At 40.2% G+C, this 72,089-nt stretch overlaps 2 protein-coding genes and 1 pseudogene across 3 annotated transcripts; 2 read left to right on the top strand and 1 right to left on the bottom strand.

Annotated features, from left to right (window-relative positions):
* Positions 1-1,901: 1,901 nt before the first annotated feature.
* Positions 1,902-12,813, bottom strand: CWC15 (CWC15 spliceosome associated protein homolog). 2 transcript variants are annotated; one of them, XM_032641879.1, is made up of 7 exons: positions 12,709-12,813; positions 11,404-11,542; positions 10,701-10,813; positions 10,042-10,130; positions 8,723-8,836; positions 5,187-5,305; positions 1,902-2,370 (listed from the first exon to the last, which is right to left on the bottom strand). In XM_032641879.1, the coding sequence occupies exons 2-7, from the start codon at positions 11,532-11,534 to the stop codon at positions 2,241-2,243; spliced, it is 696 nt and encodes a 231-aa protein (XP_032497770.1). In that variant the 5' UTR covers positions 11,535-11,542; positions 12,709-12,813; the 3' UTR covers positions 1,902-2,240. The 2 variants fall into 2 exon arrangements, with proteins under 2 accessions (XP_032497770.1, XP_032497771.1); XM_032641880.1 differs by having other exon boundaries at positions 11,404-11,537; positions 12,709-12,812.
* Positions 12,814-40,331: 27,518 nt separating this feature from the next.
* On the top strand, positions 40,332-41,897 carry KDM4D (lysine demethylase 4D). Its single transcript, XM_032641136.1, has one exon. The coding sequence runs from the start codon at positions 40,332-40,334 to the stop codon at positions 41,895-41,897; it is 1,566 nt and encodes a 521-aa protein (XP_032497027.1).
* A 14,631-nt stretch (positions 41,898-56,528) lies between these two features.
* On the top strand, positions 56,529-57,598 carry LOC116758211 (annotated as a pseudogene).
* The last annotated feature ends 14,491 nt before the right edge of the window (positions 57,599-72,089 follow it).

Here is a 72,089-nt window from a genome sequence, read left to right as displayed (position 1 = left end):
AATTAATTCCCATCAAACCCCCTTACTCATCACTCTTGTTACTATTGTTTCATAGGTGAGAAATGTCAGAAGGGCTCTTTCACATAAAGAGGAAGTCAAGCATAGCAGTTACGAGGATGGGCTGCAAATAGAAACTTCAAGGTTTGAACCTCAGCCCTATCCTCTTAAAGATTTATGACTTTGTTTTAAAATTTCTCTTACAAACCTCAATTTCCTTGTTTATAAAACAGGGAAAATAATAATGCCTGCCTTACAGGGAGTGGTGTTGATTAAACGGATGCAGTACAAGCATGTTTGGTGCAATGTTAGTTAGCTAGTTAGCTTTAGTGAAACCCGAGGTGACTGAGCTGGGCTTCACATCCAGGTCCATCTGGCTTCAAAGCCCTGGCTCTTGGCACTCAGCATGGGCTCTTAAAGGGATTAGACAGTTTCCTCAGTCACACCCAGGCAAGATGTTTTGCAAGGAGGATGTTAGGCATTTTCGCTAGGAAGGTTGTTACTGGCTTTATAGATCTGAGAGCTGAAACTGTAGCATTTATGTGTCCTTGATCTATGACCAGTTACATAACGTTTCACGTTGGAAAATATTAGGAAAATGGATAAATTATTGAAATTAGCTTTACTTTGATCCTTCCTGAATCTGTCAGGCTCAAATAGGATATCTGAAGTGGATCTCGGGGTAAGGATGCACCTAAGTTGTACCCCCGCGTATGAATTATAAGCCTTTCAGATGCTAAAAAGTTCATATGCTGCTACTTCTTTTCCTCAAGACTCTACCCATAATCCCAAGAACTAGTTTTGGAAATCTAAATAATGCTTCTCACTTCTATAAGCACATCTTCATGCAGTTTTAAGGCACTCATACGTTTCCCATCAAGTGTTAACGTTGATCCAATCACTCGGCCTGAATTTTATTTCCTTAGCTTTGAATAACCCAGTATTTCCTTCCTATGTGTGTTGCTATGAAGAAAATTGAAAACGAATGTAAAGGCACTTTATAAATTGTTAAGTTGGAGATAAAAGTGCTTCAGTACTATTAAAGGCTTTAAAAAAAATACTAGTCAAGGTATTCAAATTTACGTGTAAATTGCTCAGTTGGAAGAAAAAAAAAAAGCAGGGTATGAACATGGTCAAGACCTGGGCTATGATTCCAGCTCTACTCCTGACTCAGGTTACATACAACCTGTGTCCAAGGTTCCACTGGGGATCCTAGAGAAGGGGGCCTAAATAAATAGCCAGTGATAACTAACACATTATTTTTGCTTTAAAAGTTTTACCTTTAACCTTACCAAACTCAACATCATTCACAGCTGAGGAATCCTATAAATGCATCTGTATCTGTAGAAGGCTTAATTTCTGGTCTCACATTTTCTATCAATGTGACATCCTTAAAATCCCAGCCCAGGTTTAGGGAAACTTCATTTTCCAGCTGTGTAGAGACCCTCCCACTTCCCGTATCCATATCCTCCAAGATAACAATTCTATTTCCAAAGGTTTTATTTCATGTATTGTTTAATGTTAAACTCTCCAAGGTTTTGCATCTAATGAGTGTCAGTGTGCAAGCTCTACCTATCTCATTCAAGAGAAACATGGCAGTTGAGTAACCAAAACACAGGTGAACGTCACGCGCTTCCTAGGCATGCTTAAGGAGCTCTTGTTTTGGGCTGAGAAAAAAGAAAGGGGCGCCTGCACAAGTGAGAGGTACCCCATGCTCCCTGACACACACTCAGGGTGCTTCCTGTTTGATGACACTCTTCCACACCAACATGGTGGTCCAAAATGGAATCTCTTTAATTTTTCATCACACTTCTAAAAGATACAGAGGAGATATGAATTAACGGACTTTAAGTCAATGTTAGAGATATGAGGAGAAAAAGTTAACACAAAGAAATACAACACACGAAAGAAAATATGCAATGTTTTATAAGCTGCACACATTTCAACAAAAAAGGTGGGGACACAGATTTGATACAGATTATTAAAAATATTTATTACAAGCAGATTCCTTTTCCCATATTCAAAAGAAAAACATATGACTGGAAATACTGAGATGGCAACTGGTTAAACCAATTCCCAGTCCTTATCAAGTTAGGAATCAATAAAGGAAAAGATATTTTGGAACTTAAAATTAGGGAAGCCTATACACAATTTTGATGGCGGGGGAAGAGAAAAACAAAACAACCAAAATAAAGTCATATCGTTTACATTTTACAGCCTTTAATTAAGCACATAAAACTGTACTATTTAATATATTTCTCCATGAACTTTTTGTGAAATTCAGATCGCAGCGTATCATTTACAAATCTTTTGTCTTTCTTCTGATCATCTACACCTTTTGCACAGTTCTTGAAAACAACATCATCATCCCACCTGAAAGAAAAAAAGAAAATAGAACAATCTTACAGTGCTTGTATCAACAGACAAGAACGCCCTGTGAACTGAAAAGCTTATTCATCACACAAAAAGATGCTCAACCTGTACATCATTCAATGTAGCAATTACACCCAAAAGAATAAAGTAATTCTTAATAGGCTGTTAGCTTGCTTTTTTATAATAGGAAGGGTAATCCTTATTTAGAACGTACAAAACATTCTTATCATTTCTCCAGTACAAGAAACTTTGAGTTAAAAAGAAGAAATTACATAAATATTTAATGTTTTCAGGTCTAAAACAAAGAGGCAGTACCTGGTTCTACCCTGATTAGTACAGACAGCTCTAGATGATAGCTGGACGATTTACTATAGTTAGATTATGTGGTTTTAAGGATTTTATACATACTCTTTTATCAGTTAACATTTAGTAATCATTCACTGTATTTACAATTTAGGGCAAAAGAAGAAACTATTTGGGTAAAACAATTAAGGCTCATATATTGGCTCACATCTACATTAAACACAAAGCAAGAGCAGCTGAAGAGCTTAGGGCAGGAATCTCTAGTTCGTTTCTCCTGGCTGGATTTCATAATGTGTAAGCTTAAAAAAAAAACCAAAAAAACACCCATGGATGGGCTACAAAATACATGTTTTATAGAAAATAAAGATTATGATTTGAAAATATCATCTAGCATATAAAACACAAACCCACATATGTAATACATAAACTCTCAAAAACATATATAAAATGAAAGCCTATATAATGTGTGTGTTTGCCTGTGGACGTATGCACGCTAGAAGAAACTGCGCATCGAAAATAAGCAAAGAACGTGGGCATCTTTGAAAACAGTGTTTTAAGTCATCACTGGTGCAGTGCAGAGAAATGTGAAAAGCCGAGCAGAACTAGGTCAAATGTGATCTGCACATTAAGACAACATGTTTCAGTCTCCAAACGATTTTATCTGCATCCAAACAAGGCAGAACTATATAGCTTAATACAAATATAAATCAATGTAGTTTTTTCTCTACCCACTCTCTCCTCAACTCACTCCCCACAGGCTTTGACCCCTCCCTCTCAACACCAGCACTGCTCTCCCAGGGCCCAAACTCTAACCACCACTTTGCAGTACCCACTTCACTTGGCCTGTCAGCAATATCTGACCTAGATAAATACTCCCCTCCTCTTGAAACTGTCTGTGTGGCTCCAAGACACCTACCAGCCTCTTTCGGTTCATTTCTTCCCCACTGGCTGCTCCTTCTCAGCCTAGTTTTTTTCATTCATAATTCATATAATCAATATTTCCTGAGCACCTAGTATGTACCAGGTACTATTCCAGGTCGGGACAGCTAATCATCTACCCGACCTCGAAATATTACCCCAAGCTCAGTCCTCTGGCCTCCTCTCTGGCTATACTCATTCACTAAGTAACCTCATCTAGTCTTCATGGCTTCAAGAAACTTCTGTAAGTTGACAGCTCCCAAATTCATGATCTCTAGCCTGGGCTAACTCCAGAACTGTGTATCAAGCTACCTACTCAACATTTCCACACAGACGTATATATCATCCCAAAGTTACCATGTCTTAAATCGGTCCCTCCGCCTCCCCACCTCAGTTCACATTCTTCCCCATCTCTATCCTTTCAATAGCTCGGGTCAAATAACTTGGAGTCTAGTCTCTAATAAAATGTCACCTTTCTTGCAAATCCTCCCTTGCCTACGCAATTGCCATTGTAAAGACTTGTTTTTGTTTTTTACCATGAATGAGTCAGGAAGCCACTGGATGGTTTAGAACAGGATTGAGATCTTTTATTTTAAAAGGACCATGATGCTGCTATGTTAAGGAAAAACCTGGGGGTAGGGATGGAGAGGGTGGTGAGCATGCAAACAGACCAGTTAGGGGGACCGCATCACTCCGGATGGAGATGGCAGCAGTGGAGGTGGTGAGAAATAATAGATATGGTTTAAATGTTAAGCCTACAGCAGGGTTTCTCAATCGCGCGCGCGCGCACACGCACACACACACACACACACACACACACACTGTTGTCCTTAGGAAGGCCGCTTGCAAGGTTGGTCCCTGGCTGGCATCTGGAAACTTGGATTGCAGGAATCTTCTCACTGTCATTGTGTTTAGACTGTCTGTACAAATAATGTGGTTTATGAACACCTGCTTTCTTTCCGGGACTCTCAATTTTGGTATGTACTAGGCAGAGGTTGCCTATATGAGCAACCAATAAAAACCCTGGGAGTCTCTAATGGGTCTTCCTGGGCAGCAACACTGCACAAATGTTGCTGCATTTTCATTACTAGGGTAAAGAATGTGCTCTGTGTGACCCCTTATAGGAGGGACACAGCATAAGGAAGCACATACACTTCCTTCAGTGCCTTTTCCCTTTATGATCTGGCTGTGTATCTTCACTAAGTTAGTCATGAGAACAGCTACATGCTGAGCCCCCTGAGACCTTCTAGTCTCTGAATGTGAAGGATGGGTTTGGGGACCCTTGACACATATAACTACAATGTAAGCTTTGTAGGGTCAAGGGCTCAGTGCACTGCTCTGTCTCTAGTACTTAGAACAATCTCTGGTACACAGCTGGTTACTGTAAATATATACTGAAAGTAAGTTTTTCTTTCATTCTCCTTCCGTTATTCCAAAATGTGATGGAGAAAAATATCAGTGGAAAGTGGGTATTAGAAGCTTACATAATATAGTTTGCTATAAAACTCATAATATGTGTGTGTGTGTGTGTGTGTGTGTGTGTGTGTGTGTGTGTGTGTGTATACATATCTCTCCAACCCATTATTGTACAGTACCTTCTTTTAACTTTGAAGTTGGCCTGAGGTTGGGATGGGCCAGTGAGATTAAGGAGAGGGTTTCCGCTCAGAATGTTTTCCATACGAATCCTTTCTTCTTCAGCCTTTTGTTCTTGTTCCTGCCAACAAGACGGGAAGATTCATATTTACTTATATTACTTCTGGCATCAATCCTATAACTCATATTTTAAAAGACTGTTAAGATTTTAAGAGGGAGACTGGGATAAGCATCAAGGTAGTATTGCTTTTTCTTTGTTTTTAAGACATACCAGAAAAGTCTCACTTATCAAAATAAAATAATTGGGCATTTTCATTATAACCATTTCATGCTTGCCATCATACATTCATTAGTCTCTTTCTGACTTTGACATTCTTGACTTGCATATTTAAATCTATTTTCTTTCTTGAAGTACACACAAAATTACATAACTGTTTAAGAGAGTACCTCTATAAATATTCTAATAATTTAAGAAGATATTAAACATCAAAAAGACACATTTAGCAAAGGAATTATCTCAATTTTTAAGGAAGGGTTATATATAACTGTGATTAAAAATAATTTTATTTTGAATTACTAACAATGTAAACTCACATCTCTAGGACTGGTGACAAGTTATTATTAACCAAGAATTATGTCATAAAATAAGATAAACCATCATGTAAAAAATTATATTCAGTAAACATGCATTTCTACTAATTTACCTGAGATTTACCCATTTTATTATGATTTATTGTTAATGACTTTCTATTTTTATCTCTCTCATCTGTTATCAGTTACATGCTTGTCTTTCTTCACTTTATTTTAGCATTAACCTCTTTAAACTCAAATCACCCTCAGTCTCCTTCTTAGAATTAGAAACACAAAATGTCTAAAACCCTTAGCCATGACTTCTAGATCTACCTGATTCCATGCTATCTTAAACCAAAGATAGATCCCACTTTGCTGTGTTTTGGGGGTGACAAAGTTGATGACTTAATATACCAAGGGAAAAAGGACTTTCTGGAAGTCTATTTATAATGAACCTGTGTTAGACCACTCGGAAAAATAGCCTGATTTTCTATACAGGTTAAAGATACTTCATTTTAATAATCAAGTGTGAACAACTGATTTCATTTTTATGAGGCCAAATAATTGGGAGGTGAGAAGATGCAATTTTCAGGGAAATGAACAGGAAAATTCCTTTAAGTCATTTTCAGACTTTAAGCAAGCAAAAGTGAGGAGCCTCCATCATAGATTAAGAACAGATAGCTTTCTAAAAATTATATACTTATTTTTAACAAATTATATTGATGCTAAAAGTAAAAAGACGTATCTCTGAGATGCTAGACAAACAGGAGCTCAAGCATACAATGTATCCAAATTTATAATATAACAACATATGTGATGTAATAAGGTCCTGATCATTTTATGTTCAGAATATTATTTCCTTTAGAGTTACTGGTTGATTGTCATCCATGGCACTGGGGAAAAAAGGTGCCAACTCTTTCCATACTCAAGTACCAGATACACTGTTTCACGACTATAGGTATAAAGGATGGACAGCCTGTGGTTTGGTCAAATCTGAACCATCTTGTTTTGTAAATAAAATTTTACTGGAACACAGTCACAGCCATTTATTTATGCACTGCCTATGTCTGCTTGTATTACAATTAGCTGAGTTGAATAGTTGTGACGGAGGCTGTATGGCCTGCAAGCCTAAAATATTAACTATCTGGCTCTTTACAGAAAGTTCCCCAGCCCTTGACACAGGCTGACTGGTTTGAAAACATTTTGGAACACCTCAAAAACCAGCCACTAGAAAGCCAGACAGGGAAATGGGGGACAGATGGAATAAAACTGTCATTCGAATCCAAAAAAACACCAACACATTTTGTACAAAGAAATCAGATGAACCTTGCAAAATTGCCAAGATCTTCTGTCTAAAATGTTTATGCTCCTTAAAGGTCAGCCAAATGCATTTAAATGTCTCTTTGCGTATCCACAGCTATTAGGGAGGCCAAAAGAATTTGGAACAGAACAACTGCCCTCTTGTGGTGTGCCAGTGTAGGAATGGTCTTATAATTCTACAGGAGTTATGCTATCATATGCCAAATTTTGACAAGAAATGTTATTTTTAAATATTTTTCTTCTTCAAATCTGAATTCTAGCAGTCTTCAAAGCCTATCCCAAAATCTTCCTCTTTTCTGAATTCTTCCCTGACCCTTCTGATCCATTTGAAATCTACCTCCCTCGGTTCTAACCAATAAGCTACATCAGTCTTTTCCCCAAGACTCTTTCCTTTTTTTAAATAGAGCAATTCTTGGTTCAAATGAAATCTTACACAGAAGCCCATTAAAAAAGCTGCTCTTTTCTGGTTGAAAGTGGAGGCAGGGACTTCCCTAGTGGTCCAGTGGTTACGAATCTGCACTGCCACTACAGGGGACATGGGCTCGATCCCTGATCGGGGAACTAAGATCCCACATGCTGTGCAGTGTGGCCAGGGGAGTAAAAAAAAAAGTGGAGGCAGATATATCTACTTGAGTGTCTCACAATACATCAAGTTCAGTATGTGCCAAACAGAACTCATTATTTTTCCCTCCACTGAAACATGCCCATCCTTGGGCATTCCCTGATTAGTGTATAGCACCAACATCAACCCAGAAACTGCCACAGCTAATCAGTCACTTTCTCTGGTCAATTTTATCTCCTTGATAGCTCTATCAGCATCTGTTTACTTCTCTCAAATCCAACTCCTATCACGCAAGATTTTCATAAGTGCATGTGAGGATTATTGGAACAGCCCCCTACTCAGTTCTTTCCTCTACCCTCCACACCTCAGCCAGAGTAATCTTTCTAAAATGCATACCCAACCTTACCATCTCCAGCTGAAACCGACTAGTTCCACAGGTCCTTTGCAGGAGAGCTCAAACTCCTTTAGCACTGGTCTACAAATCTCTAGTGCTCTGACTCGCTCTTGCCTCCCAAGTTTTGTCTCTTACTGTTACTACTATGGGTAATTCACTCAAAGTTTAAAGGTACATACCATGGATCCTCTTTAATTCATCTATCTTTGAGTTAGACATTCTTTCCTTCCACTGTGTAAATGTAGAGACTGTGGGGACTCAGAGAATCTAGGTTATATAAAATTTATTGACAGATGGCCTCAGCAAGTGCCTGGAAAGAAGGCTGGGTCAGAAGACAAGGAGAGAGATAAAGACGGCCTCACTATACCTGTGGGTTCTTTGTAGGCTATGACTACATCTTAATCATCTTTGATTCTTCTGACACTTAACAGACACTGACTATATGTCTATTGAACAAATAACTGAATGAAGAGCATTTTGATGAGTATGTCTGAACTATTTGGAAAGAATTTCTAACATAACCAGGAGACTTAGGATGTCATAGGAATCACCAGATTTATAGTCCTACAGGTCTTATAATATCGAGACATGGTATGGATGATTTCTAATATAAGGTGATATTACTTGATTTAAAAAACACTTCTACTTTAGTTTATGTGAGACGATGTAAATATTTAACATGCTGGTTTTACCTTCCTGGCCTGCTCTTCAGCTCTTTCTTTTTTAATTTTTTCCAGCTCTGCAAGAAGAGCTGCAGTATCATCATCATCACTCTCCTCTTCAAAATCTTCATCTTCATCTTCCTCCTAAAAAAGAATGGTGATGGCCCAGGAGAGGGGAGACAAAATAGATTATTCATTTTTTTCCATAGAAGTGGCACTCATCAAATCTTTGGAGCAGGATTAATTTTCCTAAGGGAAAGATAAAGGTACCTAAATACGGTTAAAATTAGCAACAACCAAAAAATAAAATAAAACCCCACAAAAAAGCTTACAATTACTTACTAAAATGTCAACCTCTGATGTATTTTAGACATTATAACAGCAAAGAGTATAATGAAGTACCTTTCAAATTTACATAGTCAAATGGAATTTACATATGAAAATATTTCTAAAACCAGAAAAGGAACACTTTATACTAAGTGTTACAAAGTAACAAAGTATGATACACACTACATACTTTGACCCTGGAGTCAACATAATTTTATATAGCTCAAAACAACTAGGAATTAAAGACAGTCAAAGATACAGAAAAGGGTGCTAAATTCTCAGAAAAAAATAGTTTCAAATGAATAACCATTATATCTCACTTAAAATTGAGTTCCTTATATTGAATTACTGAGTTAATTTTTAATTTAGTCTGTCAACTCTAGAATTACTAATATATATGCTTATTAGATGCTACCCTTGAAAAGTCACTCAGATTTTTCCTCTGTATGTAGAAAACTGCAAATTAATTACAGACTGTGCAGTACCACTAAATTTTAATGTAATTAAAGTGCCAATCCTTAAAAACCTTCCACTTAGATCACATTCCTCCCGAAGCACAGAGGGAGCCATTAAGTGCATTGAACATCTGGAAGGGGCATCATTGGTAGCAAGTATGGAAAGGCCCCTACATTCACTGCAAGGGATGCTATCAATAAAGAGCCCAGTCTGAAGAGTGCCCTCTGAAGAGGAATAACTAGTCCAATTTCCATGGTTTAATACAGGGAATTATTTTTTAGGGAAGCATATCTTTTAATAGATCTCTTCCTTCTTTGGCTCTCCAGAGATCAAACTTGAAGTTTGATTAACCACAAGATAATGCTTTTTGTTTTAAAATAAACTATAGAGTTTAGCATTGAAGTCAGAGCTATAATTGAATAATAGTAAGTAAAAATAAATACAAATCGCTTCTTAAAGCCAAAAGAATAGATAAAAAGGTATTTCAAAAAAAAAAAAAAAAAGGTATTTCAGAAAAATGGTAAGTAAATTACTACATGGGGATGAGAAGAGGAAGTAAAACATACATCTGTTAGAGGGTCGTCTGCATCGAGGTTGGCAGCGGGAATCTGGTCCAATCGAGGCTTCTTTGACACTGAAGAGGAGGTTGTATGTTCTGGGGGAAAACAAACATTATCTAGCTTACTGAATCAAATCCTGCATTTCTTATAACATTTTAGGGACCTGTGGGCAAGAAGAGCTTAGGTCTTAAGCATGACAGTAGGGATTATAACCACAGTGCATGGCAAATAAGCCCTTGGCAGATATTTATTGAATGAATTAATAAAAGTATTGATTTTAATATGGGAACTGTAACCTCTCTCAGGAAATTTAGGAAATAGTTTACATATGCTAGAAATAAAAATGGAAGAATTTCATAGACAGAAACCATGGGGCCTCAAAAAGTCTGGCTGTGTAAGCAGTTAAAAACTCCTTGATCTGAACTGAAACAATGGTTGCTAAATATCCCCAGATCACCTATTTCTTTCTAAAACATAAAAAGATGGAATTGGAATCAACTTCATTATCATCTCTAATCCAATCAAATCTTTCAAGAAACTGTTATAGCTCACACCCATATTTAAAAGCAAACAAACAAAAACAGTAATCCATTCCAATTACCACATGAAAGAAAAACTACTGTCAACATAACGTTATGAGAGAAACGTCTGGGGTATGTTGGCACCTCGGGTTGGCCGGTCTCTGTTCTTTTCTCTTGCAGCAGCTCTCTCTCTTTCTTCCAACTCTCTCCTGAAGTCACGGTTCCGAACTTCTTCAGGGGCATCCTGAGTTGTCTGTCTAAAGTAGAAACAAAACAGGGCAGAAATACTTCTAAAAAACACATGGCTGTAGTAATGGAAGACAATTCACAAAAAGCAACTTTGTCCTGAGTCCCTGAAGCATAAAGTCCCATTGGGGGAACGGGACAAGATCACCCTAATCTGAAGGTTACTAATAGGCATCCTGTGATGTATCCAATATTTCAAGAAACTCAAACTAAATCACATACTTTCTTATAATAAGGCTGCAGGCTGATCAAAATGTCTTTACTTTTGGTTAGTATGTTAATTCACAGCTGGTTAGAGTAACACTTTTAATCTCAGATTGATTAGTACTGACAGAGCCTGGTGCCTCTGAAGTAATGTATTAGTTACTGTTCCATCTACATATGGAAATTCATATGTTAATTGGAATTTCTGCTTAAGGAATATCTAGTAGCATTTTACAATCATAGAGCATAATTTTAGTGTCAGAAACACTATTGCATTCTACTCCTATGAAAATAGGTAAGTAATAATAACCCACACATGGTACTATCTCATGACCATGTCATTCAACAGATTTGGTCTTGCTTTGTGAAACAAGAAAAACAGAAAAGGCTTCATTACCTATATTTTATCTTTGTATGAGACGGTAGGTCTCTGCTTGAATATTGCTTTGAGAGTTGGCTCAAATCACCTTCTCCTTTTCCTCTCCCCCCTCTTGCAGGTTCAAAAGTTGGCCTAGCTGCTGTTGTCATCTTCTATGCTTTGAAGAAAAACAGTGTCAAGTTATTTCCAATATGATGAACTCTCATTTTATAAAGCATTAATCAATATCCCTCCTTGTGAAACAATTTCCCTAACTTATTCCCCAAAACTTATAAAATAACCTCAAAAGCTCTGAACAAAACAAATAATGAGGCTCAGGGTATACAAGGAACATGGCAGATATCTAGTCTGTCATGAAGATATGAGTTTGTGTTCCTGTTCTCCTTCTGGCTCTGTGACCTCCGGCAAACCACCAAGCTTAAGTTTCTGTCATCTGTGGAATGGGGATACTCCTAATAGGATTATTAAGAAATGATGAGACTTGACATGTCAACACCCTCGTAAAATACAGTACTGCCATGTCCGAGTTTTAAAAAAATCTCAGCTCAACCTTACTCCACGAGACTCCTTAAGGTTCCCATTTTATCTAAACCTCACACAGCAGAAAATAGGATAGTAACTACAAAAACAAAAAAGATATATAAAAAAATCACTGACAAAGCTACCGAGTGTCCCGGAAAAAAGCTAGACTTTGATGACAGAGGCAAAGTTCTCCAACAACCTTTTGTTGATCCAATTTTCTCCAGCAGCCAACGTGATACAAATCAGATCTTTTGCAAATTACAATTTAAGAAATGCTCAAAACACAGGAACCCACCCCCAAAGGTTATGCTACTTTTGCTTTTGAGCAACTAAAGGATACTGCATAGCAGATGTGGCTACTAAAACATCCTCAAGCGTCGGAAAAGCAAGTGTCGGGGAAACTGGGGGAAATGGTACACGTCTCTCGATTTTCAAAAAAACGGAAGAGCGATGTACCCAGAGAGGGAGAAACAGGGTTGCCGGCCTCTGGGGGCGCCGCCGCCCCCCACATCCCCCCGGGTTATTATTACCAGCGCCTCTGGGGGGTTCACCTTCGGGCTGTCCCCGGGAACCCGCTGACCCTTCACCCCTGCCCCACTCGGCGAGGGGTGGGGGAGCCCGGACCCTGCTTAACGCTGTCTGCAGAGTCATCTTCACGCTGCGCTCTCCGCTGCCAGCCCGGGACTGGAGACGCTCCTGACAAACGCTGAGCTCCACCACCCGCCCGCCGCTCCAGGGCCTCCTCTGCCCGCGCTCGCTTCTCCGCCTCCGTCCCCAATCGCCCTTTCTCGCCCCACTCACAGTCTGCTTTCCTGCTGCCGCTCACTCTGGCCGAGCTCCGATGCAGTTGCCTCAGAAGATCATACAGACGCCATTTTAAATCTTGACTCCCAGAAACCTCTGCGCCCAGGGCTAAAGCCCAAGACCCGGAAGCAAACCCCAAGCTCTTTAGCCGCCTTTCGGAGGCGGAGGCAGGGACCAATCAGCGGAGGCCAAGGTGGAAGTAGGCGTGACGACATCAAGGGGCGGGGCTGAAACTGCCCAGGGGGCGGGCATTTGAAATCAGTGCTTAAGAGTAGACCCTAAGCATCATTTTATACCTTCAAGAACCAATTACTTAATGTCTCTTCCGTCTTTTACTTTCCCGACCCCCTCCCAGACGCCTTCATTCCGGTACTGCGTGGACGGAAAGCCCCGGGTAGCAGACACCACGTCCCCGGCTAGCGAGAGAGAGCGTAGAAAAGGATTACACCAAACTGTTTAAATCCAACGGCTCCAGCTCCTTTTTCCTGAGCTAGACCCAACAACCCTAGAGAGTTGGGCTACGGAAAGACTAGTATTTTCATTTAATTGGATATGAAGAAAGAACAAATATGTACGGGGGCAACCACGATCTTTATAAAGGTACCATTCCTGCAAAAATATTAGTCTTCAAAGCAAAGGTTGTATTCGTATTGTTTGTTAAAATTTTTATTTTTTAAAAAGCCTGAGTTCTAGTGGGAGGGAAGGTGTCACTGTTAGAGCTTCCTTATGTATTAACCGACATGGAACTTTTAGAACGGTGGGCCCAACTGCCAGGAGCACTAGATGCAGTTATTAATGTAAGATGGCTACTCAGGTGTTAGGTGAAGTTTTAATAAGGCAGCGAACAGGAAAATGAGAAATCACCAATCGTCCTTACTCTTTCCCCGTAAAAAACCACTCTGGGAGCAGGAATCTTGTTTGCTTAGTTCATCTTGGTATCTGATCACATAGTCCTTGGCCACAGTAGATGCTCAATAAATATTTGTTGAACAAATGAAAATTCAACTCCCCCAACTTGGTTTCAAATGTAAAAAGCTCATAAAATTGAACATGGAAAAGCTTTTTACCCCTAGAACTCTTTCTTTGAACTTTACATGAAACAAAACAATAGAAAAAGTCCCTTGCCCCGTAAAGTTCAAATCTTGATTTTTCTTAGCGAAGCTATTACTCCCCTAGTCTTACACATCTCAGTAAAGGACACTACCATCATACTAGTTACTCAAACCAAAATCCCAGGGCTCCTACTTAAGTTCCTTTTCCTTCATTTTTCTCATCCAGTTTATTTGCAAGTCTTGCCAATTCTACTTTCAACATACACCCTAAATTTCATTCCACTGCCCAAGTCCAGGCCACCATCATTTTCCGCCTGAATTGTAATTGCCCCCTAATGAACTTCCAGCTTCCACTTTTCTCCCACAGTCAGTTTTGCCTGTAACAATGAGAATGATCTTTTAAAATTGTGAATCAGGTAGTGTTACACTCCTGCATAAAAATCCACTGCACTTAGAATAAAAGTCAAATTTCTTAATGTGACCTGAGGTTTCTTAGGGTCTGGTCCCTACCGATCTCTCTGGCTTCACTTCTAATCAATCACTTTCCTACACACTAAGCTCTAGCCACAGCCAACCCTGCATTTCTGTTTCACAAGCAAGATTCCTTTGCACTAGCTTATCTCTGCTGTCTGTGCCCCAACATAGCTGTATTATCATTCTTCAAGTCTCAGCTCAAATAATCACCTCCTTGGTTTTTCCCTGACATCTGCATTTGCACCCCTGTCCCTCCAACACACAAATACCATCACATCACCCGGTTTTATTTTTTCATAGTACTAAACACTACTGAATTTATTCTGTTCATTGTTTATTGCCTTGTTTCTTGTCTGACAGGCAGCATAGCAAAGTCATTAAGAGAAGGGGATCTATAGCCTGACTGTTTTGGTTCTAAATTCCAGATCTGCCCTTTCCTAACTGTATCCTCAGGCAAGTTATTTTCCCTTTCTGTGCCCTCAGTTTCCTCATGTATTAAATGGAGATAATTTCTAGACACTACCACATAGTGTTATTATAAGGATTAAGCAAATTAATACTTGTGCTTAAAGCTGTCTCAGCAAACAGTATTTGCTAAACAAATGTTAGTTATTTATTATTAATATTATTTTTATTATTATTGTCTATCTTCCTGTATTAGAACATAAGTTCCAGGAGAGCAGGAACCTTGTCTCTCTTGTTCACTGGTGTATCCTCTGCATATAGAACAGTGCCTGGCACATAATAGGTGCTGAGTAAGTATTTGCTGAATGAATGAATGAGTGATTGATGCACTGTGAAGTAGAGGAATGACATAACAATGGCAAGGAGGTGACACAAATATAGAAAATACCCCTGGTTTTTGTGTTCCAACTGCCCTTATCAGCCCTGAGTCAATCACCTGGATTCATTTACCTCCCATTTAACCACCTTATCTTTTGGTCACCAACCATGATTAAATAATCATCCCTGTGATTTCATTAACACCAACGTATAGTATAATCAGTCCAAAAAGCTTTGGCTTAAATGGTCTGAAAATATTAATAAGAAAAAGAAATTTAAAAGTTTACTTAAATGATTTTAAAGTACTAGTAAAAAACCAAAACTCTATAAAGTTTTTTACTTAAATGACTTGAAAGTATTAGAAAAAGAAAATAAAAGTAAGTAAAAAACTTAATTCACCCTCTCAGCTGACAAAAAGCATATATAACCTCCCAAGAATCCTCATAAACCCATTACCACAAAAATCTAGTTGGGCCCTTAATGCTGCCTGCAAATCTTCTCATACTCTCCTAATTGTTTATTTTCCCACTCTGCAATATTATGATTTCCCACATTCCCCTCTTTCTTCAAATCTACACACCTCTTTCACCATCCTTTCCCTCATTTCCTTTCTCAGGAATGGGTGATCTGACTTCTCTGAGAAAATAGAAGCTCTTTTTCTCGGAGGATTCCTCATCTCCCCGCAAGCAGATCTACCGAGCTGCCTTTGACTATTTCCTTACATTCAGCTTTCATGTGCTGGTAGAGATGAGGTGACCCTAACCTTCTCCCTGTGTTCTGGGTCCAAATCCCTCCAGCCTTCTTAGTAATTGGCATCCTGCTATATTTTCTGTTTCTCATAATCTATGAATCCATACCTTTCAGATGATTCTTATCAGCTTTTGGATATGTTGTAGTATGCTTTAACCTTAAAAAATGCTTCTTCATTTTAATATGGCAACGGTCATATTAATTCAATGTGAAAAGGACTTTTCATATCATAACTGTGATTACAAAACTGACTATTCTTATGTCAGTATATGACGTAGGAATTCCAGCTTCAAAGTTTAAACAAACACTGCAGCCAGTTGAATTAAACATCCGAAAGGGAAGAAAGAAATCATAAAAACCTAGAAAGAAAATATAAGAGACTATTTGTACTACTTGGAGTCTGTAAAGGCCTTTTGATCAAGGCAGAACACCTAAGAGCTGTAAAAGAAATAATTTTAAAAAATCATCTATATAAAAATTTAATTTTATGGCAGAAAATGCCCAAAATGAAGTCAAAAAATAAATGCTAGATTAACAGGTAAATCCTGTAATGCCTATAGCATATAAAATATTACTACTGCTAGTACTACTACTACTAGTATACATAATATAAAAAATACAACAACCCAATAAAAAAATGGACAAAGAGTATAAGCAGGCCATTCAGAAGAAGCAATTCCAAGTAGATAATCAACACGAATGACACACGGCCTCTCTATTAGGAAAATGAAAGTAAGCTAACAATAGATCATCACATTACAGCACCAGATTGGCAGCAGTTTTTGAAAGTTAATAATACAGCTGGATGGGATAGGGAAAAAGGGGATCCAATCAGACAGTGAGGAGGCATTGGCTCCCATTTCCCTCACAATAAAAATTAAAGGTGCTCACATGACCCATCATAAGGCTCCCCCCTACTTAGTTGACCTCCTGTCTTGCTCATACCTGTCTAGGCTACAAGCCTTCCTGGTGTTGTTTGAGCATAACACCTGCCTTAGGGCCCTTACACTAGCTATCTCCTTGGTCGAGAACACTCTTACCTGTCTTCAAGTCTTTGGTCAAGTGAGGTCAGCTAACCATGACAGCCCTAATTAAAGTTGCAACCATGTTCCCACTTTGTCCTTCCAAATCTTGCACACCTTATATCCCTTATCCTGCTCAACTTTTTTACGTAGCACTTATCATCATCCATGATCCTATATAATTTAGTGATGTTTATTATTTCTTTATCTATCCCATGCAGAATATAAATTCTACAAGGACAGGAATCTGTTTTGCCTGGTGAGGTAGGCCAAGCATCTAAAACAGTGCTTGGTACCAATAGGTGCCCATAAATGTGTTCCAAATGAGTGGATAAATGAATGAATGAGTGAGTGAGTGAGTGAATGAGTTTTAACAGGAAAAAAAAAAATCACATTTGGATGTAAAAAGTTATTGCCTTGGGCTTCCCTGGTGGCGCAGTGGTTGAGAGTCTGCCTGCCGATGCAGGGGACACGGGTTCGTGCCCTGGTCCGGGAAGATCCCACATGCCGCGGAGCGGCTGGGCCCGTGAGCCATGGCCGCTGAGCCTGCGCTCTGCAACGGGAGAGGCCACAACAGTGAGAGGCCTGCGTACCGCAAAAAAAAAAAAAGTTATTGCCTTAATCTCTTTTATATTTTAAAGGAGAAAAGAAGTCATTTTCATTCTGCTAGTCTGAAATCCAGATTCGAAATGAAGATACGCGAAGACGCAGAAAGATGATTTCTTTTCAGGAAAATGAAAAATCATGTGATTATCAGGCTCTATATGTGTTATCAAAATTCTAATTCAATCAGCCCACCCCTAATCCAAGCTCAGCTCTAATTCAATCAAACCTCCCTCCTCTTCCAATTGAATCACTTCCCCAGTTTTAGTAAACCCTCTCATTTGCAAAGTTACCAACCCACAAAGTGTGAAACTTTTGCTTGAAAATGAAGGAAAAAAAACCAATGGTCACAAGTCAGAAATCGCACTTAAAAAATAAAGTGATATAAAATGACATCTGTTTAAAATTTTTAACCTGAAAATGACCAATTTTCTAATATAAAAAGTTGGTGCTTTAATCTGTTTTGAAAAGTGAAAAGAATAGAAAAATAAAGTAGCTTGCTTTCTACCAACAAAATCCTGTTTTTAAATGAGGATGCTCTGGAGCCCAGAGAGATGCTTTCCTGGTGATAACCTCAAGATGAAATTTGCTGATGGTACAGGCTAGGTTACTGTACAGTATTATAAGTTAAGCACTTCTTACTTAATCGGAGCACATGGCTACCTCACTAGCTGGCCAGTCAGTTATTACTAAGACAATTAAAAGCAAACGTATTAAAAAACAGTTAAAACTAAGCAACTAAAAATATAGAAAATAAAGGGATAGACAAAAACAGGCCAGGCAAATTCTAAACAACAAAGAACCTTATGTAGCAATATTAATTATCAAAAATATTCTTTAAATAGTATAGCATTAACAAGGACATTAATATGGGCATCTTATTGCATCACAGAAATCCACTAGGAAATTGTTACAATCATGAACATTTATTCAACTAACTACATAGTCTGGAAAAAATATGAAGCAAAAATAAAAAATTAAAAGGAAAAACTGCAAATCCACAATCATGGTGGGAATTTTTTTAACATAAACTTCTCTCAGTTTGATAGATCAAGCAGACAAATTCACAACATTGATACACAGAAACCAGATTGTGTATAGATATGTATGCTTATTGCATTTATTTATGCATTAATGTATATTGCATTTATATACGGATGTAAAATCCTTCAACCAAAACAAGAGAATACACGTTCTTTTCAATAAACAATGAACATGTACAAAATTTAATCAAGTATAAAGCCCCCAAATAAATTACAATAAATGCCTATTCATTTTTAAATGATAATATTTAATCTTGTCAATTTTGAACTTTATATAAATGAATCATATGTATTCTTTTGTGCTTTGCTTTTTCCCTTAATGTGTATTATGTGTAGCTGTGGTATAATATATAGAACTTCATTGCATAAAAATACATAGTATAACCTATTTATTCTAATAATTATGCTTCCAGTATGTGTTTATTACACATAATGCCACCATGAACATTCTTGGAAATGTGCAGAAGTGCATGTGTACACATTTCATATATATATCCCATCATCACGATAAGAATTCTTCTTGTCCCATAATCTCACCACACTTGATATTGTCCAACTTTTCAATTTCAGCTCATCTGGTGGGTGTATAGTGATATCTTATTGAGGTCTTCATTTGTATCTCCTTGGGTACTAATCTCCTTTCATATTTTTATTGTCCATTCGGATTTCCTTTGTGAAGTATCTGTTCAGTCTTTCTATTGAAATTTTTTTTCTTATTGATTTCTATGAGTTCTTACTACTTTGGGCATCAGTTCTCTGTTACTTGTTTGTGCTGTGCATAGATTTTTCACTTCTTGGCTTCTTTTTTTGGTATATTTTGATATACAAAAATTAATATGAGGGTAGTTCCGTTTATTAATCTTTTCCTTAGTACATGGTATTTCTTTATTAAGTAATTCTTCCCTACTTTAAGGTTACATTGATATTCTCAGATACTATCTTCTGAAGGTTTTATAGTTAGGCCTTTCACAGTTCTACCAGGAATTCATTTTTGTGAATGGTGTAATAGAGGGGTCTTGAAATCTGGTAAAGCAAGGCTTCTCACCTTGTCCCTCTTTTATGAATACTTTGCTATGCTCTGTCCTTTGCACTTCAGTATAAAATTTAAAGTGTCACGTTCTGTGAAAATACTTTTGGGATTTTGATTGTGATAATGTTGAATCTGTAGATCAATTTAAAAGTCGACATTTATACAATATTGAGTCTTAAAATCTATTAACAGGTTATGTCTTTTCCATTTATTTAGATTTTCTTTAATTTCCCCTAAGTAGATTTATATTGTCTTCATAGAAGTCTTGCAAATTTTTGTTAGCTTTAGCCTTAGATACTGCTTAATTTTTAATGCTATTATAAATGGCATCTTTCTTAAATTTTAGTTGTCTAGTTGTTCATTGCTGATATGTATATAGACAATTGTTTTTTATATATTGCTATTTTAAATTCAGAGACTGTTCTAAACCCTCTTATTAAGTAAAATAGTTTATTCAAAGAACTTGTCAAATTTTTACATATATAATCACTTCTAAGAATGACAACAGTTTTGTTTCTTCCTTTCTGATCTTTTCTCCCCTCCTCCCTTTTTTTTCCTTGCCTTCTTACATTGGATAAGACATCCAGGACAATGTTAAATAAAAGAGGTGATCACAGGCATCCTTGTCTTTTTCCTGCTCTGAAAGGGAAAACTTTTAATTACTAAGTATGATGTTTACTGAAGGTTTGGGGTAGATGTACTTTATTCAATTAGAAATTTCCCTAGAATTTTTGGTTTGCTAAATGGATGGCAGATTTTATCAAACACTTTTCTGCATCTAATGAGATTGTCTTTTGATCTGTTACTGTGTGTTATTATATTAATTTATTTAACTATAAACCTTTCATTCCTGGAATAAACCCATCTTGATTATGATGAATATATTGCAGGAATCAGTTTACTCAGATTCTATTTAGGACTTCTGCATCTATGTTCATAAGTGAGACGCCTATTATTTTTCTTTCTCATCATGTCCTTGTACATACAATTTTTATCATAAAATATGTTGGGAAATATTCTTTCTTTTTCTGTTCTCCAGGAAAATTTGTCTAAGATTGGAATTACTTCTTCCTTGAATATTTGGTAAAATTTGCTGGTGTATCCATTTGGGGTGTAGAGTTTTCTTTGTGAAAAAAGTTTTGATTACTGCTTCAGTTTCCTTCATGGTTATAGATATACTCAGCATTCTATTTCTTCTTGTGTCAATTTTGTTATTTACATTTTTCTAAGAATTTATTTATTTCATCTGAATTTTAAAATATGTTGGCCTCAAGTGCTTTTCAGTATCTTTATTTTCTTTTATATGTCTGCAGAATCTATAGTGATGACCTCTTTGTCTTTCCTAATATTGGTTATTTCTGCCTTCTATTTCTGGTCTTTACCATTTTCACCAGGGGTTTGTTGATTTTATTAGACTTCTCAAAACAACCCAGCTATTGGTTTTGTTTATTCTCTTTATTTTATATTAGTTTTCTATTTCATCAATTTCTGGTCTTATTTTTATTGTTTTCTTTGTTCTACTTTCTTTTCTGTACTGCGACTTCCTGTGATGGATGCTTAGCTCATTTAATTTTCCAGTCTTCTTTCTTTTCTTAGATATTTATTTAAACCTATAAATCTCCCTTTTAATACAGTTTACCAGCATCGCATCAGGCTTGGAATGTAGCATATTCACTCTCATTTGGTTTAAAGCATTTTCTAATTTTATTTTTATTTCTTTATGATTACAAGTTTTATTTAGAAATATATTTTTAATTTTACAGAATTGGGAGCTACCTAGTATCTTTTTAATATTAATTTCTAACTTTATTATTTTGTGGTCAGAGAACATGTTCTGCCTTCTTTCAACCCTTTGACATTTGTTAAAACCGTTTTATGGCCAGAGTTTTATGGTCAATTTTGCAAAATTTCCATAGTACTTGAAAAAAATTATATTCTGCAGTTTGGGAGTACAAAGTTCAATATATGAACTTTAGGTCAGTTTTTAAATTGCCTCACTCAAATATTCTATATGGCTTTTCAGCTACTTGATCAATTAGTGGGGTCCTATTTTATGCCTTTCTTCTCTGGGTCTCTGTCATTCTCAAAAGTATCTCAGATTAGGTGATAAATGATAGGACGCAACGTAATGTTAAAATTGAGAACCACTCATGAAAATCTGAAATGAGTGTAAAATTTCTACTAACTCAGTCAACATTTTACTGGAGATCATATCTAATTATATGACGTCCATTCCTAAGCAGCTCAAAAAAAAAAAGAAAGAAAAAAGAGTAAAAAAAGCTATGACTACTGGAAAAGAAGAGATATATTTTTTGTATATATTTTCAGAAAATAGTATCTACATGAAAAACTCTAGAATCAATGGTCAAGCTAATAGAACTAGTAGGAAATAAGAGGAATAAGGTTTGAAAAGAGATATAAAATCAATTAAAAATTAATAGAGAAAACGGTCCATATATTACTAAAAAATTACACTAAAAACTACAAACTTCCTTAGAATATATCTGAGGAAACAGATATATATCTTTATGGATAAAATTCTGAAACTTTATTGAAATACACACAAGATCTGAATAAATGGAGGAATATACCAATTAATGGGTGGGAATGCTATGTCTACACCAACTTCTTATTTAACTTAATGCAATTTCAACTCAAATCAACAAGGTTTTTATAGAACTTGAAAATTTTATTCTAAAATGTATACTGAGATTTAACTTTACTAATCTAGTCAAATTAATTCTGAAAAAGATGAATAAGGACATTGAGACTAGCCTTACCAACTATCAATACTAAGTATAAAGCTATAGTAATTTAGACAATATAGTTTTGGCACAGAAATGGGCAAAGAAATCAAAGGACTTGAATGGAAAGGTTAGAAAGAGAACCATACTTATTTTGGAACTTGACATATGAGAGTGAAGGATTCCAACTCAGTGGGAAAATGGTGGTAGACAACTGGACTTCTACAAAAAAAACGCAACAACAATATAGATCCCTACCTCCTAACAGCAATGTTCTAAATGAGTGAAACTAATATGAAAAACAAAGAAATTAAAAGAGAATAAAATCTTTGTGACTTCAAAGATAAGTGGGTTACTTAAACAAGACATAAGGGAACAAAACACAATGGAAAATATTAATAAATTTAGTTATACTTAATTTTTCAAAATAATCTGAAAAAGATACCATAAACAGATTTAAATGGAGGTGGTGGCTAGGATAAGATATTTGAAACAATACAATAGACATAGAATTAGTATCCCAAACATTTAAAGAACTTTTACAAATCAGTAGAGAAAGAAAAACACTCTAACTTAAAAAATAGGTAAAGGATATAACATAATTATCAAAACACATAAAAGGCCAATAAATCAATGAAAAACCATTCCACCAGGAAACAAGTCACACATTAATATTAATAACAATATAAAGGAGATCAATTGTTTTGCCAATCAAATCACCAAGAACTAAAAATTTGACACTGTCAAGTGCATCTGGGGATATGGAGAAAGAAACTCTCTTACTCTGCTAGTGACTGTGTTAATTAGGAAAGTCAATAGATAAGCAACATGACATTGCCTAAAAATACAAAGTGTAGTTTCTCTACAACTTCTCTACAGTTTCTCTAAAAACCAAAATATCTAACCTAAATAAATTCTCACATATAATCACTAAGACACATGTAAAAGGTTTTTAATGCAGCATTTTTTACAATAAAAAACACTGGGAGTAGTCTAAATACCCAGAAATGCATAAAAAATATATTCTTATGACAGACTATGTATGTATATATATGAATACATCTTGAAGCTATTAATGTTTAATTTAAAAATTAGAAAAATATTATATATTTGATATAAAATAATTTATAGAAAAAGCAGATACACAAAATAACACTATATATGTGGATACACATTACACACACACACACACACACACACACACACACACACACATCTACAGGTAGAAAATACACCAAATTCATGGTAGTTGTTGTTTCTGGCGTTGGGGAGGAGAAGGAGATTAGGATTTGGGGTTTAGATCTGAAAGGGACTTCCACTTCATCTGAAATATTTATTTCTTCTATTTAAAAGTACTTGAAACAGGAAGAAGACCCTTCAGAATGTCTGTTCAACATTACACTGGGGATTCTAGTCAGAGCAGTTAGGCAAGAAAAAGAAATAAAAGGTCCAAATTGGAAAGGAAAAAATAAAGCTACCTTTATTGATAGATGGCATGATTTTATATAGAGAAAATCTTAAGGAACAACTACTAGAACAAATAAGTTCAACAAATTGCGGGATATACAAGATCAGTATACAAAAATCAGTTGATTTCTATACACCAGCAATGAATAATCTGAAAATTAAACTAAGAAAATATTCCATTAACAATACTGTCAAAATGAATAAAATGCTTAAGAATAAATTTAACAAAAGAAGTGCAAGACTTCTACACTGGAAACTACAAAACATTGTTAAAGAAGAGCTAAATAAATGGAAAGACATTCCATATTCATGCATCAGAAGACAAAATTGTTAAGATAGAAATACTCCCCCAATTGATCTATGGATTCAGTGTGGTCCTTATTATAATTCCTGCTGGCTTTTTTTTCCCCCAGAAATTAAAAGTTGATCCTGAAATTGATATGTAAATACTAAGGACCCGAAATAGCCAAAACAGTCTTGAAAAAGAATAAAAATTTTGGAGGAGTCACACTTCCCCATTTCAAAACTTAACTGCAAAGCTACAATAATCAAGACATTGGTAGAAGGATAGCTATATAGTTTAATGAATAGCTGTATACTTAAATGGAATAGAATCAACAAAATTTGAAGATATTTCAACAGTGAAAGAATAGTTTTTTCAACAAATGTTGCTAGAATAATGGATATCCACAAATGGAAGTCTGAAACCGACTCCTTACCTCACACCATACACAAAAACTAAGTCAAAATTGATCATAGACCTAAATGTAAGCTAAAACTCTAAAACTCTTAAAAGAAAACATAGGAATATATCTCCATGATTTTGAGCTAGGCAATAATTTCTTAGCTAAAATACCAAAAGCACAAGCAATAAAGAAAACGGATAAATTAGATGCATCAAAATTCAAAACTTACGTACTTCAAAAGACATAATTAAGAAAGTGAAAAGATAACCCACAGACTGGGAGAAAATATTTGCAAATCATATATTCAATAAAGGACTTATAATTAGGACATACTAAGACCTCTTGCAACTCAATTATAAGACAAATACAAAAATGAGCAAAGGATTTGAATAGAAATTTCTTCAGAAAAGATATATGAATGGCTAATAAGTATTGTAATAAATGTTCAGCATCATTTGTTATTAAGAAAATGCAAATCCAAGCGATGAGATAGGACTTCACACTGACTAGAATTGCTATATACAAAAAAATAGACAAACAGTAGCAAGTGTTGGTGAGGATGTTGAGGAATTGAAACCCTCACACATGGCTGATGGAAATTTAAAATGTTGCAGGCACTTTGGAAAAACAGTACAGCAGTTTCTCAAAATGTTAAATATAGAGTCACCATATTATGACCCAGCATTCCACTTCTAGGTATCTATAAAAGAAAAATAAAAGCATATGTCCACTCATAGACTGTACATGAATGTTCATAACAGCATTATTCATAAGAGCCAAAAGATTAAAACAACCCAAATGTTATGAGCTGATTAATGGATAAATAAAAATGTGGTATATTCATGATGATGGCATATTATTCAACCATAAAAAGTAACAAAATACTGATACATGCTACAACATGAACCTCAAAAACATGCTGAGTGAAACAAGCCAGACACAAAAGACCACATATTATGATTCTACTTATATGAAATGTCCAGAATAGGCAAATCTATAAAGACAGAAAGTAGATTAGTGGTTGCCTGGAGCTGAGGGTGGATATGGGCTGTGACTGCAAGAAAGTGGACATGAGATTTCTTTTTGGAGTGGTGGAAATTTTCTAAAACTAGATTGTGGTGATGGTTGCACAGCTCTGTAAATATACCAAAAATCATTCAATTGTACACTTAAAATGGGTGAAATTTTTGTTATGTAAATTACATCTCAATAAAGCTGTTTAAAAAAACCACTTGAAGCAAATATGACAAAATATTAAGATGTCCATTCTGGCTGGTTGGAATGCAGGGTTTTGTTATACATTCTATTTTCTTTATTTTTAATGTTTCTCAAAAACAAAAATATTAAGACACCATAAATTCCTGGGCCCCAGTTTCAAATGAGATGGATGCATAAATTTACAGTCTTCTGATTATACTCTTACCTTCAGACACTGTCAGTTGTCCCCATTCCCAAAGGAAATGACTTAGAACATTCTTAGTAAAGCTTACCAGTCATACATAGCAAACCCAACTCTTTAGTGCCTGTTAAACATAAGCCAAGAATAACTAGATGTATAAGGAAAAAATTTAACATGCAAAACAGAAACCAAAACACCCTAGAAGAGTGAATTCAGAGAAAACAGACATATGTAGAGAGCAAATAAAACTTTTACAAATCCCTATTAATATTTCAAGAGAGAGAAGAGAAAATCTACAGCCATGAAAAATATGAGAAATCTATAATAAAAGGAATATTCAGAGAACAAAAGGAATTTCTGAAAGTCAAAAATAATTGCTAGAATGTTTGGAAAATAAAAGAACAAAGATGGAAAATAAGAGAAAAATAACATAAGAAAATTAAAGGATCAGTCCAAGAGGTTTAATATCCAAGTAGTTATATTTCCAGAGAGAGAAAACTGAAAATATAGTGGGAAGAAATATATTTTTAAAATGGAATAGAAAAGTTCTCAGCAACAAAGAATATGAATCTACATCAAATCTACCACAATAGTTGACAAAAAAGACTTACCAATCATATTTTAATGAAATCTCAGAAAATAAGGAACAAACAAATAATCGTAAAAGTGTTCAAGAAGTGAAAATAGGTTGCACACAAAATAATCAGAGAACAGATTTTGGGTGTCTAGAAAGTAGAATTTAATGCAACGATATCTTCAGAATTCTGAAAGAAAAGCATAAAGGTAGAACACAGACATTTTCAGACATGTGGACTCTGGTAGACTGTTGTTATATTTGTGGCCAATAACTTTAGAATGTCCTTTTTATATTTGAGGAAATTCCCGCATTATGACCCCTGCCTTGCCAAGGTTGAAGTCATAGCTCAATTATCCAGCATCTACTGAAGCAAAGACATAGGCATATGACATTGGCTCTTCCAGACGTTTCCTTGGAAGAGCTCAATCTGAAGAAACGTGTGGGAGTCAAATTTGCACAGGATCTGTCCCTAGAGGAGGGTGGTGAGACACTGAACTTTCAGAGGCAGCAGTGGCATAGATTCTAGTTGGTAATGTCCCTTGCTCAGGGTCTTTGGTGGCTTTGACCAGAGGAGGTATAAGAATACTTTAATATGGATGGTCGGATAATTTGGGTCTAGTTCCTGGAAGCACAGTCACCAAACCCTATTCTCTGGTCCTCCTGGAAATTCTGTAAGCTACTCCACAATCTCTAATGAATCTTCCAAGGATGCTTCTGGTGGATGTGCTCCACCAACACAAGGAAGTAAACGAAGAAAAAAGACTGAGATGGGGGGGGGCGTGGATTAAGGGATCTAACATAATAGGGAAAAAGAATCCCCAGGATTACAGTGGGTAGAAACCCCAGGATGCAGGCTGTGCAACAACCTAAAGACTAAGCAGTCCAGATTCAGTTAAACATATGGAGGGCTCCAGGAAGAATATTTCTGAAAAGAGAAATCGGATTTAGTACGTGTTGTGTTTTATGTATTTAGAAGAGATTTGCACTGCTTGAAATGAATTTGGGAATGAATTAATATGTATAAAACCGAGCAAATGAAATAAGACAATTATTTAGGATAAATAAAATTTTGTTTATGAAAGGCAGTGCAATCATGGTACACTACATGACTCAGCTGTATCTAATATTACATGGTAAAAATTCAGACTTGATTTAACCAAAAAATTTGATATGAGAGGCTGGGGTAGAGGAAGTCTATGTGTGCTGGGATGGAGCATAAGAGAACTAGATCGACGTCTTTTTTGTTTTTTTTTTTTTAACATCTTTATTGGAGTATAATTGCTTTACAATGGTGTGTTAGTTTCTGCTTTATAACAAAAGTGAATCAGTTATATATATACATATGTTCCCATATCTCTTCCCTCTTGCGTCTCCCTCCCTCCCACCCTCCCTATCCCACCCCTCTAGGTGGTCATAAATAGATCCACGTCTTTTATAGTCTGTGTCCACAATATCTAAAACTGAAAAGTCTAGAAATACCGGAAAAACAAAACATAGAAAATAGCTAAAATATGTAAGAGTGGTTGCCTTTGAGGAGTGGGAATGAGGGAGAGGAATTATATTTGTCAGGGTTCTTTATTTGCATTCTACAGAATTTACTCCAAAGCAAAAGAGGTGTGTTCTGTTTTGTTTTTAGTTTGTTTTTAAGTATTCAGTAGTTTATGGAATCTCTGGGAACACTTCAAGAACCAGGATTATCTACTACTCAAGAAATATATTTAAAATTTATTTAGAGTCCAAAGAAGCATACGTTAGAAGTTGCCTTAAAATTCGAGTGGCTGTGTCTTGGAGATAGGGGTTCAAGAAGACTTCTGCCCTTCTGCCAGATACCACTGTGGCTGCCACAGTATCCATGTAAGAGGAAAAAAAATAGAGAAATCTCTGAGGTTAATATTCCCAGGCTCAATTTATTATATGTCACAATGAAGTCATTATGTGACATTTAAATTGCTGATTTAAAGACCAAGTCCTCATCTTTGTCAGGATTTAATTTATGCTGTTCAACTGTATCAGGATTTAATCAGTGCTGTGCAGGTCTGACACTTCTCCTCTATATCCACACTCCTGGATATTCCTAACTAGGGAGTCCACATCAAATATTAGCATTTGAGATAAAAAGGTCCAGGAAAAGGAAGGTTTTATTCTTCTTTTTTCCACGAAGCTTCTCAAGAAAGGAATATTGAAGCTTGTGGAGCAGAATCATGCAGGTATCTTAGAGAAAGAAGCAAGCACATCTCATTGAAGGGATTTATGACTTTAGATAAGTGCCCATTAGAGGTGAAAGCAAGCTGTCAAGTAAAACAGTCTGGAGAGTTCCCACATCAACAGTTTGTTTTAAGCAAACGACTGTAGAGGACTGTCGTTTCCGAGACCTAGGGTATGTAGAGAAGAATCCCTCAAGTAGGAGAGTCTCCTTGAAAGCAGGGATTGTAATTTAGATAAGGGTAAGAGAACAAAAGTGAGGGAGGAGGCACATAGAGTCAGGGACAATGGCTAGATGGATTTGACTGAAGCTGGGAGCTTGTTTATGGAACTATTGTGAGAGACATTTGGGGAAACAAGAAGAGATAAAGATGGTGGTTTAAACACAGTCATTTATTTTGTTCCCTCCAAAACTACACTGGAATGACGATAACAGGATTTTTGTTTTAAGAAGTAATATACCAAGAAAATGGTAAAGGAGATAATATAGTAGCAAAACTTGAAAACAGATGGACAAGTAGAAACTGATTTGTCAAACCCAGGAAATTTGAATGCTAAATTGGCAGTGACGAAAGCCAAGAAGCAACACAATTCCTTAATTGTCTCTAAGAACCCAGAAGGCTTAGGATTTCATGGCACCAGGTGCCTCTGGAAGTGGCAGTTAAAATGAAGCTAAGGAGGGCTTGTGGAAAGTGTGTCTTAGAAGCAGTGAGAACCTCAGATCCCCTCCCTCTGGGCAGCAGGGTAAACTGCTCTCTCACCCTGAACAGAAGACTAAGCTTCATTTTCTAGAGCAGCTGAAAAGGATGGTCTCTGCACTGGGAATTTCCAGGAATTGTTGAGAGTGTGGTTGTCGTAGGGAAAACCAATTGATTTAGTGAACTTCCCAAGCTGGATATTGGAAAAGCCAGGACCCATTTTCCATGTGGTGGGGAAGCCAGGCCTGTCCCCTCAGGAGGAAGATGGGAAGATTCTTCACTGTTGAATATCACCTGTCATGGAGATACCAGCATCAGAGGATCAGCCAGGAAACAGCCCAGCCAGATCACCATTCAGGGAAGCATAATCTCCAAACTCATCCACACACCCTGAGCTTCTAATCAGTTCTTTATGCTGTACTCTTATATGTGTGCCAACTAGTAAGATCACCAGACACTTGAGGAAAGCCCTAAACATGAAAGAGAGAAACCAAACCAAAACAAAACAAAAGAAAAAAAAATAAAAAGAAGTTTCAAAGAAACACACTGTACAGGAGGGAAAAATACCTCCAAAAGCCACTGACATTTTAGTATTTTCTGAGACATGAAATAAGTGCACCTGTGAAACAAAAATAGGATGATGGTGGGGGCAGGGAAGGAAGCTATATACACTTGAAAAAGCTAAGGGGACAGAAATGAGCTGTTAAAAATTAAAAAGTTTGATAGGAGAAATGAAAAAGACAATAGAAGTAGGTTTATAAGATAAGGTTGAGAGAAAATTTCAGAAGATAAAGCATAGTGATAAAGGGATAGAAAATTAGAAGAAAAGACACAAAAATTGGAGGTCCAGTCCATGAGGTCTGATATCAAAATACAGGAGTTAATGTACAGAGGGAAAATCTAGAGGAAGTTGTCAAAGAAGTAACTAAAAAGTTTTCATAAACTAAAGAACCAGAATTTTGAGACGGAAAAATTTAAGAACACTGGGACAAAGAAAAACTCCTATAAACTAATAGAGAGGAACACAACAAACTAGGACTAGGAATCATACTTACATCTCCCTTATTCCTCATACCATACTCGCAAAACTATAAAAAATGTTAATAAAACAAACCCCAAAACCCCAGTTAGAATTAAAGGTATAATTAAAATCCAAATTAAAAATACAATTAACATATAAAAAGGAAAAACCCCATAAGATAATATTTATCTGTCTCTGGATGAGCAAATAACTTTCTAAGTTTCTAAACATAAAGGCCATGAAAGGCATTACAAAGGAAAAGACCCACTCAACATTTTAATATATTAAACTGAAATATAATGCCTAAACCATTTAAAATTAAATATAAATAAAGAAATGGCAAACTGGGAAAAAACTATGAACAGATTAAACAAAGGTTTTAATATGTAAAATATTCATATGAGCAATATGTAAAATGTTCATATACTGTGTAAAATATGTGAAATAGTCACATAATGTATAAAATGTTCATGTAAGTAGATGAGAAAAAACACTAGAACCATATTAGAGAAAAATGGGCAAAGGATATGAACCAATACAAATGGCTAGATTCACTGAAGAAGAAAAAGTCAATCTTACTTGTAATCTAAGAAATATAAATTAAAACTAGAGCTACATTTTCCACCAAAATTTTTCACAATAATTTAGTTTACAAATTATTAAAGATTGTTTTTCAGAGTAAGTTAACGGTGAGGATGTAAAGTGATATGTTTCTGGAAAGTTTTGGCAATACATGTTAAGGATTTTAAATGTTTAAAACTTGCAATGCAGTAATACAATTTCTAGAAATCTAATCCAAGGAATTTCATTATTTAACTACTGTTATACCAAATATACTGATCTAGTTACTGAAAAATATAGGATATTTATAAGGGATTAGGAAAACTTGTGGAAAAGTAAAAAACAAAATAACTGTCCAATAATAGGGGGAACGTTGAGTCACTTATCGCCATCAAATAGAATTTATTTAGCCATCAAATATTATGGTTATAATTACTTTCAATAAATGGTAAGTAGACTTTCTAACTTGAGAAGAAATTTATTAAACACAGCATTTAGATATTGGCTGTCAGCAGAAACAATGGCTAACGTCTGAGGCATTCTGTCAACAATCCACATTTGAAATAATAGCTTTGAAATATGCACGGAACATAAAAGACAAGAAGGCTTTCCTGCTGTCTTGAAATTCTTGAGCAATCTGTACAATAAGCAAACAGGACAATGGCCACAGTGAGAGGATTTATTAAACTGACTTTACTTCTTACCTTCCCCAGTTTAAAACACACACACACCCCAGGAAAGCTTGGAGGAATTATTTTTGAAAGACTCCTAATTTCCAGAAATCCATCAAGTCTAATCATTGTGCTCAAAATACTTTTCTTCAATTGTCAGGTTTCCTTAGATGAAGAATTTGTGTTACTGGGGATACCATGAATAAGGGTAAAATGGAAGAGTAACTGAAACGAAAGGGTACTTATTCTCAACTAGTACCTGTGGTTCCAATTGAAAGAAACATGGAGGCGGTTTCACAGTAAAAGCAACCATCTGAGACCCATAGAGAAGACATTTGTCTGGAGCACTGAAGGATCCCCGTAATTGTAATCAGCAAATTCTGAGAAGCTTTGATTTGTGCAAAGAGTTACACTTACAAAATCAGAGTGTTTCAGTTGGATGCTCGATATCTGAAGACTAATGTGTATCTAGATTATTTATTTTATATAGATGGTAGGCCGGGCTCATTCCTCCTAGGATCCTTAGAAATGTAAAAAGGAAATAATTAGTTTATAAAACAAATACAGGGGACTTCCCTGGCAGTCCAGTGGTTAGGACTCTCTGCTTCCACTGCAGGGGCACGAGTTTGATCCCTGGTCAGGGAACTAAGATCCCACATGCCACGTGGCAAAGCCAACAAAAACAAATATGCAACTCTAGCCTTGTTTTCGTTGTCTATTAATAATTCAATAAGAAATGAGGACCTGTGTGATCTTCATAATCAGCATTTTATGGTTTATTACGGAAAGGCCCTTAGCATGGTATTTAAAGTTTTGACATTAATTTTCCTTCTAAATTGTTTCACTTTTCACTTCTTTAGAGGAAGTTTTCATATAAAATGAAAATTTTGATTATAAATTTATATAGTTTTAAATAAAATCACTGTAGAATAATTTTGAAGATTAAAAATTAGGGTGAGATGGGCAGATTATCACATGATACAGGTGACCGCTACTTGTAGATCCTCAGTGTCTAGCTTGAGTGGTGACAGCTAAAAGTAGGAGAGGAAGGCAAGCTGGATCCTTGGGTCCTTATATAAGGAAGGAGAGCACAGAAAGCCTCCCTGTGGTATACAGATGTCCCTGGGGCCTCACAGTAGACTGTCATGGGATCCCCTGACATCACCGACTCTATGTCTAGGGAGAGGGAGATGTATTAGCTAACGGTAACTAGGATACTGTATTCCCATCCTTAGAAAAAAAGATTTCTAAAGGAGGAAGTTAATTTCAGGAGAAAGATGATCAATTTGTACTAAACAAGTTGATTTTCAGGGGCTCAGTGGCCAGTCAAGAAGGAAAAGCAAATCAGAAGCGCAGGAGTAAGATCCTGCGCGGGCAGTCCCCAGAGTGTAGGCGGGAGCGGGTTCTTCAGGGAAGGTTCCCCTTCACCTCCACAACCCTCCCTCCCATCTGTGTCTTTGCACGGTGTGTGCCGCTTGCCATCCCTTTGCGTCCTGGCACTGCGGCACTCCTACGCCCTTGAGCCCCTCTATCTAGCACCCTTGAAATCCTGTGTCCGCGCGTCCCTGTATCCCGCACCCTTGCACTGCTGCAGCCCCTGAGCCCCAGCGCCCTCCCGCGCGCTACTCTTTCTGTGTCTGGGAAGCCCCGTCGCGCAGGACCCCAGCGCCAGGACGGCTTGGGTGGGTGGGAGCTCTGCGGTCACCCTCCTGTGCACCATCCCCGCCCGTCGCGTCCGGGTCATGCCCAAGGAAGAAAAAAAAAAAAAAAAAAAAAAAGAAGCGCAGGAGTAAGTCAGTGCTATTCGAGAAAGCTATGGCACTAAATAATATCTTTAAAGAGAGAGTGTGATACTAAAGAATGCCGTGAACATAAAAAGGAAATTTAAAGGGAGAAAAAAAAAGAGTTAAAAGAGAAATGAGAATTGAGCTTTGAAATAAGACTGCATTTGTATAGTAGGAAAAGAAGTGGAACCAAGGAGAAAGAAAAGAACCGGAGAAGACTATAAGTACCCTGGAGGTCAGAGACATTTTAGGAGGAAGGAGGTGCGCCATGAATCAAAAATGTCGAGAGATAAAGTGTAACCCATGGAGCAGAATTTGGGAGACGATGTGACGATTTACAGAGATGAATTTCAGTGGAGAAGTGGGGTCAGAATCAGAAGACGAGAGAGATGAGGAAATGCTTTTGTAAATGTAGATTATTTTTGTTTATGTTTTGACATGTTGGGTATTGAAATGAAGGAAAGAGAATGGATGCAGCTTAAATCAGGAAACAGATTGAGGTCTGATTATTTAACACTTTACAGAGGTGATAGTGATCATTTAATTGACCATAGTTTTGGAATGCATGGAAAGAGTCCATTTAAGGAGTTTGAATGGCAAGATTAGCTCTGGAGAGGGGGAGTATCTTCTCTTCTCCTGAGATAGGACAGTAGGAAGAAAAATGGGGTGTAACCAAGAGGAGAGAGAATGCGGTGTGTGCCAAATGAAGTTAGTTACTTATTTTTTTAATAAACATTTTTGGAGTGTGCACTATATGAAGTACCAAGATCCCTTGGAAAATATGATGATGAACAAGACCTAGACAATGCCCTCAAAGTAATTTTATATGGAAGATAAGACAAGTGCAAATATAATTCTAGAGATTGAGAACACAACCTATTAAGTTAAATATAAATTTTTCTACACCTCAGTTTCTTCCTCCATAAAATGGGAATAATGAGAGTACCACCTATGTTTTAAGCATCTCATTCTCTTTCTAGCTTACATTTCCTAGTGTTCTAATAGAAGTATTTGACCTAATGGAGACATTCAGCCCATGAATTGAACACTGTTTCATTCTCTCTCATTGCCCTCATGTTCTCATTTCCTTTTTTACCCGGGATAAATTTACTGGCCCATCATTTTAATCACTCTCTTATCCCTCCATCCAATCCAACAAGTCACTTGTTCCTCTCTCCTTGAGATACACGTGGCTGGAAAACCCTAACCCTGATGAAACCTTACTATTTGCTTTCTTCCCATCTTTCGAGTTCCCTTATCCACGGAGGAAAATTCCACAAAGTCATACAATATGAGTTCAGGAAACACATCCAGACCAAGGCACACATAGGCTCTGCATTTCTTCAGCATCTACATGAAGAGGCATCTCATGTTGAGGAGGGTTTTGTTCTAGTGGAAGCCCCTTCCCCATTGCTCTTCCTTCATATAGGGCTTTGATGACAGCCACTTTATTAGGAAAGGGACCTTCAGACTGCTTGGGGAATTAAGCTGCCTAGATATCATGTCAGCCATTTACAGGAGCTGTCTGGGAAAGCCAGCAGCCCTGTACGTTAGGCGGCACCTGGAGACTTTGGATCCTTTTGAATGCTATAGCCGTCCAGTCATAGAAGGAGTCTAGGCTAGCCTACTGTTCAGGCATCCTAGGATGAACATCTAGGATCATTTATGAACAATGTTTCTCCTTCATAACAATCTATCCCCAAGAAGCTTGAGTGCTCATCAGGTGTTTCTGAAATAGGAAGAGAGACATCATTTGATTTCCACCTAATCTTTAGAGGCTACGTTAAATGCATTTGTCACACTCCCTCAGGGATGAGCTAGATTGTCAACCACTTCCCCTCCCCACCATTTATTACCAATATATTCTATAGAGACCTTGAGATTGTTACTTTTATCCTTTGACATTAAAGTTAGAAAAGGAGAAGAGTGCATTGATCCTCCGTTACCTACCTTCTGCGTATTCCATGGTGCATGAGGCTCCAGGGCAGAGGTACAAGGAGCTAATACAGCTCACTGAAGGGGCCCCTGCCATCAGTATTCGGGTCTGCAGCGAACATTAATTTGATGCACTCTTACAAAAGCTACCAGCAGGGGTCACAGAGAGCAAGCCCTTCCTTGGCTATTATTTTGTCCTTGATCCCAGACCCAAAGGATAAGGGTTTTATGTTAAAGCCAAATAGTGGTGACCTCTTTGGGGAGAGGGGTGGTAGAGGATTGTTCCCCAGCCCCAGCTTCCTCTTGTCTTGAATGGACCCCAGATAACATATAGGGACCTCTGGCACCTCTTGCAGACCACAGGAGATGTGGGGAGTTTCTATTACTTGGAACAACGGCAGGCCAGCTGATCTTAGTCTTATTGGGGAGACTATAGGGTGAGGAAGGTTAAATGCCTTTGTTCTCTAAAGACAGTTGAGCTCTTCCTCACAGATTTCTTTAGCATGGTTTTCTTCTCTCCCTGGTTCTTGTGCTGACCAGATACTACTGGTGTTTAATGCCCTGACCACTGTGCTAGCTCCTCCCATTCTGACAGCTTTCTCAGGGAAACCCCTTTGTTCCTAAAACGACCCTGAAATTTGTATTACCTTTAGATCCCATATATTTTCTTGTAAGAAATCTTAAAGGAAAAATTTCAGGCAAAATACCTGTGCTTTGTGGGCTGATAACATTAAAAATGAGGTCTTTTACTAGACAGTTGGGAGAGATGATTGCATTCAATTGTGTTGGAATAGGGAATGATGGAGTTAGAGTGGGGCTGATTTGAGTAGAATCTGGAAGAGATACATGGGTACTGAGCAACAGTTCAAGTTTCATTTGGAAATATTTTCTTGAGAGAGTACCTGTTTTCCTGGAAGGAAAATTGTCTCTACTTTTATCCAAAGCAAGAGGATCAGAGGAGACTTCACTGAAAAGGTGATGTTTGGGCTGAGGCTTGAGAGTTGCCATGGTGCTAAGACCATCAGACAAGAGTATACCGGCCTTTTTTGAGACACAGCCAGGAATGAGTTTGGAAGGAGAGAGCAAGGAGCAGGGTAGAAAGGGGTGCGGTCAAGAGGTGATGGTGGGCCAGATCACATAGGGACTTTTAGGACATTCGAAGGATTCTAAGTGGGGTGGAATAGGTGTACCTGAAGTTTGAGGACAGGGGAAAGTGAAAGAGAATATTTGAATCGTGGAAATGAGGGGAGCTTAAGAGGATTAGGCAACAGTATTACGGAAGCACTTAAAATTGGGTTAATGAGATAGTTTGCTTTGGTTTTTTTTTTCTTTGTTTATTTGTACACATATATTTTCTGTCCTAAAATTATAACTATTACATATGCTCCATAGAGTTCAAGTTGAACATGGAGTATACATAGTGAAATTTATATTTGGCATTGTTTTCAATATTTTTTTTTTCACACACACGCACTGTATTTTATTTTTACAAGTGATAAATAAACTGACACAAAGCATTGTAAATGGATGAGCACAAGAAAAGCAACAATGATTGCAGTTACCAAACACGAAACACACTCACACTATGTCATAATAGCGACATTCAGTCCAGTAATCCTCCACTGTAACAGCTCCTTTACTTTACAGTGAAAATTGACTTGTATAATTTTTGCCTCTGAGTTCTTGTGGGATTTTTTTTTTAATTCAAACAGAAAGTCACAAAAATTATAATCATCTTCCTAAGTTCACTCATTCCCATGTAATTATTTTTTCTTCTTCTTGATGTTTTGTAAGGCACTTTTATGAATTCATCAGTTTGCCATTAGAGTTCTGAAAATGCTTATTCGTTCAGTTACACAGGATAGTCAGTTACCAGAAACCTGTACTTGTCAGAGTGTTTTCCATGAATTCCTTGAACATGAAACCCTTTCATAGGAACATTTTTGCAAAAGCATCAGAGTACACGCAGTACTCTCTGTAAATGATAAAAGACTTAAAAATGACCACAGTTAAAGATTTGACGAAAGTTCATAATAATGAAATTGACAAGGAAATTTAGTTATTTCTGAGATATACATTTTAAAGTAATAACTAGAATTATGACTTATAACATTATACCAGAACATATAAGATTTTTAGAAATTTCATGTAATGTCTGAAACATTTATATTAATGTATTTCCATACAAATAACCCCAAAAAGTTTATTATTAGTTTTTTGTTGTTGTTTGTTTGTTTATACTGCAGGTTCTTATTAGTCATCAATTTTATACACATCAGTGTATATATGTCAATTCCAATCACCCAGTTCAGCACAAGCAGACCACCATCCTCACCCCACCACAGTTTTCCCCACTTGGTGTCCATACGTTTGTTCTCTACATCTGTTTCTCAACTTCTGCCCTGCAGACATGTTCATCTTTACCATTTTTCTAGGTTCCACATACATGCGTTAATGTACGATATTTGTTTTTCTCTTTCAACTAACTTCATTCTGTGTGACAGTCTCTAGATCCATCCACGTCTCAACAAATGACTCAATTTCGTTCCTTTTTATGGCTGAGTAACATTCCATTGTATATGTGTACCACTACTTTATCCATTCATCTGTCAATGGGCATTTAGGTTGCTTCCATGACCTGGTTATTGTAAACAGTGTTGCCATAAATATTGGGGTGCATGGGTCTTTTAGAATTATGGTTTTCTCTGGGTATATGCTCAGTCGTGGGATTGCTGGATCACATAGTAATTCTATTTTTAGTTTTTTAAGGAACCTCCATACTCTTCTCCATAGTGGCTCTATCAACTTACATTCCCACCAACAGTGCAAGAGGGTTTCCTTTTCTCCACACCCTCTCCAGCATTTGTTGTATGTAGATTTTCTGATGATGCCCATTCTAACTGGTGTGAGGTGATACCTCATTGTAGTTTTGATTTGCATTTCTCTAATAATTAGTGATGTTGAGCAGCTTTTCATGTTGATGCATCCCTTTTTTCTACCCTTAATGAGAATGTTACTTCTGTTTCACTGTTAAGAATGATCCTTGGTAATTTTTACCTTGAAATTCTTTATCTTACAAAACAAGTTTCTCTTGACGCTTTGCAAGTAAGATTTGTAAAATCATGAATGGATTTTGCATTTCAACAAATGCTTTTTTGATACCTATAAGACGATGGTATTTTTAATTTACTTTGTTAATATTCTGAATTATATCATTAAATTTTCCAATGTTGAATCATCTTTCCATTCTATTTGGTCATGATGTATTATAATTTTATTATATTGCTGTATTTCGTTGGATAACATTCCATTTTATGCTTTCATGTGTGCTTATAAACAAAGATGGCCTGTAGCTTTATATTTTATTGTCCTTTTTTCGTTTTGCTATCAGAGATGAGAATAGCTTCATCTGAGTAGCTTTCCAACTTTTTCCATACCCTGAGACAATTTGCACAATAAGAGTTAACGTTTCTTGAAACTTTTCTAGATTCACATATAAAATGATGTGTCTCCTGGACTTTTGGGGGTCATACTTTGAACTAGCTTCTTATACTGGGGTATTGTTCAAGCTTTCTGGTGTTTCTTGGATCCATTTTGGATATGTTTCCTCTCCAGAAAATTATTCTTTTCTCTTATCTTTTGAAAATCTTGCTGTCAAGTTTCTCCAAGGATTCTCTTTTGAGATTTAAAAAATTCTTTTGTGCACTATTTCATTCTTAATGGTTTATTTTCCACTTCTTTCTTAGGCTCAGTTATGCCCATGGTTTACTGCTATCATTAATTTCTTCCAAGAATAATTTTGGTCATCAGTGTTTGGTGTTGTATGTGTTTTCTTTCATTAACTTTGTCTTTATTCTTTGTTATTGTTTTACTCCTACCTCTTCTTTCTCTTCTTCTATTTTGTAACTTCTTCAATTGAACGTTTAGTTCATATATTTTCAATCACCCTTCCTTTTCCTTTTGGTACGATGAAAGATATCTGTCTCCTTTAATGCTTTTAACCCTAAACTATATTTCAAATTTTACTTAAATAATTTAAATAAATTAAAAAAAATTATTTCACAGAAATTTGTAAAAATCATCATAACTTGATGATTTATGACAGTGAGCAACCAGCACCTGCCTTCAGGATAGAATATTCACATTATTCTAGAGACTTCCTCACACCCCCCATTCACAACCTCTCTCCCTCACAAAGGTAACCACTACTCTGACTTCTAACATATATTACGTTGCCTCCATTTTCTCTTTATAAAAATGGAAGCAAAGAATAGGTATTCTTTTGGGTCTGGATAATTTTGCTCACTATTCTGTTTATAGAATTATTCTTATATTTTCATGTAGTTCTTGTTTATCTTCATTGCTGTATTGTATTCCGTTGTTTGAATATACTACAGTGTACTTAACCATTCTAATGTTGACTGGCATTTGAGTTGTTTCCAGTGTTTGGCTACTGAAATAATGTTGTTCTGAACATTCTTGGACTTGACTTTCATTGCACAGACATACACATATCCTAGGTATGAATCATAGCACATGGGTAAGTTCAGTTTTAGTGGATTCTGTCTAAATAATTTTTCAAAGTGAATGTAATGATTTCTATTCTTCTTACCAGAGTACAAGAATTTCCACTGTTCACAACATTTCTTGTATTGTCAATCTTATGAAATTTTAGCCTTTCTTTGAATATGCAACTATATTCTATGGTGGTGTTTTATTTGTAGTTCCCTAGTAACTATCTCCAAACATTAGTTTGCAACCTGTCTGTATTGTATTTTTTCTTAGGTTTTCTTTCCAATACTGCCCTGAAGACACGACATTTGGGATACCCACCCAGGGCTGGGTGATTCACTAGACCTCAAGAGGCCACAGCCAAGTGTCGACGAAGGACATCACAGACTTGCAGGCTCAGCCAGCATCAGTCCTGAGCAAGGCTTCTGCCCAGCGTGGAGTCCCCTGCAGAATCAGCAAGCCTAAGAAATATTATCAACTCATTGTACTAAAGTCTACTGGGGGTTCCTGCTGACATACTCCAACCCATTTTTGAAAAAGTAGTGTTTTCCATCATCCTCACCTATTCAGAACATAAGTAAAAATTTGGGAGTTTCTTGCTAATTAATGAAAGCTATGAAGTCTAAGTCCAACTGGGCCCAGAATCCAAGTTGTAGCATAATGGTATTTCATCCAACCAAAGAAGAGTTTAATGATTTCGATACATACATTGCTTATATGGAATCCCAAGGTGCACACCGAGCAGGCGTGGCCAAGGTAATTCCACCCAAGGACTGGAAAGCCAGAGAGACCTACGATGATATCGATGACATCTTAATAGCAGCTCCCCTCCAGCAGGTGATTTCTGGGCAGACAGGAGTGTTTACTCAATACCACAAAAATAAGAAGGCCATGACTGTGGGTGAGTACCGCCACTTAGCAAAGAGTGAAAAATATGGGACTCCACCACACTTGGATTTTAACGACCTGGAGCGAAAATATTGGAAAACACGCCCCTATGGTTCACCAGTATATGGGGCTGACGTCAGTGGCTCCTTATTCAATGAAAACACGAAGCAGTGGAACCTTGGACACCTGGGAACCATTCAGGACCTGCTGGAACAGGAGTGCGGAGTGGTCATCGAAGGCGTCAACACCCCCTATCTTTACTTCGGCATGTGGAAGACCGCCTTTGCCTGGCACACGGAGGACATGGACCTTTACAGCATCAACTACCTGCACTTCGGGGAGCCCAAGACTTGGTATGCGGTGCCCCCGGAGCACGGCCGGCGCCTGGAACGCCTGGCCAGGGAGCTTTTCCCGGGCAGCTCGCGGGGCTGTGAGGCCTTCCTGCGGCACAAGGTGGCTCTCATCTCGCCCACGGTCCTCAAGGACAACGGCATCCCCTTCGGTCGGATCACTCAGGAGGCTGGAGAGTTCATGGTGACGTTTCCCTATGGCTACCACTCTGGCTTCAACCACGGCTTTAACTGCGCGGAAGCCATCAATTTCGCCTCCCCGCGCTGGATCGATTACGGCAAAGTGGCGTCGCAGTGCAGCTGCGGGGAAGGCCGTGTCGCCTTCTCCATGGACGTCTTCGTGCGCATCCTGCAACCGGAGCGCTACGAGCTGTGGAAACGCGGGCAGGACCGGACCGTGGTGGACCACACGCAGCCCACGGAGCCCAGCAGCCAGGGCCTGAATGCCTGGAGGGAGGTCCCCGCGCCCTGGGGAGCAGCTCTGGGCCTGAGGCACCACCAGCCACGCCGCGCTCGGCGCCCCCGTGGGCCTGTAGCCGCGGACTGTGAGACCCGCCACCGAGTCCCTGTGATTGCTGTGTCCCGGCTCTCCTGGCCGCCCCGGGGTTCTTGCTCGGCCACCCAGTTCGATGCTGCGGCCACCTGCTCCTCCGGGGAGCCCGGCCTGACCCAGCCGCCGACCCCAGGTCCATCTGCCCCGGATGGCCACCCAGCTGGAAGATGTGGCCCTCGTCGTCGTCCTTGGGAACAGGGGACTCAGGAGCCAACTGCTCCCCGCAGAGCTAAGATGAGGCTTTCCTTAGACATAGCTCAGGACCCAGAGGCTCAGCCCCTGCCTGTGGATGCACCCTCGCTGGACAATGCTGAGCCACTCAGCCCTGGGCTCCAGCATCCCGCCAAGGCTTCTGGGTGTGGTTGTGGCCCTGTCCCCTAAGCCCAGGGGATGCCTTTCTACCCCACTGCTCTTGCGTGAGGATCCTTTGAAACTGGTCGCATTGACATTTCAGAGCTTTGGCTATTTGAAGGTCACTAGTCTTGCATGAGAGTCCCTCCCGTGCTACCGCTGGACCTGCTGGGTCCGTGGTGCTTACCAAATTCTCCAAAGTTTGTTATTCCTTCCAGACCCTGGAATCTTTGCACACTGCTAACTCCTGTGTCACAAACTGAGGATTCATGCACTGGACACTCTAGTGTCTCAGGAAACTAGGTCCTGCTGAGGTCGCCAGAGCCCAATCTACCTCAGGCTCCCATCCTGTGGGCCAGCTCTGGATGCTGCTCAACTTCTAAAGAATCCTGGGCTTTGATTAGCCTCCAGTCTCCCTCCTTTTCCTCTTCCCCCTTCCCTTCCCGCTTTTCTTGCCAAACTAGGCCCTTGTGACCAGTTAGGTCAGTAGAGACTCAGATAATAATTGATAATCTTTCTGAGTCTTTGATGTATTTAAAATATGTTCTCTGCCAGTATGGTAACCAGAAAGATAAAATCTGACTTTACTAAATATATTAAAGGTAACTGGAATATTAAAATCTGACTTTATTAAATATATTAAAGGTAACCGGAATATTAAAATCTGACTTTATTTTTTGTGTTGTTCATTCAGTCAACTGAGAGTTGGTCGTTTTTCTTGCACTTTTCTTAATAATTATATCAACACATTTCAAGCAAAACTTATTTTTCTGAGCTTGTTGCCTTGTGTGATGTTGGTGAGTTTGGGGTTGATTGTTGGGTTCCAGCTGGCTGGCTGGGTTGGGGGATTTGGTTTGCAGCCCTATGAGAAGGGAGACTTGGTGGAAATCACCTGGCACTTGGCTGATCCAGGTTGCTAGGAGAGATGAGCAAACACAGGGCTAAAAGTGCCAGCATGTGAAAATCTTCTCTCCAAGTCTCCACTGCCTTCTCAATGCACTATGTACATTTCACATGGTTAAGTCATTGATACATCCCAATATAAAAATCCACAAATAAATGAACAAGACAATTTCAAGTGGGCATATGTTCTGTGAAGAGAGTAAAGGGGATGGGGTGATAGTGCAGAATGGGCTGTGTGGTTCCGGTGGTCAGGGAATACTTCATAAAGCAGGAGACCTTTCTGAGTCCCAAATGACAAGAAGGAAGGTCCAGAGCTGATTTCCACTTGGAGGAAACAAAAAGGGTAACAGTCCTAACATAGAGCTTGGTTATTTTGTGTGTATAGAGAGGAAGCTCATTTGTGTCTGGGGCATAGAGAAGGGAGAGGCAGGTTCCAGGGTATGTAGGACCCTGTAGCTCATGTTAAATATTTGATTCTTTTTCAACATGAAATGAGAAGGCATTGGAAGTTTAAAACAGCACTTGACATGATATAATTTGCATATTTAACTAATCACCTTAATTGTTCTGTGGACCCCTTGGGGGCAGGAGAAGTAGGTAGAACATCTAAGTAATACAGGTGAGAATCGATGGTTACTGACTTAGGCCATAGTGTTGAGAATGCACAGAAGTGGCCAAACTCAGAATAAATTTTAGAAATTGAAAATGATAGTTTGGATGCAGAAGGAAACATTTCAGAGAATCAAACCACATCTCTCTTCCCTCCAGCTGTCCCCTACAGAATTTCAGTAAGATTCTGGAATTTGAAGCACCATGTAAAGCTACAGGCAGGAGCAAGGAAAAAGTAAGGCTTCTTTGAAGTTCTGATTGAGCAGTAGCAAAAGCCCACGTGTCCTCCCTATCACCATGCAGCTAGGCAACTCTGTGGTAGTATATTCTGCGGAAAACTGAAGCTGAAAGACTGAACTCCGCATCCTCAGTGGAGGATGGCAGTGACATGCTTGGCTGAAAAGATGATTAAGCCCTGTATTGAGATGGTGGAACCACATGATGGAAGCAGACTGGAATTACTGGGAAGGCAGCAGCCCTGGAGAGCAACTGGATCATAGTAGATCTCATATGAGCCAGGAGTAACCTTTCATGTGATAAGTAACTGAGATCTTGAGGGCTTTTGGTTCCTTTAATTTAGGTCAGTTGTGGATATGGCAGTGCAGAGAAATATGGGAACTCTGAGAAGCCTCTATGAAGATAGGAGCCTGGCTCATATTGCTATTTTAAATTTTAGAACCTGAAATTTTCCTTGTTACATTTCAGGGATATCACAATCTCTTCCCGGCAGATACACGCTCCAAATAGCCTAGGATAACAAAATTGGGGGTTTTGTAGGAAAAGAAACAAAAATAAATTTCAGAAAATATTTCTTCCACTATACTCCTTATGTTGTCACTCACTTTTATAGTTGAAACAAAATTTCCTTTGCCCAATAAAAAGAAGCAATGTTAAAAATACAGTTTAGTTTTACCAGTACACTGGTTCCTAAATTAGTGTTCTTGACCTAAGTAAGCAGTTTTCAAAAGAAGATTTACAAATGGCCAACAGGCCCATGAAAAGATGTTCAACATCACTAATTATTAGAGAAATGCAAATCAAAACCACACAGGGATATCACCTCACACCTGTCACAATGGCCATCATCAAAATGTCTACAAATAATAAACGCTGGAGAGGATTTGGGTGACGGGGAACCCTGTTACACTTTCGGTGGGAATGCAAATTGGTTTAGCCACTATGGAAAACTGTATGGAGGTTGCTTAGAAAAACTAAAAATGGAGCTACCATATGATCCAACAATTCCATTCCTAGGCGTATATCAGGAAAAGATGAAAACTCTAATTCGAAAAGATACATGCACCCCAGTGTTCATAGCAGCCCTATTTACAATAGCCAAGACATGGAAACAAACCAAGTGCCCTTCAACAGATGATTGGTTTAAGAAGAAGTGGTACATACATACCATGGAATATTAGCCAGAAAAAGATGAAATATTGCCACTTGCAGCAGCATAGATGGACCTAGAGGATATCATACAAAGTGAAGCAAGGCAGAAAAAGACAAATATATCACTTACATGTGTAATCTCAAAAACAATACAAGTGACTCTATATACAGAACAGAAACAGACTCACAGACATAGAAAACAAACTTGTGGTTAGCTAAGGGGAAAGGAAGCAGGGGAGGGATAAATTAGGGGTATGGGATTAACAGATACACACTGCTGTACAGAAAACACATAAGCAACAAGGATTTGCAAAACAAAACAAAACAAACAAAAACAAAACAAAACACACAAGGATTTGCTATATAGCACAGGGAACCGTATTCATTATCTTGTAATAACCTATTATGAAAAATAATCTGAAAAAATATGTATATAACAATCACTTTTCTGTACACCGGCGACTAACACAATATTGCAAATCAAGTATACTTCCGTTAAAAAAAAGTTAGTCTTCTTGAAAGGATCAGGAGCTGGGGGTGGTAATGAAGGGGGTTCATCAAGCAATTCTATTGAAAATTCTATTTTATTTCAAGTCAACCGGCACACTCAGTTTGGATACTCACAATCTGGGCCACTCTTCTCAGAAAATGATGCCCAAATCCAGCTGTTCTTCCATGTCCAGTAAGTTTTTGCTATACTTAATCTTGGAAAAGCAAGGGACATTGACAACGACAATTACATAGAGGCAAGGATAAGAGCCACCTTTGTTCTCACTGCCAGGATCTCTCCTAGGCCTCTCTCCATTTCTGAAAAATAACAATCACGAGTCCCGTGTATATTCATCAAGTTTGTAGACAAAAGGCTACAAAACCGAAAGTAGTATGTCGTGTGGTTTTAACAACTTACCCCCACCATCACCTTTTAGAAAAGTCAGTATTACAGTTACAAGATCTAAAGACTTTCCTATCTATAGTTCCTGTCAGTTCAACAAAGTCAACTAGATCTGTGTAATTTATTTTATTCACTCTGCTGATGATGGACAATAGGGTCATTTCCAAATCTTTGTTATTTCAAACAATGCTTTAGAGAACAGCTTTGTATATAGGATTTCTGGGTTGTATTTATGTTCACTTTTAACTTTTTAGGCAAAGCCAGCTTGCCTTCCAATTTCCACCTCTATTGGCAGTGTGGGAGAGTTCTGGTTTCTCCATATCTTTTTTTTTTTTTTTTTTTTTTTTGCGGTACGCGGGCCTCCCACTGCCGTGGCCTCTCCCGTTGCGGAGCACAGGCTCCGGACGCGCAGGCCCAGCGGCCATGGCCCACGGGCCCAGCCGCTCCGCGGCACGTGGGATCCTCCCGGACCGGGGCACGAACCCATGTCCCCTGCATCGGCAGGCGGACTCTCAACCACTGCGCCACCAGGGAAGCCCCTGGTTTCTCCATATCTTGACCCACTTTTTTATATTGTCAGACCTAATCAAAATGGGCAGAGAATAGCTTCTCTGATTGCTAGGGATCCTGCACATCTTCTTGTATTTATTGGCCATTTGGATTTCCTCTTTTCTGAGTTACCTATACTAAATATCTGCCTACTTTTTTTGGTTGGACTATTTGTTGTTCTTGTTATGTAGAAGTTACGTGATATACAGAATACTAATTTATTGTCTATTTCATATATGATGACAAACTTCTCCTAGACTGTAATTTCTTTTAATTTTTGACGTCATTGTGTTAGTCAGGGTTCTTCAGAGTAATAGAACCGATAGGAGATATATGTATAGCTCTTAGTAGGGGAACTCATTCATTTGGTTATGGAGGCTGAGGAATCCCACGATCTGTCCGATGGGCCGTCTGCAAGATGGAGAACGGGGAATATGGCTGGGTCTGGGTTCGAAAGCCTGGGAACCAGGAGTGCCCATGTCAGATGTCCCAAAGCAAGAGAAGACGGATGCGTCTGCTCAAGCAGAGAGTAAATTCACCCTTCTGCTGCTCTTTTGTTGCATTTGGGCTCTCAGTGGTTTGGGTGATCCCAGCTGCAGTGGTGAAGGTGATCTTTACTCCGTCTACTGATGCAAGTGCTAATCTCTTCCCGGAACAGCCATGCACAACACACAGAAGTAATGCTTTACCGGCTACCGGGGCATCTCTTAGCCCAGTCTACATGTGAAATTAACCATTAGAGTCATTAGTTTGGAATCATTTAAATATATCCGACATTCCCATCATGGTGCTTTTGGTTCTCTAAGACATTGTTACACTCTGAGTTCATAAAGACATTTTTCGATATTTTCTCTTAAAATTCTATGTTGTATCCGTCTTTAATGCACCTCAAATTTATTTATGTAAGTGGTATGCGGTCAAGCTCCAATTCTACCCCCCCCCAATAGTGCGAATGCCACTACCACATATTGAATAGCCCATCCTTGCCCATTGGTTTGGTACACTACTTCCATCATAGGCAGACTCCCACATATCCATCCATGTGTCTGTGTCTGGCCTCTCTATTCTGTACGTAGATATATTTGTCCATTGCGGCTCAAATATCACAGTTCGGTGGAGGAGAAGTCACCCCTCTTTGTTTTTCTTTTAAGGAATCATCTTGGAGATTCTTGCTTGAATACTTCCCTACTTACTAGATCTGTCACCTTGAGCAAGTTTCTTAATATCTCCTTGATGCGGTTTCCTCATATGAGAAACAGGATTCATAGGATTTCCCTTATAGGGTCACTATGAAGATAAGGCATAAATAAATTCTTCCATGCAGAGTGCATTGCACAGTGTCTGGCAGCATTAGATAATCATCATATATTAGCTTTTTTTTTTTTTTTGCGCCGACGTGAGGGGTCCCGGGAGTCATCCTAAGGGCCAGGAAGCGATTCGGCCGCCAGGGCTCCACACGGGGTCTCACCGCCAGAGGCCTCCAGCGCAGGGGCAGTCCCGCAGCACCCAGGACGCCGACTGGCCTCCTCGGCCCCCCCACCAGGGTGCCCCCCCTCACGGGGCTCGCGACCACCACCGCCAAACACCCACGAGCCGCGGCCAGCCCCGCGACAACAACACTCTCCCGCGCGCACACCGGCCGCCCGACGTGCCCCACACACGCCTCCGCCGCCGCGCCCGACTGCCCCGCCTCAGGGACCGTGAGCACTCCACCCGGGGACGCCGCCGGCCGCGGCGGCCGGGGCGGGCGACACCCTCACGTGGGCGAGGCCGGCTCGATCCCAGACGGGGAAGGGGGCGCGGAGGGCTGGGGGCCGGGGAGGGCCGGCGGCGACGGGGAGGGGGCGGCACGCACGCACGCACACACGGCGGCCAAGGCCGCGGGGCAGGGGCGCAGGGGCGCCCGCCCAGGGACAGGAAGGGCCGAGGCACGACCGGGCCACCAGGGAAACAAGCGCGGGGTCCCACCGCCACACACACGAGGTCGGTCCCACGACGCCTGAGACGCCGGCCGGCCCCAGCCACCCTGGGGTCTCCCACGACCCGGCCCCACCGTCAGGGCTCGCGTGCGACGGTCCCCCCGCGTGGCACGGAGGGACCCGTCCACCCAAACTCAACCCCTCCGCCCTCGCCAGATCCGCCTTCATCTAAGCCCGACCCCGGGGCTCGCGCCACAGGAAAACGCTCCCAAGCGAGGCGACGCGCACGGTGCCCACACACCGCCAACGGCTGCGACTCGCGGTGAGTGCAGGCGCGACGGGCTCCTCGGGACTGCGGGACTGGGGAACCGGGACATCCGGGCGTCCCCACCCCCTTGGGCTCGCCACCGGGGTCACCGCACGCGCACGCGCACGCACACGCGCACGCGCGGCCCCGCGCCGGACGCAGGCCTGGCGGGACCATCCCCCGAGTCAGAGGTGGGGAGGCGCGGCCCGTGGTACGCAAAGAACGGCGCTCGGCCACACCGCTGGGCCGGCGCAAGCCTTCCCGCGAAGGCTAGGGGCTCTGCCCACGTGCTCTGGCAGTGGCCACCGTGACCACTGCACGCTTGGGAGGGGCAGCGGCTGGGGGTCCGGTACCCCAAGGCTGCCTCTCGGATCGCTAGAGAAGGCTTTCTCACCGACAGTGCGTCATCCGCCACCCATCGTCTCTCCCCTTTGCGCCCAGGGAGGCGCTCCACGAGCCGCCAAGTCCACGACTGGCGGGGGCGGGGGGGTCAGCGGTATGGGTAAGCACACGGCCCACAGGAGCGTTCGCGGCCACAGCCTGGGGCACAACCTCTGCCGCCCCCAGTCTCGTCCATCGGGCTCCAGAAGGAGGGAGCGCGCCCGAGAAGCGCGATAGACCCCCTTCTCACAGGCCCGGGCCCAACATGATCGCACCCACGCCCGCCTGCTTCCCCCCCCCCACACACAAGTGGTGGCGGCACACGTGGCGTTCACCTGGCCACAGTCAGTTCCCCCAACAGCACACCGTGGGAGGACGACGGCGACGAGGCGGCACCTGTCCCCCACCGAGGGAGAGAAACAGAGGCACGCCTCCCTTTACCGTCTCGACCCCCCCAGGAGAGCCACTCACGGGACACACCACCGCGGCGGGGACCCGAGGAGCACTCTGGGAAAAGGGAACGACACCACCGCTTGGCCTCGGGCACCTGAGGGACGACCTGGAGCGCTCCAGGGGCACCACAGAGGACCAAGCAAGGCACGCTCACGCGCCGGCAGGGGCGCGCAGCGCAGCGGCGGGACGGCCCCCCACCAGCGCGGGGAGGACCACTCGCGAGGCACACGCCAAGGAGGCGAAGCGAGAATGTCTTCTGCGTTCCAGGACCACGTCCCCGCCCACGCCGTGAGGCAGGGTGCGGGAGACCGAGGGTCAGGGCCGGAGACCACCACCCCTGCCTTCCACACACTCCTCGACAGGCCGGGAGGGCGTGACAAGAGAGAAGATGGGCCCACGGACAGAACAAGAAGTGTGGTCCCGTTTGCCAAGAATGTCCGTCCCTTGTCTGGCGTAACTTAGGCCCGGGCCAGGAGGCCAGGACATCACCACATGGATCAGTCAATATTAGCTTGTTGTTTTTTTTGCCGTACGCGGGCCTATCACTGTTGTGGTCTCTCCCATTGCGGAGCATAGGCTCCGGACGCGCAGGCTCAGGGGCCATGGCTCACAGGCCTAGCAGCTCCAGGGCATGTGGAATCTTCCTAGACCAGGGCACGAACCCTTGTCCCCTGCATTGACAAGAGGGCTCTCAGCCACTGTGCCACCAGGGAAACCCAATATTAGCTATTTTTAATAATATTCTGTTAGAGGTACAGAGAAACTTCTATTGATCAAAAAAAAATTGAAAAAGAGAGTGAAAAGAAAAATCAAAGAGTGAGAACAGATATCGTGTTACTCATACCCAGTAAAGAACTAATAAGCAGAACATATAACTACTACCAAGACAGACAACCCAGCAGAAAAATGGACAAAATACTTGATGAGCCACTTCCTGAAGGAGCACCTCCAATCAGCCAATAATCATCAGAAAAATTGGTTCACCCCTATTAGTAACCAAGTAAATGCAAATCATTATGAGGTACCCCTATGCCCGCACCTGATCGGCTAAAACTGAAAAGGCAGAAAATCACCAAAGGTTTGCAGAAGTGAAGAGTGATGAGCACCCTTGCATGCAGCTAGTGCGTAAACTGGTAAAATGTGTTGAAAATTTTTGGCAAGTTTAAGTTTACGTATTCTATGGCCAGTATACACGTCAGAGAATTTTCAGAGCAACGCTGTTTGTGAGAGGCCCAAAGTGGAAGTAACCCAAAGCCCCATCAACAGTAGAAAGTTTATATGGTTGAATACTTTACAGCACTGAAACAGAAAAGTCCAGCTGCATGCAAGGGAGTAAGTGATGAAAAAATACACCAAAAATACGCTATCGGACATAAATACAATTGTGTTTCTTTAGGGTTATATAAAGTTTTCAAAAATGGGCAGAGTTTTAATTTTATAATGTTAACCAAAATTACTATGTGAATAGTTAGGATAAGGTCAGTCCAGGAGGCAGAAGGGGCTGTAATCTGGGCAAAAGAGCACAAGTCAGGCGGCCAGGTGCCTGGCAATGTTGCATTTCTTGACCTGGGTAATGGTTCCACTTCTTCTCACTCTATAGTTATTTGTTGAAGTGTACATATATGCTTTATAGATTTCTGTGAACACTTTATATTTCATAATTTAAAATATTTTAAAACGTGCTCTAAAAGATTATGTCACATAGTGGTTCATAGAATCATTTGGTTTATAATGTGCTATCGAAGACTGTTTCCAAAACTCAGATTATGTTTCAAATTTTTTTCATTCTAATATTGTTTATTGATGCCTTCTCCTATTTATTTACAATATTATATTTAACAATACCTAAATTTGGGGGCAGTTTTAGATTTACAAAGCATTGAGCACGTCGATCAGGGAGTATTGACCCGACCCCACTCCCATGTCCCCCTATTAGTAACATCTTAATTCCCATGGTATATTGATGACAATTAATGAACCAATGTCAATATGTTATTGTCTACTAAAGGCTATCATTGGTTCAGATTTCCTCACCTTTTACCCAACGTCCTTTTTCTGTTCCAAGATCTCATGTAAAATATCAAATTACATTTAGTTTTCATGTCTCCTTAGGTTTCTCTTGGCTGTAACAGATTCTCAGACTTTCCTTATTTTTGACCAAAAGTTTGTATAGACACCTGAGAATCTGGGGGAATACTGGTCAGGTATATTGTAGGATGCCCGTCTATTGGAATTTGATGCTTTTCTTATGATTATCTTGGGTTTCTCTGTGTTTTTGGAGGAAAATTACGGAGGGAATTTTGTCACATTTTAATCACATCATATCAAGGACATATACTATCAAAGTAATTTATGGCTTTTTTTTTTTTTTTTTTTTTTTGCCATGCCTCGCAGTTTGTGGGATCTTAGTTCCCCAGCCAGGGATCGAACCTGGGCCCTTGGCAGTGAAAGCACGGGGTGCTAACCACTGGACTGCCAGGGAATTCCCAGTTTATGACTCTTGATGTTGACCTGGTTAAAATGGTGTTTGGCAGGGTCCACCTCTATAAAATGACTACCCCTCCCCGAGTCCCATCACCACTTGCCACTCTGCACCAGCTTCTCACACCCAGGGAGCACTCTCTTCCTGTAGCAGGGAGTACTATATAATTTATTAACCGGTTCTTTCTTTATTTTTTAAGTAACAGATTCTATTTTATTAATCATTTATATTTTTGTATATGGTTGTTTTCCCTTTTGTTTTTTGAATTGTTTTATCTTTTTTTTCTTTCAAATTATTCTGAGGTATTTTGGTTTAGTTTTTACTAACTACTTGCAGACAACATAAAGATCAATAGATTTTTAGCTATTATATGGATATTGTTGTAGGTGTTATGTGGATATTCATTTTTAAATAAATATGGTGGTGTTCCCTTTTTTCATTATTGACTTTCAATTTTATTTCATGATTGAAATAATAGATTGATCAAGATGGTACTCAATACGTTGATTCTAAGGAATTTTCATTGAGATTTATTATGTGGTCTTAACAGCGGGAAATTTTTGTAAATGTTTTATATGTGTTGAAAAGCATTTTGCTATGAGGTTGCTGCAGGAAATATAATCAAAGTTTTTAACTTTATTGTTTAAGCTTTTATAACTTTATTAATTTTCTTCTCTCCTCATGTATCAGTTTCTGGAAGAACGGTGTTTGAAAAAAAGCCTCACACCATGATTGCAGATATGTCAGTTTTACCTTATAATTCTGTCTCTGTGTTCTGTGTCTCAGTGCTATGTGTCTAGGTGCGTAAAGTGCATCACTGTAATCTTCCCCAGGAGGTTTTCTTTTTCATAACTAAAGCTGCCCTTCTTTTACCTTATAAATACATTCGATATTCATTGCTGCTAGACCAGGTTTCTTTTGTTTAATAATTGCTTGGTTTGACTTTCCCACTCCTTTTATTTTCAACCTCTTAGTTCGCTGTAAGCCTGGTTTAAAAACTCAAAGGGGCGCAGACAAAGTGGGCTGACCAACGAGAGCAATTACCGTTGACTGGTGCTGATCAAATTATACCTTTGCCCAGGTAGAAAGCCAGAGCCATCAGGACATGGGTCTGCATTTGGAGGCCAGCTGCCCAGAGAACACTGTCTCTCTCTCTGGGTCCTTGAATATCTCCAACTGGATTCAGGATTTTGTTGGTAGAAGGTAAGTCACTTTATTTCTGTAATTTGTGCTTATGAGCAAAAGAGTTATTTTCCTACCAGAAGTTTTAAAAAATGACACTATTTATGCATATAGAGAGAGAGCGAGAGAGAGGGTACTATACATTGGGATATCCTTTCCTTGAGTTTTTATTTTTAAACTATTTTCCAACTTGTGAAGTTAATTTTTCTCTTAATATTTTCTTGGTAAAAATCCCAAAGATTTTCAGGAAAAAGCACCTCATTTAGTAAACTACGATCTAATGGGAATGAGAGGGTTTCTAGAACTGGGTAAGGAGTGTGTCAGTTGGAAGGGACTTGAAAAATATGTGGGATCAAATGAGAGGTTTTGATTGCATATGAGGGTATTAGATTTGGGGTGGTACTGATTGAATTGGAATTGGTGTGGGACATATATAGCCAGCTTTTGAGCACAGCCTGTTTCATTCAGAGGCTGAATCCTTCAAGGAGACCATTTTCTGGGTCCTGTGTATCATCATTTGGAATTAAGATTTTAGACTGGCAGAAGGCAAGCACTTTTTTGGCCTTTCTTTTTTTTTTCTTTAAAGCATAAAGATGAAAAGGATGACATTTTATACCAGAAAGCACCTTTTTTTCCCTGGTAAAATTCACATTTATTTATGCATTTAAAGTACAAGCATTGCATGCATATCATTTTTAGATTTCTTCATTGGGGCCATGTATTTCTGTTATTAAAGGGATTAAAACCTTTTTACTCTTTCACTTTATAATTGATTGTTAACTGGTGTATGGGATCTATAGATTTTGTTTGCTAATCAGTGTCTAGAAACTGGGTTGAACCCTATATTTCTTTTTTGTTTTTAACATCTTTCTTGGCGTATAATTCCTTTAGAATGGTGTGTTAGTTTCTGCTTTATAAGAAAGTGAATCAGTTATACATATGTGCCCCTCTCTATTCCCTCTTGCAACTGCCTCCCTCCCACCCTCCCTATCCTGCCCCTCTAGGTGGTCACAAAGCACTGAGCTGATCTCCCTATGCTATGTGGCTGCTGCCCACTAGCTATCTATTTTACATTTGGTAGTGTACATATGTCCATGCCACTCTCTCACTTTGTCCCAGGTTACCCTTTCCCCCCAACCCATATCCTCAAGTCCATTCTCTAGTAGGTCTGTGTCTTTATTCCCATCTTGCCCCTAGTTCCTTCATGGCAATTTTTTTTTTTTTAGATTCCATATATATGTGTTAGCATACAGTATTTTTATTTCTCTTTCTGACTTACTTCACTCTATGTGACAGGCTCTAGGTCCATCCACCTCAGTACAAATAACTCAGTTTCGTTCCTTTCTATGGCAGAGTAATATTCCATTGTATATATGTGCCACATCTGCTTTATCCATTCATCCTGTTGATGGACACTTTGGTTGCTTCCATGTCCTGGCTATTGTAAGTAGAGATGCAATGAACATTTTGGTACATGACTCTTTGAATTATGGTTTTCTCAGGGTATATGCCCAGTAGTGGGATTGCTGGGTCGTATGGTAGTTCTATTTTTAGTTTTTGAAGGAAAGTCCATACTGTTCTGCATAGTGGCTGTATCAATTTACATTCTCACCAGCAATACAAGAGGGTTCCCTTTTCTCTACACCCTCTCCAGCATTTATTGTTTGTAGATTTTTTGATGATGGCTATTCTGACCAGTGTGGGATGATATCTCAGTGTAGCTTTGATTGGCATTTCTCTAATGATAAACGATGTTGAGCATTCTTTCATGTGTCTGCTGGCAATCTGTATATCTTCTTCGGAGAAATGTCTATTTCGGTCTTCTGCCCATTTTTGGAGTGAGTTGTTTGTTTTTATAATGTTGAGCTGCATGAGCTGCTTGTAAATTTTGGAGATTAATCCTTTGTCAGTTGCTTCATTTGCAAATATTTTCTCCCATTTTGAGTGAACCCTATATTTCTAATAATTTGTCTATCAATGCAAATTAATGATTAGATTTTAATTAGAATGTTTCAAGTATTTACACATTAAGGATAATGCTTGTTAAGGACGTGTCTATTTGTGTTCTGTACTTTTTTCCTGCTTTTGTTTACATAGGCACTCTTTCTATAATGGTAGATTTTTATCTGCGTCCCCTGTTTTATTATAACGTGATATGCTTGTACTTTTCTCTCTTTTCTCTTATGCTTATGCTTTTACACTTTTAATGGTCTACAAATTGCATTTTGGTTTCAGTCATCATTTCTATTGGGTGTTATGTTTTCTTCTGTAATTGTTTCAGCTTATTTCATTGTTTTCCGTTCCCTAATTTATCTTTTGGGTTAAGCCATCCAATTTCTTGAGTTGAGTGCTTAACTCCTTTCTTTTCAAGCTTGCTTAATGTCCTTACTGTTCAGTTAGATATTCCTCTTTTTCTGTCTTATGATTTGTCCTAATTCTTTATTTTTAAATTTCAGCTTGATTGCTGTATAATTGACTTTTAAAATTGTAAAATGTTCAGTCAATTTTGTGCTGATTTGATATACATTGTGAAAGGATTCCCCCATCTAGTTAATTAACACATTTCCTTCATATATTTACTTTCTTTGGTAAGAACATTTAAATCCTACTCTTCTGGAAAATTTCAACTATACATCACATTGTTATCAACTCTAATCACCATGGTTAACATTAGCTCCTGAGACTTTATTCACTGTGTACCCTTTTACCCTCCCTTCCCTGCCCTCCCCCGCAACCACTTTTCTACTCTGGTTCGGTAAGTTTTACTCTTTTTTTTTTTTTTTTATGTTTCCACATATAAGTGATACCATGCCATATTTGTCCTTCTCTGTCTTAGTTTACTGGACATAATACCCTCCAAGAGCATCCATATTGTTGCAAATGACAAAATTTCATTCTTTTTATGGCTGAGTAGTATTCCATTGTATCTGTGTACCACATCTTCTGTATCCATTCAACCGTCGCTGGACATGTTGGTTGTTTCCATACCTTATGCATTGTGAATGTGGGAGGGCAGATCGCTCCTTGGTATTCTGTTGTTATTTCCTTTAGCTATATACCCAGAAGTGAGACTGCAGCATCATATGGTGGTTCTAGTTACAGTGTTTGAGGAATCTCCATACTGTTTTCCATAGTATGCACCATAGCTGCACCAGTTCACATGCCTACCAAGAGAGTGTACTTTTTGCCCCTAAATTCAAACTTTGAAATTAAGATTGCTATACAGTTTTCTTTTACTTGATGTTAAATCAGTTTGTTTTGTCATCCACTTATTTTCAATATTTTGTACTTTCTTTAGGTTTGGCTTGGAAACTTCCATGAAGAGACTTTCTGCTACAGTGAGGTGCGAAGCCACTCACGCACTCAAGCCTGGGAATCTGGAGAGGTCTCAGGCACTTATACCCCCAACAGAGGAAACTCACAGAGCTGCAGGCTGAGGCAGGACTTGGCTCAGAGAGCCGTCTCCTCTGGGAAATACTGGATTTCCTTTGGCTCCACAATGCTGCCAAGAGTGGAGTCCTTCTGGTGGATTGACAAGCCTGGAGAAGATACCACCTCGTTTGTTTAAGAGTTCAAGTCTGAGTTCCTGCCTCTCAGCTCTATCAAAACTTCTTTAAAGATAAAGGAAGTATAGGGAAGAGGTTACTCCCCAGCATTCTCAGGTATCCAAAGCATACCTAAGAAGCTGGCAGTCCGTTGCTTATTCTGTTGCCACCATGCACTCTAAGCACTTTGGGAGCCAGAACCCAAGTTGTCAGATTACGATCGTCCACCCAACCATGGAAGAATTTGAAGATTTCAGCAAATATATTGTTTACGTGGAGTCGCAAGGTGCACACTGAGCTGGCCTAGCCAAGGTAATTCCACCGAAAGGATGGAAAGCCAGACAGATGTAGATGATACCGATGACATCTTCATAGCCGCTCCCCTCCAGCAGGTGACCGCTGGGCAGGCAGGTGTGTTTACTCAGCACCGCAAAAAGAAGAAAGCCATGACCGTGAGCGAGTATCGCCGCTTAACAAACAGTGAAAGACACCAGACTCCATTCTACTCTGATTTTGAGGATCTGGAGCGAAAATATTGGAAACCACGCCCCTATGATTCACCAGTATATGCTGTGGACATCAGTGGCTCCTTATTCGACAAAAACCCGAAGCAGTGGAACGTTGGACACCTGGGAACCATTCAGGACCAGCTGGAACAGGAGTGCGGAGTGGTCATCGAAGGCGTCAACACCCCCCACCTTTACTTCGGCATGTGGAAGACCGCCTTCGCCTGGCACACAGAGGACATGGACCTTTACAGCATCAGCTACCTGCACGTCGGGGAGCCCAAGACTTGGTACGCGGTGCCCCTGGAGCACGGCCGGCACCTAGAAAGCCTGGCCAAGAAGGTTTTCCCAGGCAGCTCGCGGGGCTGTGAGGCCTTCCTGCGGCACAAGGTGGCTCTCTTCTCTCCCAAGGTCCTCAAGGACAACGGCATCCCCTTCGGTCGGGTCACTCAGGAGGCTGGAGAGTTCATGGTGACATTTCCCTATGGCTACCACTCTGGCTTCAACTTCGCGGAAAGCATCAATTTTGCCACCCAGCACTGGATCGATTATGGCAAAGTGGCCTGGGAATAGGGCTCTGACCTTTGGAAAGATCTTCATCAGAATAAGGGAGAGTTCAGGTGAGCACCCTTAGGATATTAAAAATGGGTGGTTGGGTGGGGACTCTAAAAGGAACCTATAATTACCAGCTGCGAAGGGAGTTGGATGTTAGAATAGTAACATTAAGACTAGAGCTTTGAAAAGTACTGAAATTGTGTGTGTGTGTGTGTGTGTGTGTCTTCTGTTTTCCTGAAGCAATATGGAATGGAGACTTTGTTTTCTTGGAGCAGCAAGGAAATGGAAGGTGGGGAGGCTTTATCTTCCTTTCCAGCCAGGCTTGGAGATGGAACGATAAGATGAGTGTGGCCATGAAGAGGTGAGGAAGATGGGCCGTGTCCCTGGCATGCACTGTAGAGAAGAAAGGAGACTTGGGGAGGTCTGCATTGTAACCAGACTGTGAGACCACCTTCCCTGGCCCCTATCCAGAGCTGCAGAAGCTTTCCTTCCACATATGGCAGAGAGGGTGACACCCAGGGGAAGCTGACTCTGTCCATTATGAAGTTTTGTCCTTGGTATGGGAAATGCCAGAAAGGCTATTACTCTGGATAGTAGTAAGAATTCTCTATTCAGTTCTCCTTCCCTATCACCTCCCCTGCAGCCTCTTGTTTTTCTTTTAATGGTGAAGTAAATAAATGTGATGCTGTTGATGTGGTTTTGTGTTGTCCCTCCATCCACAAAGTCAGTCCATCCATGGACCCCCTCTGTATGCATATGTGCAAAGTTGAATCTGAAGCGTGATGTGTTTTGTAAAGCAAACTTTTCGGTAGTCACTGCTTTGAGCTTTCCAGCAGTTACTTAGAGGGGAGAACTGGAGTTAGAGTCAGCAGAAATGGCATTCAAACCTGCGCTTTGCTACTGTCTAGTCGTGGGACCTTCAGCCAAAAAATCATTGATATTCTCTGAGCCAGAATTACGGTACGAGAATTTTGTGAAGATACTGGGGATGTAAATGTGACAGGCATGTAAGAGGTGCTCAGTTAATTTGATGTGCATCCATACACTCTCCTGGCCTCTAGGGCCAGCCCAATGCCTAGGACATCTACTCGTATTCTTTCTCTGATGCTCAGTTCTACTGATGTTTTGCTCACCACACCCCCAGACTTACACATTACTTTTCTTTTAATTAATAGACTTTAATTTTGCAGAGTCCTTCACAACAAAACTAAGTGGAAAATACAGAGGATTCCAACATACTCCTTCCCAGGCTCCTCCACCAGCATCCACACCAGAAAGGAACATTTGTTACAGTCGAAGAACCTGCACTGACACCTCATTATCACCCAGAGTCCTTAGTTTAATTTATTCACTCTTGGTGTTGTACGGTCTATGGATTTGACCAATGTATAATGACATGTATCTACACTTATAATACCATAGAGGATAGTTTCATTGCCTAAAAATCCTCCGTGCTCTTCCTAATCATCCCCCCTCCCCCCCGACAACCACTGATCATTTTACCGCTTCCATAGTTTTGTCTTTTCCAGATGATTTCTTTCACGTAGTAATATGCCTTTAAGTTTCCTCCACGTTTAGTGGTTTTATAGCTCATTTCCTTGTATTGGTGAATAATATTCCATTGTATGATGTATGACCCTTTATTTATCCACTCACGTGCTGAAGGACATCTTGGTTGCTTCGAATTTTTTCTGCAATTACAAATACAACTACTATAAACATTTGTGTGCAGGTTTTGGTGTGGATGTAAGTTTTCAGCTCATCTGAGTAAATACCAAAGAGTGCGACTGCTGGATTGTATGGTGAGACTATATTAGTTTTGGAAGAAACTGCTACTTTTTTTTTTTGCGGTACGCGGGCCTCTCACTGCTTTGGCCTCTCCCGTTGCGGCGCACAGGCTCCGGACGCGCAGGCTCAGCGGCCATGGCTCAGGGGCCCAGCCACTCCGCGGCATGTGGGATCTTCCTGGACCGGGGCACGAAACTGTGTCCCCTGCTTTGGCAGGCGGACTCTCAACCACTGCGCCACCAGGGAAGCCCTGCCAATTACTTTTACCGGTACAAAACTGATTTTTTTTTTTCTCATGGTCTACTGCATGTTTGCACAAAAGGTCACACATACCCATCTGGAAATTCCACTCCTTCTCGTATTTGTCCTTGTTGCAGTGTTACAAAGGCAAGGTAAAGATTTCACAATCAATCAAGAGCCAGAGGACCCAGCCTTTATTCAGACTCCTACACCAGCTTGTTTAGTAGTCTTTCAACAAATCAGGTTTCGATGGCTCTCCACTTGCCAGTTTAGGCAAAATGAGCTCTTAGCCACATTGCACCTCTGTTAGAGTTTGCACATAACAAGTTCAGATCAGGGCAAACATAATTTGTGCTAAATAAATATTACCTATTATCACTATTACTTAGGAGCCCAAAGTTGTAAGATGGGCTTTAGAACCTGTACTTAAACGTATCTCGTAGAGGTTGGAGTTCGGGTCTTGGGACTCCTGTAAGATTTGTATAAAAGGTCAGTTATGGATCTGTCTGACTACCTGGCCACAATGAATTATTCATAGACATTAACCATTACACCAATTCAGTTTCCGTGTGTGTAAGGATTCCTTTCCAGATATTTGAAAATAACTTCACCATGATATTTATGTCGTTAGATTGTGACCATATATGGGTCTTGAAGTTGCTTTTGCCCCAATGTTTGAGTTAACTTTCATCACTTTAAATAGGAAAGCACAAACAGTTGGTAGGAATTGGCTACCGAGATAAGTGGAATGGACACTGATCTGAGTCGAACAGATCCTGGTGAGGAGCAGCCCTTGCCCATCCCGCCCTGCTCACCAGCTACTCAAACTGAAATGCCTCCCAAGCTCCTTGTCATTGATCTGCAGTGATTACAGGGTAATAGCGAGACCCTTCTCACAGTTCCTCAGCAAGTGGTGGGGGTTAGGGGGATAAGCTATTTCAGAGAGGACAGAGAAAGGGCAGAACTGAGCCCTGTCGGGCATGGGTAACATGTTGGAGGTGCCACTCAATGAAAATGCAACATTTGTGTGGCCGGGTTTCTGGAGTTTTCTAGGATCCCGGCATCCAGTATCCTCGTGCCCTAAATTTTCAGGCCCCTCGACCTATAAAAGAGCTATGTCCAGGCCTGTAGACCTCAGAGAGCATCTTTTCTTTGTCCCATCTCTCAGAGAGCCTCTTCTCAAAAGCTTCACATGGTGTCTATATATTTCAGTGCCCGTTCACTCACTCTCTTATTATTTAATTCATTTATTCAGCACATGTTTGCTAAGCACTTACCATGTACCAGGCACTATTTGTGGAACTGGGGACACAACAGTGAAAAAGGCAAAGTTTCAGTTCTCCTGGAGCTTATATTCTCATTATAAAGAGAGACATAACAAGTCAAGCAGTCATAAGGGCTAGGAGAAAAAATAAAGCAGAGTAAGGGGTTAGAGAGTGACAGGACTGCTATGTCGGAGAGGGTGGCCTCTTGGGAGTGTGGTCTTTGAATGCGCGCTGTGGACAAGGGAGTGAGAGCATCACTCTAGGCAGAGGGACAACACATGCAAATAGCTGCGGTGGGGGCACCCTTAAGGGGCTCACAGATTAGCAAAGTGGCTGGAGAGCAGGAGAGAGGTGGCAGGAGCTGAGGCGGGGGGAAGGCATAAAATGTCCTAACTCAGTGAATGCAAACTCCTCCCACTGAGTGATTGAGGCTATTGGTGTTTTAGGTGACCTGGGGATGGAGAAATTTGGGGGCCACAGAGTCTTTGAAAGCACGGATAATTCACAGCCATCCCTGGAAATGGCTCTATCGTTCCTATCAGATGCAAATCCTGAGAGCAGAATGTCTGTATGTTCTCGTTTCCTGCTGTACCAGCTGACATGTCACGTTTCTGACTTGTATTGCATTAGGTGGGACTTTAACAGAGCCAGCAGATCACTGACATTCACTAAGTTGACAACAGCCATCTCAGCTATGTATGAGCAGCAGCAAATCACTGCAGTCAGTATTTTGGAATTGTGCTGAGGCCCATATTCACATAATGCGGAGGGCAGTGAAGGCATCTCCTCAGGAGACTTCAGGAGAAATCCTCTGGAGAAACAGCTACCAGGTGAGAGATCAGGTGTGAGAATTGAACGGCCTATAGGTTTAGAATTTGAGGCTATGCATGGGAAATCCTGGCGCCAGAGACGGATAATTTTTAGGAAAGAGCTAGGATTAAGAATTTGCAAAGAAAGAGGTTAGGATCCATTCCCTGGGAATGTCAAGGGTCTATTGCATAAGTTTCTTTTTCCTTAGAAACTCTTTAGTAACCAGGTGACCTAACCTCAGCTCTCTTGTGGTATATCACCTTGACTGTACTTACACACAACCCTCTAGGACCCTGAGTACTTTATTACCCTATGGTTTAGCTCATGGATTGAACCAGATTAAAAGAGTTGATAATTATCTTTCTTGGCTTTCTCTGTTTAGTGAGGACTCAGTGAATATTGTCGATTGAGTGAATGACTTGAAACCACCAATAGAAATGAAAAAACGAGCTAGTATCATAAGAAACACCTAAAATAAATAAATAATTCCTATTACAGCATAATTGCTTTCATGTTAATTGTCTTTTAAAATAAGATATCCGGTTCTCAGCTGGGGTTTGAAATAACTTACAGAGCCAGAGAATAATCTCTTTTTGTCTTATTCCAATATGAGACCTTCATTCATTGACTCCACAAATATTAAGCACCCTCACCGTGCCAGGCTAGTCCTACATGCTAAGGAAACATAGTATGACGTTTATGATCTGCTTGGAGACAGACAGGCAGTTAGGCAGTTTCACCACACCACGGCTTCTTCCCAGCTACCATAACCGTAGCCAGGCTCTCCCCCAAACTGCTGCTTTTAGAGCCTCTGAAAAAAGGTGTCTTTTACTGGGAACAGTCAGCCTCAAGTTCAGGGCCAAAGCCTCTTGGGGCTCTCAGAGCTGTTTCACTCTGTTCTCGGGCTCATGGCAGCTCTCTTGTTCGCTTTTCTCAATCGTACCTGACAAATGGACACAGGTCACCTTTTTGGGAGAATGATGGCTACTCTGGGCATTCCTTTCTTACCAGGTGTGCAGGGGAATGGGACTGGCTTTGAATGCTCCCACTGGCTGCTTCACTCTAGGAAGTGAGTGTGGCTTACTGTCAAATCCCTCCCTTCCTCCACTCATGACATTGACATTCCTTGGCTCCTTTAGGGAGCCTGGTCATTTCAGTGCCATTTCCTGTGTTCCGTTCCGTTTTCCCACGATCTCCCCCCTTGCTATGGACCGAATGTGTCCTCCTTAAATTCATATGTTGACACCTTAATCACCATTTAGGGATTTGCAGGTGGGGCCATTGGGAAGTAATTAGATCATGAGGGTGGAGCCCTCATGAATGAGATTAATGCCCTTCTAAAAAGAGAGACAATTATCCTCTTCAGCATGTGAGGATGCAGCAAGAAGGTGGCTGTCTGTAAACCAGGAAGAGAACCCCCACCAAGACCCTGACCATGCTGGCACCCTAGTCTTGGACTTCCTGCCTCCAGAACTGTGAAAAGAAAATGGTGCTCAATCCCTGCACTGTATGGTGTCTTGTAATAGCAGCCCAAATGGATAAAGAGACCCCCGTAACTGCTTGTCTACAGTTGACACTGGCTACTCTAGGAGAAAGGTAAAAACAAGTAGGCTAGAGACAGGAAACGTGGCTACCATATTATGAGGGTCTACAATGTGTCAAGAACCCTGAACTTCCAATTTGTATACATCGTGCATTTTCTTTCCAGAAGCTCAGTCTGTAGAGTCGGGCAGATGGAGTTTGGAAGCCCAGCTCTGCCTTTTGCTGGGGTGACTGGCAAGTGACTCAGCACTCCGACGCCCCTGCTCCTGGGAGAGCCGGCGGGGCCCAGCACACACCCTGTGTCCAAACACAAGGGCTGCGCTCATAAAACCGTGTGACCTCGGCGGGCTTCTTCTGGACATGATAATAAGAGAACTCACAACAATAAGATGGTTGTGAAGCTCAACTGACTTAATATAAGTAAGAGACTTAGAGTAGTAACTAGCTTGAGGGAAAACAAGCTATTATTTCACATCTAGTTGAAGATATTTTTTTAAAAAGTGTGATTTCAGCACAGTGTTCGACGAGAAGCACACAGCAAAGTCCAGCCATTATTGAAGTTATTACTTATTTTATATTACTTTAATAATATTATTCATTACTATTATTAGTTTCAGACTTAGAGGTGACAGACGTGGGGTTGTCCCTGCTAAAGTACTTGAAAGGAGAATGACAAAGGAAAAGACTATAGCTTCTTCTTCCTTTTTATTCACTTTTTATTTTATATTGGAGTATAGGTGATCAACAATGTTGTGTTAGTTCCAGGTGCACAGCAAAGTGATTCAGTTATGCATATACATGTATCTATTTGTTTTCAAATTCTTTTCCCATTTAGGTTGCTAGATAATATTGAACAGAGTTCCCTGTGCTATGCAGTAGGTCCTTGTTGGTTATCCATTTTAAATATAGCAATGTGTACATGTTAATCCCAAACTCCCTAACTATCCCTTCCTACATTCCCCCCAGTAACTGTAAGTTTGTTCTCTAAGTCTGTTTCTGTTTTGTAAATATGTTCATATGTATCATTTTTTCTTAGATTCCACATATAAGCGATATCATATAATACTTGTCTTTGTCTGACTTACTTCAGTAACTACGACAATCTCTAGGTCCATCCATGTTGCTGCAAATGACATTATTTCATTCTTTTTAATGGCTGAGTAATATTCCATTGTATATATGTCCCACATCTTCTTTATCCATTCCCCTGTCGTTGGACATTTAGGTTGCTTCCATGTCTTGGCTATTGTAAACAGTGTTGCAGTGAATATTAGGGTGCATGTATCCTTTCAGACCATGTTTTTCTCCGGATATATGCCCAGTACTGTGATAGTGGGATCATATGGTTGCTCTATTTATAGTTTTTTTCTTTTTTTTTCTTGCGGTACACGGGCCGCTCACTGTTGTGGGCTCTCCCGTTGTGGAGCACAGGCTCCGGACGCGCAGGCTCAGTGGCCATGGCTCACGGGGCCAGCCACTCTGTGGCATGTGGGATCCTCCCGTTCCGGGGCACGAATCCGTGTCCCCTGATTTGAAAGGTGGACTCTCAACCACTGCGCCACCAGGGAAGCCCCCTATTTATAGTTTTTTAAGGAACGTCCATACTGTTGTCCACAGTGGCTATACAATTTACTTTCCCACCAACGGTGTAGGAGAGTTCCCTTTTCTCCACACCCTCTCTAGCATTTATTAAGTGTGGGTTTTTTGATGATAGCCTTTCTGACTGGTGTGATGTGATATCTCACTGTAGTTTTGTAGCATTTCTCTAATGATTAGCGGTGTTGAACATCTTTTCCTGTGCCTCTTGGAAAAGGCTGTAGCTTCTTATCAATCAAAGCGTGACAGGATTCACAGCATGGACGTCGCCTTTGACTTCGGTGAAGTTCAAGAGCTCAGACTTCGGCCGCAGACCTACGACTCAGAGTCTGCATGTTAAACTAGATCCCAGGTGAGTCAGGGGCATGTTCAGGGTGGAGAGGCACTGCTCCAGTGCGCTAGACCTCAACCTACTGGAATCACATTTGAAACACACTGATGTTTAGATCCTCCCCCCATCCTCTCACCACCCCAGAATTCCAGCTCCACTGGCTGCAGTACAAATGTTAAAACTGCTGTGCAGTCATGCTTGACACCCACCCATCTAACTTTTGGTCCATGGGCAGTTAGGCTGCAGGGGTGGATGGCAGTTTAGTTTCTTCAGCAAGTGCCAGTGAGAGGGTTTGTTTGTTTTTTTCTCGAAATGCCCAGTGGAAGGATGGAGGGACACGGAGAGAACACATTCTTCTCTCCCGCCCCTGCCATTCCCCGTCTTCATTCCAACTATGGACACGTGACAAGGCTCTGTGCAGGCTTCTTGGCCAATGTTTCTGTTTCTCTGGTTGCTGTTCACAGTGTCCAGGCTCTGCTGGCTGGCAGTCTATCCGTCAGTCCTGTGTACCTGGGGCTTGGCTTTTCGGTGGTGGGAGTTTGTATTTCCTTGAAATGGGGTTCATCTCCTTCCTTCATCCACTCCTGCCCACTGCTCACAGCACCCAGAGCCTGCTGACCTTTCCTGTGAGACCCTTGACCCCTGGTAGAAAATTCCCATTACCACCCGGCTCAGGCCGGTTATCTAAGTGACTGTTGCTGTGAGGAGGGCGGCTCATGCCCCATCGTAAAGCCAAGGACTCTCCTGGGGGCCAGTCTACTATTGTTTTGTGGGAATGAGGGTCATGGGATTGCCATTTTCTGAATTTTCCAGAGAAGCTAACAACTTGGGATTTTATGAAAGAAATCATGTAAATGTTGACAGCTAGTTAAAAAAAAACTTCCAAGTCCTGGTGGCCAAACAAAACATTTCCGGAGCTCAGACTTGCCCCTTGTCCTAAACAGCCCATTTGGATTGCAAAGACTGCACAAACCATAGAAGCTAATCCAAATGATCTCGCTGGACCTTTGGAGCTGCTAGAAAAGGGGAGACACCAGGAATCCCCTAAGCCACCTGGCCAAGGGTTTTTAATCCAGTGACTTGTTAGTTTGGTAGCCCCTCTGCTGAAGGCACGTCTTCCTTAGGCCTAAGCATGGCTGTTTCTCACACTCACATCTAAGGCCTCTGTATGTCTTCCTAGGGGGACAGGGGACCTCTCTGCCTGACCTGAGGCCAGATATGGTAGGAGTTTGCAGGGCAGTTGTATTTCCCTAGGACAGCAGAACGGAACGAGAGAAAGGGCGGGTTACACTCTCCAATCTTCTCCCTCCCCTCTTTTCTGCCCTCCCTGAATGACAGACAGCCCCAGCATTTGACAGAGCCCCTTGTTTAACGCTGCCACGTCTCTGCTAGTGACCGAATGTTTCTCCCTCAGTATTGTCTTTATACAAGATGATGTGACTTGTGTTTGTTGCTAATATTATATCTGTAACAGATGTCCCCATTGTTGGGCCCTCGGTCCATGTGGAGCAGATTAATAATGCAAAGACAAAGGCCTCAAATACTCGGTGACTTTTAGAGCAGAATTTGCCACAAGGGACAGGGGCCTTACACTGTGTTTGGCACGGTGATCGGACAGGCGTGTGAGAGAACAGGAATTGTGACCACAGTCTAAATGCCATTGGAATTATAGGCAGAGCTCTTGGGGTAAACGGGCAGGGAGCATAAAGCATCCAGAAGAGGCATCCACATGGAGACAAAGAGTGATGTGGTGAAAATGACAGGTCATCTAGTCACCACTGGTGGACAAAATTAGGAGACAGGGGAACCAGGTAGTAAGTCTAGGGAGACGGTAGATAGTTCAGTGAACATGGCCAATGTCGTGGTTCTTTTTGCTCCTTTCCATTTTTCTCAAGAAAGCCTTTTAAGGCAGATCAGAGGAGGGTGGTCACCTACCATGTACCTCCTGGATCTTAGCATGGACCCCTGGGACTTTCCTTGCTCCTCCCTCATCTTCTTATTGCAAGATAATTTGTGTTTTATCTTTATTTTATTATAGTATAGTAGATTTATCTCTCCAATGTTGCATTAATTTCTTCCATACAGAAAGGAGATTCAGTTATATATATAGATTCTTTTTCATATTCTTGTCCATTATGTTGTATCCCAGGATATTGCTCAAAGTTCCCTGTGCTCTACAGTAGGCTCTTGTTGTGATCCATTCTATACAAAATAGTTCGCAGCTGCTAATCCCACACTCCCCGTCCTCACCCTGTGTTGTGTTTTTCAGTATCTGCTGAACGTGGTTTTTTTTGCTTTTTTTTTTTTCCGAATTTTTTTTAGTTGCGTGAACCTTGGCAAAATTACTGTTGCACAGCGAGGTGGAGATTGCGTCTCATTGTCTCGCTTGCTACATGGGCACTAGCAGGCATTGTCCTAATGAGCACTTCCTGCCCACAGTGATCCCAGTGCTAGTGCCCCGGAAGGCTACCTGAGACTTGGTCAAGGCCAGTGGATCAAGAGATTTTTTGGCCTCTGGAGGGTTGTGCTGCAAAGGTTCTGTGCTATCTTGATTTGGAATTGAATTGTCAAGGTGAATCCTGCAGCTAACCTGTTTATAATCTGAGTTTAATCTTTCTGAAAAGAAAACAAGAGCCCTAAAAATACCTGTCTTGTAAAATCCAGATTTTTATAATTGCATTTTTTTCCCCCTAAATGAAAGAGCGGCCATTTACCTACAGTGAAACTATATGGAAGGAACAAACTACCGTTTGCTCAGTTTTGCTCTAGTTTAAGTGCTTCACATTGTTTAGTTCATTTCATTCTCACGTCCAAAATGTGACGTAGGTATTATAATTCCAATTTTACAAATGAGGGACTTAAGGCTCAGAGAGCTCAAAAAGCTTATAAATGGCAGAGCTTAGATTTAAATCAAAGTCTCCTGATACCCAGACCTCTGCTTTTCTCATTTATCTGCACTCTGGAGTCCTTTTGCAATTGCCAGATGCTGTTATATTCAAACTAAGACAGACACATATAGACAGAGATAGGACTGAATGTTTGCCTTAATGTTTTTTGCAGTGTTAAAAATAAACAGCAATTATTTTAAATTCATAAGTAGTTATAATGGAATAGATACTTAGGCAAATAGATTTCTGAAATGAATGTTTAAAGTTCCATGTGGAAAATCAAGATGACCTGGTAGAAAGCCGAGATTGTGAGTTCCAGGACAGCTGAGACCATGTTTTATACACTCTGTGTCTCCCGCAATTAGCCCTGAGCCTAGCCCACAGTGGGGAGGAAGGCAGTCAGTGTCTGCTGAAGGAATAAATAAATGTCTCCTGTAACCCCAGCAATATTTGGAAAAAAAGAGACCATCTACTTAAGTCAAATGGTCCTCCTTCACCCACTGAACAGACTGTTGTCTTCAACATTACTGCCATAGACTGAGTGTTTGTCTCCCTCCAAAGTTCATGCATTGAAACTTAAGTGATGGTATTTGGAAGTGGAGCTTTGGGGAGGTGATTAGGTCATGAGAGGAGAGCCCTCATGAAAGGGATTAGTGCCTCTAGAAAGAGACCACAGAGAGCTTGCTTGCCCCTTCTGCCATGTGTGTATACAGCAAAAAGACGGCCATCTATGAACCAGGAAGTTGGTTCTCACCAGACACTGACTGTGCTGGCCTCTCGATCTTTGTCTTCTCGGCCTCCAGAACAGTGAGAAATAAATGCTTGTTTCTAAGCCACTATGATATTTGTTATACCATCCTGAGAGGACCATGAAAATACTAAATAATATTAACAGGGGTTAGGCAAGAGAGCCAAGCCAAGCAGTTTATCCATATCTGGAGAAGGTGGATTTTGGTCATCTTGGTTCATCAGAACCTCCATTTCCTGTTTGTATTAGAAAATGACTTAGGGCCTTGATGATCTGTGAACAACTAGTGTAAATGAAATACTCCTGTGAGTTTTTAAAAAATGTACATTTACAGAACCTTCAGTGGTTTCCAAACTTCCACTGAATTTAATACTATTTGCTTTGAAAACGAATTTCACTTTCCCTCTTGTAAGTTTTTCTGTATAAAATTTTAAGTACAGAAAAATGAAACAAAATAATTTTACTTACCTATGGTGCAAAGCCAGTTATTGAGCTTTTCTCAGTCTTTTATTATCCTTTGCGTATGTTCACATCCTGTGATCATACCATGCATATATTTTTTATTCTACTTTTCTAACTATTCTTTCTAATATAAACATATTGATAGAACTTCATTTCCGTTTCTTCCTGGCAATTAAGAAAAATTTCATAATACAAAGGCAATATGTTTTTTCCAGTGAAAGAAAACAATACAAATGAAAGATACACAGATTATTCAAAATGAAGAAAATTTAAAATATGGAAGTTTAAAACAGAATATTCTGCTTTGTCCCATTGACAGTCAAATACATTTTAAAGGGGACACGCAATCAGCAAGAAACAAAAGGCCAGGGAAGCTCCTTTTGATCCCCTGTCTAAATATATAATATTCACTCATGTCTGCGTGTCTGCCATCTGAATAAACTCCTTTTGGGGCCCAGAGTTGAGCTGAATTAAAGTTGGTCGGGGAGGCTTAGGAGTTGCTTATAGAACTAGTCTCCAAGGTGCACTAGAGCATCACTGGAAATTTGCTGGTATTTAAAAAATGTGTTTATTACAGCTTCTCTTACGGAAAGCGGGGTCTACAATTGGAAAACAAGACTTGCATTAGTCACTTGGGGAATGGTAGTCCAAGGATCACTATCCTCTTAAGAGGAGAAGTTGGTTAACTTAGGGCTTTGGATTTGTTCCCTGCTGTATGCAGGTTTGCGGGGAGAGCTGGACTTCTGAGCCTCAATGTCAGAGCTCCTATTTCTCTGCTGTGTCTCAGAGTATCAGTCACTCTAATAAATGATTAGGAAAAGAATGCTGACCTAAAGAAGCATAAAGCTTTTACCTGTCCAAGGTATCCACATCTCAGTGGGTCTCAGTTATATCACCTTTCTGAGTTCCTGGCTAAGATAAAGGGATGGGTACCAGATGCTTCCACAAACTCCAGGCTAAGTATTAAGAGCAGCTTCTCTCTTTCCTGGGAAATGGGTCAGTCATATTATCATTTGCCATGGATATCTTGGACATTGGTTTAAAAATGAGCTATATAGCTTGGCTCTGATGAAGTTAGAAGACCTATATATATTAAATTTATAGCATCTATTAAATATTCATTTAGTACTGTTTATGTGCTATGTATTTTTCTAAGCTCCTTGTATCCTGAATTTCATCACATCTAAGATGCCACTGATTATAAGCTACACCATTATTTTTCCTGCCACTGAGGCAACTAAACTCTGCTGTGCTATCGACTGTAAATTGCACCTCAATTTCAGACATGTGAAAAACGTATGTCCTTTAATCAATGACACATGGTATATTAATGCATGTTGTCATAATTAAAACAACTCTAGGAGGTAGGTTCTATCATTATCCTCATTTTGTAGATGAGGAAACTGAGGCATAGAGAGGTTCCACAGTATGCCCAGGAGCACACTGCATTTGCACCCAGACAGTCTAACTCCAGGGCCCAGCTCATAACCACTACACTCTTCTCCCTGCAGACAAGGAAAGCGGGAAAAAAAAAGTTGCAGAAAAGTTATTTTAAATATTTCTCTGCATGAGGAGTCTCAAAGTTATTCCTGTCTGGAGTTGTCCCCTAACATCTGGATCAATATCCAAAAGCTGAGCAATCCGGCAGTGTTCAGGAGTTCTATGGACCATATGTCTTTGTTAGTGCAAGCTCATGGGATGAGAGAGTGCATGAGGACACGTGGCTTCTTCTATGAGGACTGAGGTTGTGTAGTGTTACTTCTAGACATCATCCAAGGTTTAGCTTTGCCAGAAAGAAGACACTTCTGCCCACAGTTTCAGGAGAGCGTGATTCAGCCTCCTGTTGGCTTGGGTGTCAGCCACCACTTTTGACTCTGAGACCTTCTGCTTCTCACTTGAGGGTTGAGCCTGATGTCCTTTCTTAGGTTTAGTCATGATTAGGAAAATGAATCAGGCATCCTTACTGAAGTAGGAGCTACCCTTCAGCCTCCTTGCCTCTTCTCATAATCCAAATGGGGTTACGTTCCTCACTACCTGTCAATTTCATACAAGGGTTTGACACTCAACAGAGAGGAGTGACAAAGAAGTAGCTTCAGGGAGCTAGAAATTTAATCATTATTCTAGTTTACAAGCCACAGTTTCAACATATCTCATCATTAATATGATTTTACACCATTGCTACTGTCTTTCCAGAGCCACTTCTCCCCAGATTAGCTTCAGCGACCCTTCTCTGCCCTCATAGCACATAGCTCTCTTAAAGAGCACTTCTCACACTGTATCAGAACTCCTTGTCTGTCTGTCTGTCTGTCTGTCTTCCCTACCTACTTCAAGTTCTGTGGTACAAGGTTCTGTATCTGTCTTCCACGGGACTAGAGGTGACACCGCATAAACTGCACATTAGAGAACTCACTGGGGGCGTGAAAATTCCTCAGCGTCGCCCTTCCCTGTCTAAGGCAGAGCATCAGTTAACTTCTGCTTTCTTTTCTGGTTACCCATGGAGCCCTGCGAGGTGCTGGCATGAGAGCAGGGACAAAGTCAAACCTCATTCCTCCCTGAATAGTCGGCATCTAGCCAGTGCTCATGGTAGAGGTTTTAAAAACCTTTTGAAAATGAATGAATGAACTAGAGCTATGAGACTCCAAATGAAATTTCATGGGTTTTCTCCCTTACTTTTATTCATTTATTTACTCAGTGTATTGAATACTTACTGTATAGCAGGCACTATGTTTATGTCTGAGGGGCAAGGTAGCAATTAGATACAGGGGAAATACTGGCATTAATAGGCACAATCAGGGAGTTCCCTGGAGGTCCAGTGATTAGGACTCCATGCTTCCACTGAAGAGGCCTGGGTTCTATCCATGGTCAGGGAACTAAGGTCTC

The sequence above is a fragment of the Phocoena sinus genome, chromosome 8, assembly GCF_008692025.1.
Source record: "Phocoena sinus isolate mPhoSin1 chromosome 8, mPhoSin1.pri, whole genome shotgun sequence".
NCBI classification, from domain to species: Eukaryota; Metazoa; Chordata; class Mammalia; order Artiodactyla; family Phocoenidae; genus Phocoena; species Phocoena sinus.
Note: the sequence above shows the minus strand (reverse complement) of the source record. Positions and strands in the feature narration are given on the sequence as shown.

Excerpts from the sequence above, each read along its gene's own strand:
- KDM4D (XM_032641136.1), top strand. The coding sequence starts at position 40,332 with ATGAAAGCTATGAAGTCTAAGTCCAACTGGGCCCAGAATCCAAGTTGT.
- CWC15 (XM_032641879.1), bottom strand. The coding sequence starts at position 11,534 with ATGACAACAGCAGCTAGGCCAACTTTTGAACCTGCAAGAGGGGGGAGA. Across the intron at positions 8,837-10,041 it reads CAGACGACCCTCTAACAGAT|GAGGAAGATGAAGATGAAGA; the intron begins GTATGTTTTACT and ends ATTCTTTTTTAG. Across the intron at positions 5,306-8,722 it reads CTGAAGAGCAGGCCAGGAAG|GAACAAGAACAAAAGGCTGA; the intron begins GTAAAACCAGCA and ends TCTTGTTGGCAG.